Source organism: Chenopodium album, chromosome 2 (genome assembly GCF_948465745.1).
Source record: "Chenopodium album chromosome 2, dcCheAlbu1.1, whole genome shotgun sequence".
Classification (NCBI taxonomy): Eukaryota; Viridiplantae; Streptophyta; class Magnoliopsida; order Caryophyllales; family Amaranthaceae; genus Chenopodium; species Chenopodium album.
Genome location: NC_137835.1, coordinates 18,297,468 through 18,369,556, shown reverse-complemented (window position 1 = coordinate 18,369,556; position 72,089 = coordinate 18,297,468). Strand labels below are relative to the sequence as shown.

The following is a 72,089-nucleotide window of genomic DNA, read 5'->3' as shown; positions in this document are numbered from 1 at the left end:
GGTGGGGCTTTCAAATCCCAAAACAATGAAAATTGGAGGGGAGGTAAAAGGGCGGCGAGTGGTAGTCATGGTTGATCCGGGGGCGACACACAATTTCATTTCAACTCAACTAGTTGAGGAGTTATCTTTGGAAGTGCACGGAAGTGGGGAGTTTGGGGTGTCCCTCGGAAATGGTGACACGGTGAAAGGCAGGGGAGTATGCAAGGGCGTGAAGGTTAAGATGGATGGAGGGGTTTCCGTCACCGAAGAATTCCTACCCTTATCCTTGGGAAATGCCGAGGTGATACTCGGGATTCAATGGCTAGAGAAATTGGGATCCGTGGTCACAAATTGGAAGACGCATGTAATGCGGTTTACCGTCGCCGGAGTCCCGGTGACGTTGGTCGGTGACCCCACCCTTGAGAAATCCCAAATCTCGTTAAAGGCTATGGTGAAAAACTTGATTAAGGAGAAGGTTGGGCTGTTGGTGGAAATCAACAAAATAGAAGAAGGCCAGGCCCACAACAGCAAGCCCATTCCAAAATTCCTTAAGGGCCTTGTGGAGAAGTATCAGAAAGTGTTTAGCATGCCCACTGGACTCCCACCCAAACGTGAGCATGAACATGCAATTGTTCTCAAGGAAGGTAGCAACCCCATAAGTGTTCGGCCGTATCGCTACCCTCAAATTCAAAAAGACGAGATTGAAAGGCTAATTCGGGAAATGATTGAAGCCGGAATAATTCGACCGTCCACAAGCCCTTTTTCTAGTCCGGTCTTACTTGTTAAAAAGAAAGACGGTTCTTGGCGTTTTTGTGTCGATTACCGTGCCTTGAATAAGGAAACGGTACCGGATAAATACCCCATTCCGGTTATCGACGAACTTCTTGATGAGCTCCATGGGGCAAAAATTTTCTCAAAACTCGATTTGAAATCGGGTTATCACCAAATTCGGGTAAAACCCGAAGATGTGCCAAAAACCGCCTTTCGTACTCATGAGGGGCATTACGAATTTCTCGTAATGCCGTTCGGTCTCACCAATGCACTGGCTACCTTTCAATCCCTAATGAACGAAATTTTTCGTCCCTTCCTAAGGAAGTTTGTCTTGGTATTTTTTGATGATATTTTGGTCTATAGCCAAAATGAGGGTGAGCATACCAAACACTTAGATGAAGTGTTTGAGAAGTTGGCCATGCATCAATTATACGCCAATCTAAAAAAATGTGAGTTTGGCCAAACTCAAGTTGCTTATTTGGGCCATGTTATTTCTAGCCAAGGAGTGTCCATGGACCAAGATAAGGTGCAAGCTATAATGCAGTGGGCCAGTCCAAGGAATATAAGGGAACTTAGGGGCTTCCTTGGCTTAACGGGCTACTACCGAAAATTCGTAGCCCGGTATGCCATGATTGCAGGCCCACTTACGGCCCAACTCAAGAGGGACTGCTATGGGTGGACCGAAGAGGCGACCAAGGCCTTCCGGCGGCTTAAGGAAGCCATGATAACCGCCCCCGTGCTAGCTATGCCGGATTTTTCGAAGGAGTTTGTTGTGGAGGCCGACGCGTCGGGGTATGGGCTCGGAGCGGTTCTCATGCAAGCCAATCGGCCCATAGCATATTATAGTAAGATGTTGGGCATTCGGGCCCAAGCTAAGTCCATCTACGAGAAGGAGCTTATGGCCATTTGTTTAGCTATTGTTCGGTGGAAGCATTACTTGATGGGCCGCCACTTCGTGGTAAGAACCGACCAACAAAGCCTCCGATATCTCACTCAACAAAGGGAAGTCAGGGGTGACTATCAAAAATGGCTAAGGAAGTTGGTCGGGTTTGATTTTGAGGTTCAATACAAACCCGGTGCTTCTAATCGGGTCGCGGATGCACTGTCACGAATTGGGGGAGAAATGGGCCAAGTAGTTCCCCAGGCCCAGTTCGCTGCCATGGTCTCTTCCATTTGGGTGGACTGGTCCGACTTGGAGAAAGAAGTGATGGCTGACCACTGTTTGGGCCAAATCAGAAAGGGCCTAAGTGAGGGTAACGGCCAGTGGGTTCAAGTTAGAAGGGAATAGGCTCACTAATAAGGGAAGAATCGTGATACCCCAGCAATCCAAGTATGTGCCCGAGCTTTTGAAGGAGTATCACGCCACTCCTATGGGTGGCCACGACGGCGAGATCAAGTCATATTTGAGGGTCGCCGCAGATTGGTACTGGCAAGGGATGCGAAAGGACGTCGGAGAATTTGTGAGAAATTGCGAGGTTTGTCAACGGAACAAAGTCGCGCAGCAACACCCTCTCGGTCTCTTGCAACCACTCCCGATTCCGGGGGCTATTTGGGAGGACTTGTCAATGGATTTCGTCGAGGGCTTGCCCTTGTCTAAAGGGATTGACTCAGTGCTAGTAGTAGTGGATCGGTTGTCAAAATATAGCCACTTCATTGGCTTAAAACATCCGTTCAATGCATTGAAAGTGGCTGACTATTTTGTTCGCGAGGTGGTGCGCCTCCACGGATTTCCGTCTTCGATTGTATTAGACCGTGACAGGGTTTTCATGAGTATTTTTTGGAGAGAATTGTTCAGGCTACAAGGGACACAATTGAAGAGGAGTACTGCGTACCATCCGCAATCGGACGGCCAGACCGAGGTTGTAAACAAGGGACTTGAGGTATATCTGAGGTGCTTCGTAGCTGGCAGCCGAAACAATGGGCCAAATGGTTAGCGTGGGCGGAGTATTCCTACAATACCTCTCCACATGCCTCGACCAAAGTGACACCTTTTAAGGTGGTCTATGGTAGAGACCCGCCTAAATTATGGCGAGTGGGGACAGGGCAGACATCAGTCAGCAGCTTGGAGGAGAGTTTAAAGGAGCGCGATCTGGTTTTGGAGGAATTAAGGCTCAATTTGGTACACTCACAGCAGGTGATGAAAGAGTACGCAGATAAGAAGCGAAGAGATGCAGAATTCGAGGTGGGAGAAGTCGTGTACTTGAAACTCAGGCCGTACCGACAGCAATCCCTCGCGAAGCGACCGTTCGAGAAGCTAGCGGCGCGGTACTATGGGCCGTTCAAGGTGCTGCAACGAATTGGGCGGGTGGCTTACAAGTTGGAGTTACCACCAGCCAGCAAGCTCCACCCTGTTTTCCATATTTCTCAATTAAAGCGAGCAGTGGGTAGCACTCTGGTCAACTCAGAAATTCCAGAACAGCTCACGGATGAATGCGAGTTAGTGGTGGAACCAGAGACAATCTTGGATGTCAGGGCAGCAAACGCCGACTTGAGAAAAGACTGGGAGGTCCTGGTGAAGTGGAAAGGATTGCCGGAGTTTGAGGCAACTTGGGAAGAGGGCGAAGTCATGCATCAACGTTTTCCTGACTTCCACCTTGAGGACAAGGTGAGTCTTTTGGGGCGGGGTATTGTCACGGATTCAAGCAATTCAAGTCTCAAGGCGGGTCAACTTCCGATTAAGGTCTATACAAGGAGAAGGAAAGTCAATGAAGAGCATCCTAGGGCGGCAGCAGGGGAAGACATTCCATGTCTTTGACAACTCCAAATGAGAAGATGACAAAAGTAATTAAAGATCAGGGAAGGAAAGGAAGGCAACTAGTTTCCTTGTGCTTTATTTATGTTTTTCTTGATTTAGCTTAAGTAATCACATGTATCCCTAAGGTTAACTTGACCCTCTTAGTTAAATAGAAGGAGAGTAGTAAGAGAAGATCATCCAGAAATTCAAGTGAGAACATTGAAGAGAGTTGTAGCCTCAAGCTACCAAGGAGAGTGATAGCCTCAAGTTATCAATTGTATCCCCTTTACTATCGCAATTCAATCAAATTAAGCCGTCCTTCTCATTTAATTGTTGCAAGCTACTAGCAGTATTTGTTGGTGGAAGTCAGTACATTACAGTTAGATAGGATTAATTAAGTGATATCAAATAGCTTTGACACCTGAAAAGAAAAGGAGATGTCTACAAACACAAAGGACAAGACTAGAGAAGAATGATCACAGAAAAGTAAACGGAAAGTGATATCTGATGAGAAAATTAAAACAAGTGAGGCTAGCCAGCTATCTAAGCTCTGTTGGAGTTCAGAAGTGTTACAATTCAATAGGGTACATCATTCACTCATTCAGAATGACCCCAATAGAAAATTGACTGTGGAAAAAACCATTCAGCAGCTTAAACTATAAATTTGGTAAAGCTTTAGTTATAATTTAGGAGAAATATGGAAAAGAGCAAACTTCTACGCTAGATTTGTAGCGGACTATAATGAACTGGTTCAAAAAACTTAAATTTTTTAGTTCAACAAAGCTGAAGGCAGTCAGCACATGTCAGGTAAAAAATCTAGAGAAAATAACTCTTTGTACATGCTGGAAAACAGTTATGAACTTCAGCTCTGATACCCCCCCCCCCAAACACACACACACACACCCTGCTTCACCTTAGCAGGAAGCTCATTAACGGCACTGGAGTATTGGTTGTCATTATGATGGAGAAAGCAGCAAAGACCGAATGAGGTTCGTTTTAAATTCATTAGCGCTAGACAGAGCGCTATATTATGGTTTCAATATTTAACACTAATAGTATCACATCTATTCACACATGATCATTAATAGCCAAGCAGATTAATTGCTTACTTTCCAAGTCGTATGATGTGTCTCATGGGATGAAGCATTATAATTTTCAGATGCACTCCTCAGCATTTCAAGAAAATTTGATACTTCCACAGTCCTTTTTTCAGTAATATAATCAATATTATCTGCAGGATGATAAGAGTGACAAAGAGAATACCTTAATGCAACATAAAATTGCCACTAAAAAGCATTGGCTATTACATAATCAGGGCTTCCTTTAAGTTATAGATACATATCCACTAAAAAATTTACAAAAGCAATAAAACTAGCAAAAAAAGTTAAAGAACGCTAACCTATGGCTTTATTGTCCGCCAATGATCGCAAAATTTGATCTTTTACAAGAGTCTTAAGTTTCTTCTCATTGATAAGATTATCAGATGCAAGCGTCTCATCCAATCTCTCTCGATAATGGGCAATATTTCCCTTTTTCACCATCTTTGCATCTCCAAATAGCCCGATACAGGAAGACTTTGAAGATTAAGTGACAACTGTGAGTGTGTGGAATTTCTATCAATGATCAAGCCTGTGAAATTTTCGAAGAGACAGATGAAATGAGTTTCCTTTACAATAGTCAATAAATTCTTATCATCATGCTTCTAAATGTAAGTCCAGCTCCAACTATCTTTGCCACTTGGAGCTAACAGAAATAAGTACATTTTCGCTTTTTCTACCATAAATCCAGGTCTGTTTCGAATTAACACAAAATACATCATTTTAGCGCCGCATTATCATTAGATTATTGTCATGCCAATCACATTTACAAGTACAATTCATAGCACAAGAATGACAGGAGTGTTAAGTGCCCTTTCACATAATTAATTTTTAACTATCCCCGTCACAATAGCAGCACTGCCAGCTTAGTCCTATGACAAGTCAAATTCTTAAGAACAGGGCTCTACAAAATACCCAATAAAGCCGATGTCACCCACCCTACACCTTTAATCAAATCCCGTCTACATTATTGCCCCGTGATCCTTTACACAAACACAAATAAATACAATCCCCTAAACTCCATATTCTTCTATATATAAGGAAATTAATAAAAAATCCATATATAACACAGAAAATAAACAGCATAAAATCAAGTAAAAACAAAAATGGACCTTCAAGAGGAAGAAAAAGCAGAAAACCCCAGATAAGAAAACCTGCAAAAATGGTGAAATCAAAGAAAAATTGACCAAATATAAAGGAAAAAACCGAGTTGGGTATTGAAAAAATCAATAGAAAATTAAACAACACGTGGGATTGAACAGTGAAAAAGACATTGATAAGAAGAAGCTTGCAGATCTCGAAGAAGATGATGATGATGAACAAAAGAAGAAAAAAAGGGAGAGTAATAAATGATACCATCAAGACGGAAACACAACGTGGGGCTGCTTCTCGTGCTTAACGAGTCAGTGACAGCTAAATAGAGCAGTAGCAGACTAGCAGTAGAAGAAGTAGAAGTAGTAGCTCATGAATTCTATGAATTTTTCTATTCATCTGCTGCCACCTAAATTCAACCTTTTTTACCAGATTTCAACTTTCTTACCCTTCTCTCTTTTCTGGGAAATACGACTACATTTCAATAAATTAATTTCTCTTTTAGTCAAAACTCGTGTAATTAGCACCCGGGTTTTTAAACATTGACTCGATTGGAAATAAAAATTGACATAATTTAAAGTGACTTAATTTAGTATTCATACGAAGGTTACAAGTATAATTATTTACGTAGTATTTTTTTTTTACACATATAAGCGCAATCATTAGTATAACTCAAATAGAACTTGATCGATAACATGCTTGACATTTCATTTGAATGGATGTTCTCATTGCACTCTTTTATAAATTGATTTAAGCAAACATTTATATGGGAACAAAATTTGTTTATTTAATCGCATTTTCGTAAATACATCAACAAATCATCCCAGTCAGCATAACATTTTTGTAAATAAGTGAACAACTTTAATTAAAATGCGGCCATGAGGGTCCCACAAATGTTAACTTATTTAGGAAAATGCTATGCTGATTGGGATTTTTTTATTGATTTTTATGAAAATGGCATTAGATAAGCAAAATTTGTTTATCACTAAGATAAACTTGTATTTTCTCAAAAAAAAAAAAAAATGTGTTCTTACCCTATCTTTAAATTATTTTTTCTTCTAATTATTATATCTCCAGTTTTCCACCCTTTTCTTCTAATTATTATATCTCCAGTTTTCCACCCTTTTCTTCAAAAAAAAAAAAAAATTATTATATCTCTACTCTTACATCTATTGCTTTTAATTTTTTTTTTTTTTTAAGAAAAAATTTACTCCAATTTATATTTTCTAATGTAGATGCAAAGAGATAATTAATTACATCTAACAAGTGGCCTACCTAGAAGCTAACACGTGGCAATCGCCTCAAACCAAATGGTCAATCGAAGCCTAACATGTGACATTAAGTGATTACATCGACAATAAAGCACATGAAAGGGAGTTAACCTTGTAAATCAGCGGCAGCACTAACATGTATCACACACGTACTGGGCAACACCAATTAAAGCACGTCTTTTTACGTTACAAAACTTAGAGCATGCCATCAAAAAGGGTATGAACAACCCCGACCCATCATTTTTTTAAAGGAAATAAATAACCTCATCATTTATTGATGGAATAGGGTGACACATAGTGATTATACCAAGGTTACACCTAAAAAACACTTTAACTTTTTTCTTAACTTTCTCACTCTACATTTACTTATTCTAGTAGCCGAATTGATTGTCGAAGGAGGATATCTCGATCATCAAGAACTTTGTTTTGTAGGTGACCTACTGAGAACTCGCGACCCTGCAATTTTAGTCTCCCAAGGGAAATTAAAAAACCCTACAACATTTGGCGGCGTCTTGTCATGGCAATTAATGGTCACAACTCACTCGAACAGAAGATTGTTCAAGATAAAGTTTAGTATTAATTAGATTAAGATAGAACCATTCAAGATTGTCTTTCTAGAGGACAATATAACTAGCACGTTGGCTTGTCAGAGACCCTTGTCTAGTCCGAATGACAAGATTTTCTCTTTTAGTTGGTCAACTAGGTTATTACCATGCGATACATGCACGAATTTAACCAAAAAATATTGCGTAAAGTTATGACATTACTAAAATTAAAATAGTTTTTAAATAAATACACAACTTTATTACTACAATAAGAATATTTAATACCTTTGAAGCAATGGTAGCTTACCGAAAATAAAGATGTGTTAATTTTAAATAAAAACAAAAATAAAATAATAGCGTAAGTCTTTCTTTAAAAAAAAAAAATAAAAAAAATAAAAAAAAAAAAAAAAGTGAAGAGAATAATGAAAAATTATACTTTGTATGTCTAATATTATTTTGTAAGAAAATTGAGTTAAGTATTTCTACTATAAATTGAAGGGAAAAGTTTAACTGGAATATGTTGGATTATTATAATATCATTGTTAGAAAATAATATTTTAATTTATACTGAGAATCTTTACTTGCTATTATAAGTATACTAGGTTAATTAGGTCCCGTGCCACATGCACGGTAATTTTCAATAACTAAATTTTAAATTAACAATATATTTTTTAAAAGATTTACTTTTATTTGTTATTATATTCATATCAATTGTATGCTAAAGAACAATAAAATTGGCAAGAAAAAATCACACTAAGAATAATCAACATATGTTTTTCTTGACAAGTATTATTGAAGTATTCATAATTAATTATAGAGTATTAATTCATTTAAATTCTAAAATCATAAATTATTTCATTGTTTATGCGGTGAAATAAAAATAAATATCATTTGTTGATTTCATTGTCATTCGTGGTGCATGTTTTAGTATTATGTAATTAATGAATGGTTGAGAATTGTCCTCTCGAATTTTCAGCAATCCATATCCAGGTTGAGGATATGAATCAGCTCACTTACATTTTGGCCTAAGCCCACTAAGAAGAAAGAGAAAGTTGGTCAGAATGGAAACAAAAGAATCTAAGACATTCAAAAAGGCCGAGAAGGTTAAAAAATCAAGCTCTCGGAAGAAACCATCTTGAGTAATAGTCGACATACTCGACAAGTCACCTAAGTACAAGTGGTCTAGATTCATAGAATGAAACAAAAACTACTAGTGCACCTAGTATCGGCAACCCAATTAGCCTACCAAAGCATTTATGGACGCTAGGATTGCCTTTGCATTGGGAGAAATGGGTCGCCCACTAGCCCAGGCACAAGACCTGCCACAAACTACCTCTATTATAGCTATCCCAATGAAAGTCTCATGTTGGTCAGTCACATAGGGGGAAAATTAGTAATCTCAGTCCTTTCTTCCTCCATTTTCCCTTCTCTCACCATGACCATGGCAGCTTAAGATTCCACCTTCTTCCTTTCACAAGCCACCATTGTTGTTGAGGTGGAGATGTCGCAACGAAGTAGATGTTTTCTCTAAGGGGTAAGTATGACCCTGCTTTATATTGTTTGCTACTAATATGTCTTTTTATTTTGCCTCAAAGAAGCATTGATGCTTTTGTTGTTGAGAGAGGAAGAAAAAGAAGAAGACGACGACGAGAAAAAGGGGACAACAAGGAGACGAAGAGATCACCATGAAGACAGAGAGATGGTGGTGGAGTGGTGATTTTGATGGGCTTTGGGACAGGGTCGTCCTAAACATTTAGGGGGCCATGTGCTATTTATACAACTATGTGTAAATTTCGTTACCTTTTTTTATCACACAACAGTTAAATACAATAAATCAGGTTTTTTCAAGTCAAAGATAATACTAAGAATTTTGTTGTGAAGTTGACAGGGTAAAGTCGTATCCCCAAATCAAAAGTAATACCTAAATCCTCTAACTAATGTAGATAGGGAAGTAGGGTCGAATCCACAGAGAAACGGATCTTTCTATTCCTAATTAACTAAAATAATCTAGATTATGAAGTAACCAATATTTATATTTGAATAAGAAACTAAACTATTAAGATTGAGAATAGGGAGAAAACAATATATAAAAGGATCTAGGGCATAGGTTCACCAATAAATAATACTCCAGGGTTAAACATAATAATCAATCATTGACATTGCATAAATAACATGATTAACAGGCTCTCGCAATTTATTAACCAACATAGATCTAACAGGCTCTCGCAATTTACTAGATCTAAGTTCCTATTGAAAATAGTCTTTAATATCAAATTAACATCTGCTCGATTCATCAATTCAATATTGTTATACTTTTACAAGTCGCAATTGTAAAGCGTTAAAACAATTCAATAAGAAATTATCATGCAATACCAATAATCAATAATAGTCAATCATCAATGCATCAATTAACCAGATTGTAAAGGGCTTTCGCTACGTATTACAATCACAGAATTAATCTACCGGTATTAAATCTCATCTCGACTTAACCATTTATAAATTAATCTGCCTATTGAAACTAGACCTAAACATTAATTCTCATCTGTCGAATCTCGAATCAATATTGTCAAACTCATGCATAAAAGATCAGGCCTAATCTAGTCACAGAGCATTAAATCAAACAATAGGAAATTAATCTAGCATTGATAATTAACAACAATAAATTACCCCTTCATATTATTTATGGATCCCCATAAACCCTAGAAATAAAACTACTCACACATAATAGAAACTAAACTAATCAAGAGAATTAGAGGAGACATGATCAAAGAAAGAGAATAAATTACTGAAATTAAACCAAGAGTTATATAGAGAGAAAATAATACTAAGAGTTTAAGAGGAGAGAAAAAAGAGTTAGAGAGAGAAAGTCTCAGAAAAATTAAGAAAGAGTAAAAAGAAGGTAAAGAAGTACTAAATTCGTTTTACGGAGAAGTATTTATACTCCGTAAGAATCCTAAACTAAAACAAACTTAAACGACGCTAATCGTCTCCTAACAATAACACGCGCCCGATCGGGCGAGACACCGCCCGATCGGGCGCCTTCGGGCGCCAGCCTTTGCTTCCCTCGCCCGGCCGGGCGCGCCTCCGGGAGCCAGCCTCGTTGGCCGGGCGCCGACCTTTGCTTCTCCCGCCCGGCCGGGCGCGCCTCCGGGCGCCAGCCTTTTTGGCCGAACGGCTCTCTTGGGCCACTATTTGGACTACGATTGGGCTCCAATTCTTCGGGCCAATCTGGGTTTCCTCTTTGGGTCTTGAATACTCGGTCCAAATGCCCCGGTATCACACATACCAAGCCCTTAATCACCCGGTTCGATGGCTCTAATCGGCCCTGGGCTATAAAATCTGGTCGTGCTTCTCCAATGTTCGTGATTGCTCCAAAATATCTCGGGAAAATACTCAAAAAGTATAAATCCCTGCAAAAGTCAACCAAATCTACGAAAACACTAGAAAACACCAATTAGTAATAAAAGTGGCTCTAAAGAGCCAAAAACACTACTAATTATGACCAAGGGACGGGGGTAAAATACTATATAAAATAGAACATCAGAAGTACTCCTCCTTTATACGAATATTAGGTATGAGGTAAGACGCTTTTACTTTCATTACGGAGTACAATTTAAAAGAATAGGTAGTTCACTTATACAAATACAATGACATAAACTATATACAATATGCAATATATTAATGTACTCCATACTAGATAGAGATAAATTATTAAATTTAGGAAAAAATCCGCCAAAAAAAATAAGCATAACAAATACATACATATATACAGAGTACAACTGTTCAACTCATTCCCAAAAGAATCGAAGAATGAAAAAATGAAGAAGACGAAAAAATAAAAAGGAATGTAATGTCAGGCAGCGAGTTTGATTTCTGCGTCTCTAGGATCTCCTAATAAGCTTATACCAACTATGCCAGGTTCAACAACAAGTCTTTATTGACATTGAATTGTAATTATACTAGATTCACTTTGTCAGATTTTTGGGGCCCCAAGAATTGTGAGGCCCTGTGCTACTGGCTTGTTTGCACAGCCTAATAGCCGGCTATGCTTTGGGAGGTGGTGGCGGCAGCGTGATTATGGTATATATGTAGATCTGTTTGTTTTAAGTTTTCAAAAAGAAAAAGAAAAAAAAGGTTGTAAGAAAATCAGATTATCTAACACAAGGGTATTCCCTCCATTTTTGTAAGTGTCCCATTGAGACTTTTTGCACTATTCACTTGACGTACTTTGACCAATGTTTGTGAATTATAAATTTATAAGGACAAAATGTAGTCGTGTGGGTACTTATTGATATTGTCTAATGAAGAGATTATTAATATTCTGTTGTAATTTATACTTATTGACAATTTACGATATTATTTGTCAAAATTTTACATCAACGTGTGTGCCAAGCTCCAATGTGGCAATAATTACAAAAACAAAGTGAGTCATAATCAAACTGATGAGCTGGGGCACTCGTCATATAGTAACAAAAGTTTAAGAAAAATCTGTTAGTAAAAAAAGAGACAACCCCATTGATCTTAATAATATACATTTTTGTTTATCTAAAGAAAATTTTGTAAATAAAGGAATAGTGCACCATACATATCTGTGGGGAATAAATTTCAAGCGTTAATCCCTTTGCTTGAACCCCACTGTGATCATACACTAAAGTACGGTGGCGTCCAAAAGGGAAGAAGATAGAGCAAAAGAGTCGCCAACAAGTTTTAGGAACTTGTAAACTGTTCATAGGATGAAGGTTACACCCCATAACGATCCAAGAGATCGTCGACTCCATAAGGTCTAGAACCAAATAAGGGTTCGGGGATGAAGGTACAAATCCAACCTAAAAGAGATTGAACCTGCCCTAATAATAGGCCTCTACTTTATTCTGATCGTATTCATGTGCGCTTTTTAATTAACATGCAATCAATATGTTTAACCCTAAACCTGTTTAATCTATGTTGGTTGAATAATAATGCACAAATAAATCTATTATTGGCGATCACTTGAATTATAATCAAATTAACCCTAACAAGATTATTAATTATCTTATTAAGCGTGATTACAAGTACCAATTCCCTTTAAACACGCATAAAAGGCGTGATCAAGCAATAACAATAAATATAATCAAGAAACACAATAAATAATAAATAATAAATATCATCATCAAAATAATAATAATAATAATATTCATAATCTTTATAACAATTATAATAATAATCATGTTCATGTTAATATTAAAGCATAATGATAGCAAGATCCTAGGCATGATACTAACAAGATTAATAACAAACCCTAGCATGTCAATAAGCATTAAAAATCAAATCTTTAACCCTAACATGATACTAACAATCATAAACATTAGGAAGAACATAGGAAGCATTGCAGGAATCATAATAAGCATATTTGATATTATAACTTTTTCCCTAAACATGATACTAGGAATATCATAATAACAATTTAGACATGATTTCTACATCATAATATCAATAAAAATCATTAAAGTACTTACTTTGATGCCTCGTACCTCTTTCTAATAACAAAATACACACGTTAGTAACTTCAAGGAAAATAATAAACAAACAATTAAATTAAATAATCGAAATAGAGATTTGGGACCAAACCCTCAGAAATTAAACTTTTCACGTCTAGGGCGAAGGCAACTTCGAATATGGCTAGGTGTTTCTAGATCTTGTGACTGCGGAATTTTGAATGAAAAGAACTAATTTAAAAGAGAGAGATGAATGAATTAATTCAATGAAAACTGATTGTAGGCGAATGCTAATTAAAATTGATTGTTGATGATAACTCGTGAATGATGAGAATTGGTGAATGAAAACGGAGTTTTTAATACGTTATTTATAGGGAAAATTAGCCAAAAAGATAAAATATCAAAACAGAGTCTGACGCACAAAAAACAGAGCTGGCGCAAACCCTGGCTAACTGGCGCCAGGCACCAACACCAGCGTCAGGCGCCAGGCTTGGTTCCAGGCGCCAAGCCTGGTTTTAACGCGCTTTTGAAAATCAGATAAGTTTGCCGTACTGGAGGATAAAATCGTATAATTTCCTCGAAAATGCTATTTGATTTTAGTTAAAACTCTGAAAAGTCAACAAAAGTCAATTTATCAATGCTAATTGAATTAGGAATGAAAAGAACCTTCTAGAAGAATCTAGAAGACTAAAACCATTCCTAATTGCATTAGGAATGATAAATCATATTAGGCCCTCCCCAAGATCATTGGGCCGCATATAAGGCTCAAACCGGGCCCAGTTTGGTAAATTGGCCATAACTTTCTCAATATTCATCGGAATTGGGCTTATAATATATCGTTGGAAAGGTCTTGTCAAGCCCCATCCAACTACACTACTATTGGACCCATATCATGGACCAACCAAAATGGATTGACTATTTTCTTTAAAATAAGTTTTCAAAAACAGAGAGAAGAGAAAAGAAATTAAAACTATCCGCAACACTAAACTTTCCACACTTTCGCTTCATTCTATTATGATTCGACGTGAAAGGTACTCATCACTGGGTTTGGTTTTGGGGAGACACAAATGGGTGTCAACAGAAGCCCCCACTTTGACTGAGTTTAGAGAAACGCGAGTTTTGAAAACAAAAGTCAAAGTATCGATAGGGACGGAGAATGATTCAGAACGTTCTGCGATCCTAAACCATTATTGTAACGCCGATGCCTGCAAAACTAGCGTAAGATAAACAGATAAAAGAGTTAAGAAACGCGTATCTTGCACCGTCGAGCACACGTATCTGAAAGTAACCGATTTACCGCCGCTTTACTGTTTTGATGACCTCCTGCAAGCTAGAGAATGCCATCCCGCTTGAAAACCGCTATGCCCGTAACTGCTTCCAAATTAGAAGATGGCTTCGCCCGAAACGATCCTCCTCCGCTATGATAATATTCCACGTCCAAGGGAATACTATCGAATATTGCTTCACTTGAAACAATCCTCATCCGCATTGATAATATTCCACGTCCAAGGGAATACTATCGAAGATTGCTTCTCTTGAAATAATCCTCAGTTATTTGTGACAACTCTCCACAATCTAGGGAACGCCACCTTGCTGTTTCGATGTTCACTCGTCTCTGAACAAATTTCCGCTGTGATAGTCTTCGAAAAGATCACTGCTTTTTAATCCTTAATGCTACCATGCCAGTACGTCGGCGCTTTGCTGCTTGTGAACCAGTATGTCGACAATTCTCTTTTATTTTGGAATAGTTGCCAACACAACTCTTGTATGATTTATGACAATCCGATTTAGGGAAAGTTGTCAATGCCACGTAACAATCCATCCTTGGAAATGTTGCCACGATGAAGCGACAATCCGTATCTCGGAAAATTTGCCAAAATCCAATTTTTGGAAAAGTTGCCAATGTTTCGTAACAATCTTTCATAAGAACTTTGCTACGATCGACAATCCACATCTTGGAATATAACTCTTGAAAGTAATCCACCTTGGAAATTTGCCAACGCTATGCGACAATCCTTTTGGAAAAATATTGCCACTATTGACAATCCGCGTCTTGGAACATTTGCAAAATAGAGTCGACTGACAATTTACTTCAGGAAAATTTGCCACTTATTGAAATGAATGACAATCCACGTAGAGGAACTTTTTCCGAAATTTATGATGAGTAGAGACCTACGACAATCCTTTGGGAAATTTTGCCATAGGGAATTGGGTGTATGACAATCCAATCTCGGAAAACTTGTCAGCGATCTATGAATGTATGACAATCCGAACTTGGAAAAACTTGCCAAACAAAGAAGGAGCACGACAATCCACTTTTGGAAACTTTGCTAGAGATGACAATCCAATCTTGGAAAAATTGTCGTTAAAGAAGATGCACGACAATCCATTTTTGGAAATATTGTCAGTTGGGGATGACAATCCAATTTTTGGAAAACTTTGTCGTTTAATAAGAATGCGCGACAATCCATATTTGGAAATATTGTCGTTTAAGTGCTTGCTTTTGAACCGATTGTAATGAGCTAGTGTTTTAGGCGCTTAAGCTAAGTGAGACGATTTTTTGTCAGGTCGATCACTTATTGCAATTGTAATCGAGCCGACTACTATTCATGTCAATTTTCTTATAGGGGCTAACTGGCGTACCAAGGAACCCAAAACTGTTGCATGAGGTCGAAATCACCTTTCTGAGAGGCTTTGAGCTCTGTCGCTGCTGAAATATCTCTGGCGCCAAGAATTGGCGTAGGGTCTTCCCTATTCTGCTGCACTTGTATTTATTTTTGACTATAGAACTTTGCCAATCTCTTTAATTATCTTTTGGTTGACCTAAGTTTTAGCATTGCTTGACTCATCGACTTGACACAACTCAAGGTATAAACTTGACTCGATATGATTGACTCGAGGTTGACTCGACTCGAAGTGAAATGACACATGTGTTAGACTCAAATCAAAGTGATATGACACGACATGACTCAATGTGTACATGACTCGTGTGTGCATTGTATTATGATTGTGCGACTCGAAAATGCAAAAAAGCAAAAATTTTCCGTCATTTTTGTGGAGGGTACCGACTTTCTCCCGAAAAAGAAAGACGCGTAAAAGAATCGAAATTTTGCGAATGCATGTTGAATGAGCTTAGTCAAATGTTGTTTGCTGCTATCTCTCAAGGTGCAAGGATTAACTTATCCTAAGCTATCTCAATGGTTGACTTCATGATGAAAGCATTTGGGTAACTTAGGCACGGAGGCTAAGCACTTCATACTTCGATGCAATGACAATTATGATTGATTTGTGATGTGGACAAGACATACTTCAGCGTTGTGTTAAGATTTCATGACAAAGGGTTCCTAAGGGAAGTATATTTGGTCATGTATCTGTGCAGTGTGTGATAGTGACACTAAAGCTAGGCCGCAAGGGCTAAGTGTGTGGGAAAATATATTGAAAAGAGTCAAGTGGTGGTGACTCTTAGGCTAGGTAAGCTAATGATGTAGGGATCAAGCCCCCAAGTCTAGCTCTAAGTGAAAAGGGATGAGCATAGGAGATCCCTTGATATGATCATGGTGTAAGTGTGTGAATGTGAATATGAATGCATGTTTATTACGGCCACACCTCGATGTGAGGTTGTCTACGTATCCGTTAGGAATCAGGCCGAACGTAGCTCTAGCCGAACCTTGCACAATTGTGTATACCTCAAAAAGGTCTTTTTAAGGGTTGTAGCGTGGTTAGGCTAAAGGTTATAGAAGAAAGGGATAAAGGCTCAAGACCCTCGAAAAGCCCCCAAGGTGTGCAACCTTGCTTTTAAGTCTTTATAATTTTATACTTGAGGCTTTTAATTCTTTTTTAGCTCTCTTTTATCTTTTGCTTTAGCATTTATTTTATTTTTGCAAGTGTGGGCAATCCCGATCATGCGGTCTATCACTCACTTGGCATTCATGTTTCTCAGGCACGGTACCGAGCACTCGATAAGAGACGCAATATGAGACGTATTCTTATCAAAGACATTTTCATGTCGAAGACATTGGAACACTTGCCCTTTTGTACACTTTTATTTATATTTGCTTATTTTTGTTATTTTAATTTTTTGAAGTACTCAAGCTCTTTTTGAAATTGCATAAGTTACACACCATCCCATCCCAAGGTTAGGTAGATATGGGTTGAAAAAAGTGAATGGTCTATCGTTAGATGAGGCTCAAAGTGGTTTACCAAAAAAGGATGTATAATTGAAGGGTGAAAGGTAATATGATGTGGCTACAAAGGGTGCCTCAAATCATTGGCATACCTTGTGCTTAATTCGACATGGATTTTTATTTATTTATTTATTTATTTATTTATTTATTTATTTATTATTATTATTATTATTATTATTATTATTATTATTATTATTATTATTATTATTATTATTATTATTATTATTATTATTTAATGCAATGTAATGAAATGATCATATGCAAGAAAATAAATGCTCATTTTATTAAAAGGGGGAAAAGGAAAAAAGACTACAAAATTAATCTAAAGGAAAAGAAAGGTGCCTATGCTAGACTTATTGGGGAAGGAAAAAAACGAAAAAGAAATAGAAAAAGAGGTCATGAAATCTTGTCGTTGAATCTCGCCTCTTGTCTGGTGTCATTTGCTTCATTATCACCCAGTCTTCTCGGTAGCTAGAGGCAATATAATCTTGTTTGCTTCTATGAGATCTTGAATGAGATTTTGAAACCTGTAGCATTCATCAGTAGTATGACCGTTTCCTCGATGGTACTTGCAATAGGAGTTTGGATTCCATCTCGAAGATCGATTTTCTGGTGTTGGATCCTCGGTAGGGCCAATAGGTTTGATTAATCCTCGATTATAGAGACGATCGAGAGCAGCATCGTAGGTCATTCCAATGGGTGTGAACTCTCTCCTGGGTTTCCTTTTAGATCCTTGATTGTCCATGGCTAAGACACCATTATGGTCAAAGGTACTAACATTATTACTAGAGTGGGCGTTTTCGGAAGAATAAAGATTGTCGTTCTTCTTTCCTTTCCAGCCACCGTGGTTACTATTGTTAGTAGCTTTTTGCTTTGAGAGGTCGTCTTCGATTTCAATTCCGATGTCATAAACGACCTTGAAAGTATTCAAGTTGTGTTGATATTTTAAGTGCTTTGGAGATTCTTGATAAACATCCTCACAGACTCCTTTTCGGTGGGGACCTCAATCATCTTGGCGGAAGTTTCCCTCCATTTATTAAAGAAAGAAGTAAAGCCTTCATTCTCCTTTTGTCTTAGCATCTCAAGTTGTCTGTGGTCGGTTTCAACTTGAATATTGCACTTGTACCTATCAACGAAAGCGTTCACTATCAACTCCCAGGTAGAGGTTTTCTCCTTGTCAAGGGAGAAGAACCATTGTTGGCAAACAGTTTCAAGAGATAGTGGGAACAGAGAGGGGAAAACCTTCTTATCGATATCCTTAATGTTCATTATAGTTTCGAAAGCTCTTAGATGGAAGTAAGGGTTATCTATTGCCTTGAATTTAGGGATGTCAGTGGCGTTGAACTTATGCGGAAGAAGTTCCTTGTCCAGCGAGACCCCTTGTGAACTCATGCCCTGAAATTTATAGTAACTAGATAGCTTGCTTAGACTCTCTTGCATGAGGTCCATCTGTTGTTGCTTCACGGGATCATTGATCTTGAGTGTGAGTAGCTTCAGTGTCTCAGTTACGGTAACCAATTGGTTCCTAAGCTCATTGACTTCCTCTTGAGTTGCCATTATCCTTTTAGCCTTTCTCTTTTGACGAATCGGTTTATCAAAAAGTGAGACTTAAATAAAGAGGTTGTCCTTGATTAATTGCCCTTCTCTCCTCGGCCAAGTACTGTGGAAAAGGAATTTGGGGATATTCATTGTTAATTATTTGACTCAAGCTTTATTCTGCATGCAATGGATGGAGGAAGTGAAGAAAAATGGAATAGAATGTGAAGAAGAATGATGGAGGTGGAGGGATATGAAGAATTAGGAATAGAATGTACCCCCCAACTCAAATGACGGAAAAAAAAACCGACTCATGCATGAACCTAAGACATGGTCATGGTGATGTGTACTCAAAGTGTGTGCTAAGACTAGTGAGTGTAGGTGACATGTTAAGACTCTTGTCATGACCATGTGGCTAGACTATGTGACTAGACTCAAGCAAAGACTAAGTTAAGACTTCACGTATATGCATTAAACTGGACAGACTGTAGTATTTTAGTCATAACTTTTTATCTGTGACTCTGATTTGGATGAAACCAACGCCAAATCAAAGATAAAACTCGGGGCTACAGATCCATAGGTTTAACGACTCGTAGTTCTTCCTATAACTCCGGCTATGACCAAAACAAGTTGACATTTGTGCAGTATACGGGAATAAAAATCCGGGTTGACTTAAAGGAACTATGACTCGATTTTATATTTATTTATTAGCTCAAATTAATTAATTAATTAATTAAACAAAGTCCTTTAGTCATTAATTAGTTTATTTAGTCTTAACACAAGTCAAACAAACGGTTAAGAACACATAGAATATATGCACAACAAATAATGCACAATTCGTCAAGTAGACACAATATGATGCAATGAGTTTGCAACCTAACCATGGCTCTAGTTCTCTAAAATTCGGGATATGGTTTAGTCAATAGAGGGTCCATGGTTAATTGTCCGGATGCACCGCGCGGAAGCCTAACCGTGAAGGGTTGGCGCGAGTGGATGGGACACCGCGAGCTTTAGAAAAAACTCGCTTCCATGGTTTGGTGAATTCAACATCTCGGATGTACCCTTTGTTGCACAGAGCGTTCAATCAGGTAGATGGAGCATGAATTCCCAGAGGGTTATGTCCATATGTAGAACACATATGGGTTTCAGAAAAGTGAGAAAAATTCAATCAGGAAGTAGGATCGAGCAAACAATACGAAAAACCAGTCGAAATTAGAACGCATATTTCTGGCTCGGTATTGGGGGAAATTGGCGCCAGCAAACAGAGACTGGCGGCATCTTTTAGCTGTAGCGCCTGGCGCCAATGCTGGCGTCTGGCGCTACGGTTAAAATACTGGCGCCAATGCTCTGTCCCCTGACGCTACTTCCCACATGCCTCAGCAGCTTTCTGTGCTCGATAAAATTTTCCAGTTTCACGCGGTGTTATTTCGGTCCTAGTTGTGAAAGATATTTCTCAAATTTCCTACGTGTAAAATCCTATGTTTTTAACTCATTACGGATGGTCTTTCCAATGAGATCTTTTTTATGCATATGACAATAATGTTAATCAAAATTACGCACATGAAATACTTAGAACGTTTCGAGTCTCATCCACTCATTCTAAATCATTGCCGAAACAAATTCAGGAATTAAAATAAAAATCCTCCCCAGTGGAGTCGCCAAAAACTGTGGGGAATAAATTTCAAGCGTTAATCCCCTTGCTTGAACCCCACTGTGATCATACACTAAAGTACGGTGGCGTCCAAAAGGGAAGAAGATAGAGCAAAAGAGTCGCCAACAAGTTTTAGGAACTTGTAAACCGTTCATAGGATGAAGGTTACACCCCTTAACGATCCAAGAGATCGTCAACTCCATAAGGTCTAGAACCAAATAAGAGTTCGGGGATGAAGGTACAAATCCAACCTAAAAGAGATTGAACCTGCCCTAATAATAGGCCTCTACTTTATTCTGATCGTATTCATGTGCGCTTTTTAATTAACATGCAATCAATATGTTTAACCCTAAACCTGTTTAATCTATGTTGGTTGAATATTAATGCACAAATAAATCTATTATTAGCGATCACTTGAATTACAATCAAATTAACCCTAACAAGATTATTAATTATCTTATTAAGCGTGATTACAAGTACTAATTCCCTTTAAACACGCATAAATGGCGTGATCAAGCAATAACAATAAATATAATCAAGAAACACAATAAATAATAAATAATAAATATCATCATCAAAATAATAATAATAATAATAATATTCATAATCTTTATAACAATTATAATAATAATCATGTTCATGTTAATATTAAAGCATAATGATAGCAAGATCCTAGGCATGATACTAACAAGATTAATAACAAACCCTAGCATGTCAATAAGCATTAAAAATCAAATCTTTAACCCTAACATGATACTAACAATCATAAACATTAGGAAGAACATAGGAAGCATTGCAGGAATCATAATAAGCATATTTGATATTATAACTTTTTCCCTAAACATGATACTAGGAATATCATAATAACAATTTAGACATGATTTCTACATCATAATATCAATAAAAATCATTAAAGTACTTACTTTGATACCTCGTACCTCTTTCTAATAACAAAATACACACGTTAGTAACTTCAAGGAAAATAATAAACAAACAATTAAATTAAATAATCGAAATAGAGATTTGGGACCAAACCCTCAGAAATTAAACCTTTCATGTCTAGGGCGAAGGCAACTTCGAATATGGCTAGGTGTTTCTAGATCTTGTGAATGCGGAATTTTGTATGAAAAGGACTAATTTAAAAGAGAGAGATGAATGAATTAATTCAATGAAAACTGATTGTAGGCGAATGCTAATTAAAATTGATTGTTGATGATAACTCGTGAATGATGAGAATTGGTGAATGAAAACGGAGTTTTTAATACGTTATTTATAGAGAAAATCAGCCAAAAAGATAAAATATCAAAACAGAGTCTGACGCACAAAAAACAGAGCTGGCGCAAACCCTGGCTAACTGGCGCCAGGCACTAACACCAGCGCCAGGCGCCAGGCCTGGTTCCAGGCGTCAAGCCTGGTTTTAACGCGCTTTCGAAAATCAGATAAGTTTGCGGTACTGGAGGATAAAATCGTATAATTTCCTCGAAAATGCTATTTGATTTTAGTTAAAACTCTGAAAAGTCAACAAAAGTCAATTTATCAGTGCTAATTGAATTAGGAATGAAAAGAACCTTCTAGAAGAATCTAGAAAACTAAAACCATTCCTAATTGCATTAGGAATGATAAATCATATTAGGCCCTCCCCAAGATCATTGGGCCGCATATAAGGCTCAAACCGGGCCCAGTTTGGTAAATTGGCCATAACTTTCTCAATATTCATCGGAATTGGGCTTATAATATATCGTTGGAAAGGTCTTGTCAAGCCCCATACAACTACACTACTATTGGACCCATATCATGGACCAACCAAACTGGATTGGTTATTTTCTTTAAAATAAGTTTTCAAAAACAGAGAGAAGAGAAAAGAAATTAAAACTATCCGCAACACTAAACTTTCCACACTTTCGCTTCATTCGATTATGATTCGACGTGAAAGGTACTCATCACTGGGTTTGGTTTTGGGGAGACACAAATGGGTGTCTACAATATTAAATTGATGCTGCTCATGCTTGCTGCTTAGTTGTATTATGTTGCTGAGATGGACATTTCACATACATAAGCTTTCTCCACCATAGAACCTTTCTCCACTATTAAAGCTTCCACCTTCCTTTCCTGATCTCCACCCACCTTCCACTGATGCTTACATCAACTACCTCGTCCTCTTCTACGGCTTCGACACCAAATTAAACGTAAACCTTATGAAAAGAAGGTAAATTTTGGGTCATAGTCAACCCCAAAAGATAAGGGTGATGATGTCCTCCATTTCGTGAAGCATTGCTTTAAGATGTTCTTTGTGGTGGTAGACTGGTGGCAATTAGGGGCAGAGCCATAAACTTTGAATCGGAGGGACAAATGGACATTATCGCTTAATTTGACAAAAATATTGGAGCAAAAATATAGTAGTACTTAAATTGTTAAAGTTTTACAACTCAAAAATATAAAAGACATAGTACTTAGTCAAAAAATTCAACATCATATACCATTTTTTTCTCCATAAACTAACTGATTAGGAGTTCATAATTTTTGAATAATTCAAACTGTAAATAATATAACTATTTAAATGTACGTATTACTTGTCATAATTACCTATTAGATTATTACAATCGTAATTTGGGGTAAATTTCATGCAAAACTACAATTAGGCCCTGTTCTCTTCACCTTAAAAAAATAATATTAAGTAAAAATAAAAATAATTTCAGTTCAGTAAAAATAAGACCAGTTCAGTAAAATTAATTTTAGTTCAGTAAAAATAAGATTAGTTCAGTAAAATTAATTTCAGTCCAGTAAAAATAATTTCAGTTTAGTAAAAATAAGCTCAGTTCAGTAAAATTCAGTTTCTTAAAGAAGAATTATAACAAAAATTTAGTAAAAATAATTTAAGTTTAGCCAAAATAATTTCATTTCAGTAAAATGAATTTAATTTCAGTAAAAATAATTTAAGTTCAACAAATATAATTTTGTTTCAGTAAAAATCATTTCAGTTCAGCAAAAATAAGATGAAGAGAACGGGGCCTTACAATGAATCATATATATATATATATATATATATATATATATATATATACCTGGAGTAATTATTAAAAAATAAATTGAAGTAGTATTATGTTATAGAGTTTTTTCTTTTTTTTTTTAAAAAAAAAGGAACTACAATTACAATTATTCAAATAAGTAAATGGAGTGCCTTAAAAAAAGTTAATGGAGTAATGTTGAGAATAAATTGAAGTAATACTATCTTATAAAGATTTATAAATAAAAAATTTATATAAATAAAGAAAGGAAGAAATTGCTACAACTCACCTTGACCGCTGCGCCAACTCCTTTGGTGTATTACATTACTAGATTAGTATCCGTGCGTTGCACGTTAGTTGATTAATAATTTTTCTATAATTTTTTATCTTTTGTTGTTGATAACTTTCTAATATGATTTGGCTCGTTATTTTTTAAAAAAAAATTGTTATATAAATATATATAAAAAAAACATGTACTTAAAAAAATAAAATTAATTATAAAATTCTGCATCATAATGTAATATTTACTATGTTATTAAAAATATACTAAAATGATGGTTAGATTAAATATATTAATGTTATATAAATGTATAATTCATTAAGCTTATACGTTTAGAATGGAAGCTAAATAAATGTGTATTTACTATTAAAAAAAAAATTAAAAAATGTGTATTAATTTGTTCAAAAAAATTGTGTATAATTAGCTACCAATATCTATGTCTATTTAATATTGTTGAATCATGAATATCCAAAAGTAGTGTGGAGTATATACAACAATATTGATGTCAAATTCAAATTTCACACCTAATTGGTCCTAGTTTCTAGTAGTTAGGAAAAAAAAAGATGACATCATAGGTAAAATTTGAAGGGAATTTTTTTTTATGAGAGTTTGACACGTAAGCACTTTAAGAAATTGATGACATCATCAACGTTTTGTTTTAGTAATAGTTAATAGATACGGAAAATATTGTATTTAACTATATTTGGTTTTGGGAAGTGGGGGGGACAATTGTCCCCCCTTATCCCATGCTGGCTCCTCCAGTGGTGTCAATGATGGGTTTCATTGAGCAAATGAGAAGATCGATGGTGGTGATGGGTTTCAAAAGAGAACAGGGGGTAATAGAAGGAAATGGTGTTTCAATTCATCTACGGAAAAATGGAGCAAGGTGGTGGCGGAACAACTGAGTTTCATTAGAGAGGACAATGAAGCTTGGTTTAATTTCATTAAAGAATATACAATAAGGTGATGGTAAATTGGTGACTCTTCAAATGAGGGATGAATTAGCAATTTATGTTCCCTTTATTAACAATCCAATTGTTATGAAATAGAGTTATACAAGTCCATTATATCTCTATAACTTCTCTAATCCTTCACTTTTTTTTTTAACGGTCTCTAATCCTTCACTTTTTTTTTAACGGTCTCTACATTCTCTTTGAGAAGTTACTACTTACTACTCTCATGTATATATATGTGTGGATACGGCCTAATGAAATATATACACGGATAATTAAGATTGCTCTCTATATACTCCCTTTGTGTTTTTTTAAGTGACACACTTTCCTTAAACGGCCGTTTTTTTTAAGTGACACACTTCCTCTTTTAGAAATTCCTTACATTTTAATAATATATCTTCACCCCACTATCTCTTACTTTATCATTTCTCACTCCTTTCATGGTCCCCACTTCCTCTCACATTCTTTTACTTTATCATTTCTTACTCCTCCAACCTACCCCACTAACATCTTATTTTATTAAAATCAATAAAATCTCCTAAAACTACGTGTCGGTCAAACTGTGTCACTTAAAAAAAATGGAAGGATTTTTTTTTTTTTTTTTTTTTACGTAGTACTTCCTTTAATTTCATGTATTTTATAATGTCAACCACTTACATTAACAAAATCCATCAATATTATTATTAAAACTCAAAGGTAAGGAGTGTCAATCCGCCATGTGTCCTTTTTTTGTCATTCGAACCCAAAAAAAAAAAAAAAATCCTCCCATAAAGTTTGTAATCGGCATTATTAATAATGCTACCATAATTGTCAATTATTGTGATTTATGTATTTAACGTTAAAACATTTACTTTTTTTTTTTGACAACGGTGAAAATAAACAGACAGAATACTAGACCTCATTCCGGCAAAGATCTCGGAATTGAGTTCTAGACGAAACACTACATAAACAAGGAGAATTAGCAACACTAAGACAAGAACACACATAAGAAAAATACTTTTTCCTAAAATGATAGGCTTGATCTGATGGGATTGGGGTAGCCATTTTCCTTTTCCAAACTGGAGGGTGGGTAGGAGGATTTTTGACTGATGTCCGCTTCTTCATCTTCTGATTAGGAACATGACTGGTCACATCCTTCAAGACTCTTGAGCTTCTTGGCTATTTTCTCCTTCTTACTGCCGCGCACCTTGACTCATTGTTGAAGTTGTTGTTGTTACCTTCCTCTTCCTTACCTGTGCTAACTTCTATATTACCTGTATTTCCGCAAGCTTGATGGGCTTCGACGTCTTGAACAAGGAGGGGTGGCATATCCTCTGTCTTCATCACAATCTCTTGGGAATGGCTTCCTTGTCTATTTTCCTTATACTCCTCTTGTGGTTTAGATTTAAATTGTTCCTCTTTCATTGAGTTTAGTGACTCCTTAGTCAGATCATCATGCAGATTCTCACTTCTTGTAAGAACCGATTTGGAGGTCGCTGCTTCCCTCAAATTGCATTTGTGGGGGTCTCCATCAAGATATTAGTTTTACGGGTGAAGGTACGAACCTTCAAAAATGACAAAGATTGAGATTGGTAGAAAAGGAGATCCTCTCCTTTCTTTAATTTGATGACATCCTCTTGTGAAAACTTCATTCTCTTGGATGGGTTTCTCTTGTTGACATAAGTAGCTTTGTCACACTGGCTCTTATTTCTTGTTGCAGGTCCTTCTGAACACGAACTTTTTGGAGTTTCCATCTCCATGTGTTCATCAATCTCCTTGCTAGCATGGGTTATCCTAATCACATCTTGGTCTTGAACCTCCTTCATTGGCTTAACTTCCCCGACTTCAGCCTTTTATGATAGTATTTTCTCCAAACTTTCTATCTCCTTTTCAATCTCCTTATTGGATGGTTCTACCGCTCTTGCTTTCTTGAAATCAACATATGCCTTCTCCAACACTGCCAACTTGACTAAAGCTGACCCCCTTCTAAACAAGGCTTTTACATTATTTCCATCAACCTCCAAAACCAAGGATGAAGATACAATGGCATTTTCTACTTTGTTAAGTTTAATTGCACAAGCAGCAATGTTCAAGTGAAGAGAAATAGTCAACTTCTTGAACTCAGGATTAAAATCTCGAGCATGAACATCATCATGAATTGAACAAAATATAACACAAAAACATTTGATGACCTTGTTATACTTGACCAAAGCATTGTCAAAATCATTCCTTTTAAAGAAAGAATTCCCATCCTCCTTTAGAGAAACTACATAGTCCATAGCATTTGTCGTAGAACTAGTATTGTGAAACATTTCTTCAATATCACAATCATCATCTTGTAGACACTCTAAGTGATGCAGCAAAATAGGATCTAGACTTGATTCACCCCCCGAACACCATATCTCCAAGTTAAGTAGAAAGACCCCACTATAAACTAGAAATTAAAAGAAGAAGCAAATAAAAACAGGAAAAAAAAAAGCACAAAAGCATAAATGAACACTAAGCTGTTGATAACACCAACATGGAGGAAGAAAAGAAGGAAATCTCTTACTTATAAAACTGCGCAGTCAATTGCTAAACATGGGAAAAACGATTTGCCAAAAAGGAATAATAGATAGGGATAATAACAACTTACTGGACAGATTATATGGGAATGAGGAATGTCAGGCTCGCCGGCGTCGGAGAAGGAATCCTTCGTCGGCGAGCCTGCAGGAGCTCCGAATTAAAAGAGGTAGGTTATGGTGGTTGGTAGTTGGGAGTTGTGACTCAGTATTGCCAAGTAAGGAAAATGAGAACCATGTATGTTTAAAACATTTACTTAAAAGTTATAAAATGAAGCAATTCAAAGTGTTTTTTTTTTTTTTTTTTTTTTTGGTAATTACTATTCTAATTATTTGGATTTAATTGAAGTATTGGAATCATTAAAATAATAATTACAAAACTGTTGAATTGCCTCATATTATAACTGTTAAATATTTAATGACTTAATTATGAAATTAATGGTTGAATTACACTTTTTCTAATATTATAATCAAATTAAAACTTTAATATTAGTACTTTGACACTTACCTTATCATTATAAAATAAAACACTTTGCTATTGTGGTTGTGTGGTCAGAAATACCAAAAAATTGTTACAATAATTGCTCATCCGCTCTTAGTAAAATAGTGGTCGTGTAGTCAGAAATACCGTGCATAATTTTCTATAGTATTGTTCGAGTAAAGAAGGGTAATTCTGAAGTGGCATGACTTTCTTAGCATTTTTTTTGTAAGAACATTAGTTTTTATATATCATTAGTTTGTATAGTGGAGTATTTGTTTAAATCTATATGCTATACTTATCTCTTTTCAAAAAAAAAAAAAAAAACATGCTTATCTATAGATTTATAACTATTGTATAGGTTGTGCTATGAAAATTGTAATCTACATTCCCCAATAGTTTTTATATACTACTAATAAGGTTTGTTACCGTTTAATTTTCTATCATATCAATCAACGGTGTGTGTAGTGTTAATATGTCTTCTTACACAAGTTGATCATTTATTTATTGAAATATAGCTTACATTCTGTGATTAGATGTCATTCCTCTTAGTTTTCAATTATTTATATGATTTTTTTTAAAAAAAAATAATTAGTTTTATTTTTCTGTGTGTGTGTGTGTTATTTGCAATATTGTTCAACAGGCTTATTTTGGTCGACATATTACGAAGAGATATGACAAGAAAAAAAATGAAATTTACTACGTACATTGGACTCTTTATAGGGAGGGAAAAAAACGATGGTATAGTAGGATAAGAGTACAAACGGTATAGTTTTTTAGGACTATAATGGTAATCTACTATTTATAAAAAAAATATGACTTTTTAAACTATCAAATAATCTAGAGAAAAACATTGTGGAATTTATACTCGTGGTCAATTCAATTTATTGATTCTTTTAATTTGTGTAATACGGAGTAATAATATTAAAAGCTATAAGTTCAGAAATTCTTGGTTTCAAGTAGGTAGAGACCAAGTTGGTCTGTAGTAAGGTCATTTTCGTAATTAAAAAAAAACACCTTATATGTAAGTACCAACGAGATATATAACCAATACCATCCTAAGTAGTATCGAAATACCATCCTACTACACGTTGGTATCATCATAATATTGCGGTTGGTATCATAAATTAATAAATAATATTGTTGGTATCAAATCACGTCTAGTTTATATCCTAACTATAGCTTTGTTGGTATATCTATCTAGATGCGTTCGATTGGTATCAGAGTCATAAGGTTAAAAGTTAAACTGAGTTGTTTATAATTAAGTAGAACTGAAGAATACTAGGCCCTCTACTGAGTGTAAGAAACCTGATGTTAAGCATTATTATCATATTCCTGAAAATACTAGTAATTTTGGCCCAGTCCTTAATTATATAGTAGATCAAATTGGTGAATTAAAATCGGAAGTTGAAAACATACATGCTCGTTGTATTAATATCGAAAATAAGATATCAATAACCACAACCGACATTAATAAAAAAGTAAGTGATCTAAACGAACAGGTTAAACAAGTTCAACTTGCTTTAACAAATGAAGTTAGGCATCAATTTGGAAAAGAAGTATCACCTAATAAAGAGAAAATCGTCCCATATAAATATAAATATCCTTTTCAAAATCTAGATAAAAATAAAAAGTTTACTGTAACACTCCCTAAAAGACCTATTAGTAATCAAGAAAAGAATAAAGAAACTAAACATGAGCCTTCATCTTCAGGAGAAAACACTAAATGAATTACAAGTCCTATTCGACAAAGAAGAAGAACCTAATAAACTTAACGAAATCATGAACTTAATTTCTAAAAAAGGGATTGCTTCTAATAATGAAATAGAGGAAAATAATTATGCTACTTTAGAGGAAGATTTATATCAACAAATGAGATTAATGAAGTTAAATGATCTCGATTTTCTACCATAGAAGTTGTTCAACAAAAGATAAAAAACAAACTAGGTAAAAAAGTAATGGATAATAATGATGTTGGAGAAGAAATTATTAATGAAAATATTAATGTAAACAATGTTATCCAAAGACCTAGGTTTCAAGGAGAAGGAAGTTGCACACAACCAAGATACATACCAGGGAAGACTACCCGGTTTAGTGTCAAGGTTATGTCTACTCATATACCTAAACAAGAAGAAGTGACTCTTGAACCCACAAGTCAAATTGGTTATAAACTTAAATTAGACGGTGTAAGAGATAGACAAGACGTTTTAGATCAATGGAAGAAGAGTATGAGTAGTGTACTTAATTTAAATACTGAATAGACTTCGGAAAATTTCTTGAATTATTTTGAACATAGTCTCTACGGCTCTGTAGAAGACTAGTACGATGGAATAGATGAAGAAGTAAAAACTGCATTAAGAGCTAGTGAATCACCTACTAGAATGTTTAGGCAGTTATGTCAATATATTGAGTTAGAGTTCATTGGTCCTAGAGCCGATCGTAATGAGAAACGAATGGAATATCAAAGAAAGTTAAGTAATTTGTCCATCTGTAATATGAAATATGTTGATGATTACATTATGGAATTTGAAATATATTATTACAAAATTGGTGAAAATGAAACAAATCTTGGAATGTTCTATGACAAATTACCCAGTCCTCTTAATGAAGAAATTAGTAAAAAATATCAAGAATGGAGAGAGAGATTTTTATCTAGAGATTCCCTAGGTAACATAATTGCTTTCCTTAGAAAGTGGATTCAAAAGAAGTGTAGAGAGGTTGCAGGAACTCAACAAATGAAGAGACAATTTCTCACTTGTTGGGATTTCCTAAATAACTATGGATGTGAAAGAAAAAACTATAATAAAATAAAGAACTATAAGAAAAATAAATTTGACCGATCAAGAGGAGAAACCTATAAGAAGAAGTATTATAAACATAAATATAGAAAGCCAAGTAGGTTTTTCAGAAAGGCAACCTATTATCCTAAGAAAAAGAAGACATGCAAGTGTTGGTCTTGTGGAGAACTAGGACATTATGCTAATGAATGTAAGAAAGCTAATCATAAACTAATGGAAGCCTTAGGAATTTGGGATTACATAGAAATACCAGAAGACGAGGCTTTAGAATTGGCTTTAAGTAATAATAAAAAAATAGTAGAAATCATAGAAGAGGAAAATGAGTATAATGAAGATCACGAAGTTAGTGATGAGTTTGAAGATGAACATTATGAAGAAATAAATAACATGATAGAAGGAGAAGAATTAGAAAATTCAGAATCAGATGACAATGAGGAAGATAAAAGCAAAATGACAATAAGTCAACTAAAAAGAGCTGAGTATTCATTTGAAGATAACAACCTAGATCAAGTAAACAAAGAAAGCTGGAATTTTCCCCAAATTACTAAAGATAAAATATTTAAAACTTCTTTCTTTAAAACTAGAATTAAATATGTATGTGAAGAAATGGAAGGAAGCATAGTAATCAAAGATTGTGAACAAAAGGCAGCCGAAATTAATATCATTAACTGGAAAAGTATTAAAAAACATAAAGAAAAAGGAAATTATAGCTATATTTGTATTTGTGCAGTACAAGTATACATAACCCCTTTGTAAGATTTTGGCAAGGATGTTAAATGCTTGAGTTTTATTTGTGATATTAGACATAAAGAATTTTATGATCAAATAATTAGTGGTATCACATGTAACTTAAGTCAAGGAACGGTAAACTATATATGTGAACCTAGATATTATGTGAGCTTGGAGGATTCCTTTGCGTCAAAGTTTTTAGCTATTAAGTTATTAACAGAAGGAGTGAAAATGCATAAAGGAACACGACCCATACAACTAAGATGGAAGGTGGTTTATAAGTTGGTAAACACTATAGACTCATCTTTTAAGAAACAAATAGTTGATGCTCAGAAATATGAGCAAGGAGGAGATCATAAGAAGAAAATTACATCTATAAAGGTAAATCCTAATGAAATTGAAAAAACTTGGGAGGAATTCTTTATGAACCCTACAGTTAGTAATAGATCAAGTAAAATGTTAATTGATGAATCAGGATTACTTCATATTGGAATGAATACAAAACCTAAAATACAGAGAAATCTGAGTCTTAGAACACCAAGTCTAAGTAGACAAAATTCAACAATAATAAGAATGAAAAAACAAGGTGATGAAAAGCCGGAAGAGGATGAATAAGAAATATTAGTTCTACTAAAGAAACTAAATGAAAAATATGAAAGTAAAAAGGCCTTAAAACAACCAACAAGACATAGCATTGATATGGGATCATATTCTAATTTAGAGTTAAATGAAGATCCAAATAATCCTATTGATAAAAGGAAGGTAATTGGATATAAAACCAAAACTGTGAGTGAACCAGTATATGAAGATGAATTTAATATGCAAATGGAAGCTTGTAATGAAATATCCAGTACTAATTCTAATAGCAATTATATTCCAATTGATATATGCATTGAGGATTACAATAAATATAAATTATGCGCATATATTGATAGTGGTTGTTCTACATGTTTTGGAAAGAGGTCATTATTTCCAGAATTCTTGTGGAAGAAGGCTAAAAATCCTATGCAAGTTAGAATTGCTAATAATAGTGTCATGATGCATACGGAGATAATTGAAGATTTAAAAATAGAAATTGGAGGACTTCAATGTGTTATTCCTATTTTATGGGCAACTGATCAGCCTAGTCATGATATGATAATAGGAAATAATTTTCAAAGGTTATAATCTCCATGCGCTCAAACTATTGATCAAATAATCTTTACTATTAACGGTCATTCTGTTCCTATACAGATATAACAAAGGCTTATACTCATCAGACAATGGAATTTACGCGCAGCCAGCGTGGTGATAGGGTTACTCCTACACAACGAGAGGTTGCACTTAGAATTTCTGAGTGTGATTCATCATTAATAAATCAGATAAATAAGCAACAAGAAAAACTATGCGAATAATTATATTCAACAAATCCTGTAGAACATTGGGAAAAGGATAAAACATTTGCTAAGATAACTCTAACAAATCCTAATAAGATTATTAGAGTGAGACAAATGGTTTATACCTACCAAGATATTCAGGAGTTTAATGAACAAATAAAAGAATTGCTTAATAAAAAGCTAATTAAGAATAGAAAAAGTCCTCATAATAGTCCAGCATTCATGGTAAGAAATCATGCAGAAGAAAAAAGAGATAAAGCTAGAATGGTCATTAATTATAAATAGCTAAATGATAATATTGTTTTTGATGGCTATTACATTCCTAATAAAAATGTGTTATTTAATAGAATACAAGGACCCACATGGTTTTCTAAAATGGATTGTAAGAGTGGCTACTGGCAAATTTAAATGGAAGAAGAAAGCATTCCATTAACTGCATTTAGTGCTCCTCAAGGGCATTATGAATGGTTAGTAATGCCTTTTGGATTAAAAAAATGCTCCACAAATATTTCAAAGAAGAATGGATAATGTTTTTAGAGAGCTTAATCATTGTTGTTTGGTCTATATATAGATGATATTCTAATATTCTCAAAAGATTTAGAACAACATAAGAATGATCTTAAAACAGTAACTAAAAAATGTGCAGAGCATGGTATAATCCTTGGAAAAGATAAATGTGTTTATGCTAAACAAGAAATTGAGTTTCTAGGATTATAAATTAAAGCATGACAAATAATACTGCAAAAACATATTCTAGAAAAGATTGAAAATTTTCAAGATAAAATTGAAGATAGAAAACAACTAGAAAGATTTCTAGGATGTTTAACCTATGCTTCTGATTTTATAGAAAATCTTGCTTCATTAAGAAAGCCATTGCAACAAAAACTCAAGAAAGAAATAATTTGGAACTGGAAGGAAAGTGATTAAAAAATTGTTCAAAATCTAAAAGCTATGTGTAAAGATCTTCCTGTACTAACACTGCCTACTAGTGAAGATGATTTAATCCTTGAAATATATGCTAGTAATGAGCACTGGAGTGCTGTGTTAAAAATAAAAGAAGGAGAAAGACTTTGCAGATATAGCAGTGGAAGTTTTAACAAAGCTGAGTTAAACTATCCTACAATGCAAAAGGAAATCCTTGCAGTTATTAGAGGGATCGAGAAGTTCTTAATCTTCTTAGCCCCTAAACAGTTCTTAATAAGAACATATTGCAAAGGCATACTCGGATTTGTTAAATAGAATTTGTCTAATATGCAAGCGCAAGGGAGACTCCTGCGTTGGCAATTATGGTTTAACCAATTCTCTTTTACTGTTGAACATATACAGGGAACAAAGAATTCTTTGGCACACAGCTTGACCAGAAAATTAGCTAATGTCGTCCAAGAAGCTCAAGACTACACAAAAACCTCCTGCGTACTAACTTCAAAAGATGGATATAGAGAGGAAAACTCTCATTGATGAGACCGAAAAGGCAATGGAGCGGGTTTCACCCTCCAGTTGGGCCTTAATGCAAGGCTTAATCATATCAGCGAAACAACGTTCACGAGATGGTTTAATTAAGGGTTGCCATCGGGCAGTCCAAAGGTTAATGATGTTCGAAATAACAATTATGTTATTTCAGCTCATTCCTGATGTACGAAATATAATATTAAACAAAATAAGAGATAATGATTTTAGAACATGGTACGAGTTGGTGGTTACAAGGTCCAGTAAATTCTTTGACCTTCGAGATCTATGGGGAGAAAGAATAGAGTTTCCCAAAAACTCTAAAGTTGCATCATTGCGAATCTACCCATTTCCTCTTAATCAAAATGCTCCATTCATTAGTATACATTACAAGGCTTGGGATTATGGAATGGTACATGATTTCTATTAATTCCCTACTCCTTATGACTCTTTCTTTCCAAGACTTACAAAGTTCCAGCAGTACGCATTCAACAAGGTTCGAAAATATTGTGATGACAAAAAAGACGAATTTCAGCTAAGAGTAAAGGTACAATGTGCTAATATCGAAGTTAAAGAAGGAAAAGTTAGTCCACTGCATTACTTGATAATGTTTGGGGAAGTGAGGTGTTGCAAAGATCTCATACTAATTCGTCAAAAGACCGTTAGAAATCCAACTGAGGCAAGAGCACTGAGATTTTTCTACATTTCACAATATCTAAACGATTTCATAAAAAGGAAAGAAATTCCTCCCGTCATGTTTCATGTTGGTAATACAACAATTGTGGCGCCTAATGAGATGAAATAATACTTAATAGATGGCGTAAACAACATTGAGTCAATCTACAAATATTTAGAAGATATTGAAAGTGGGGAGTTCCTATCATTTGAAGGCCATGAGTATTTGTTTGAAGCATTCATGACTAGGGATGAAGAATACACAACCAAATGTGTTGTAGAATTTGGCATAGAAGAAGAGAATCCTATGTGTGTAGACAACAAAGATAGTGAGGGGAGCCTACAAGAAATGATGATGGATGAAATTATGAATGCCTGAGCCCACACCAGCAGTAATGCAAGGAATCTTCACTGTTGCCACGTTTTATTAATTGTTTTCCTCTTAAAGTATCTTTGTAAAAAGCAATGGTGTAGAATTGCTTGCTGAGTCAGGATAAAGATCCTATGTAACTTTGCTTCCCTATATAAAGGGACTTAGGCCAAGAAGTGAAGTCAGAGTTGAAAGAGTTAGCTAGAGAATTACTCTGAAAGATATAGAGAGTCCTCTAGAGAAAAATACTCACCTTAAGAGAAAGATTGGTTCTCCATCTCTCTTAAAGTAGAGAAAACTCTAGTTCAGCTTATGTCTGTTTAAGCTTTTCAGTTTGTGTGTGTGTGTTGTAATATATGATTGTTGTAATCTTTTCAAATTAAATAAAAGTTTTGTTCAAGAAGGGAACGTTATCCCCTAGAACCTTATATATCAAATGAGTTATCTTTCTGTTTAAAAAGCTCCATCATAAACACAGTAAGGATTGTTTAATTAGAGATTACGGTCTAAGGTAGGAAATGAATTAAATCTGTGCTGAGCCTGATCTAAGGAAGACAAGGTTGGGGTTAGCTACCTTGGTAAAGCCGGAAGCTCAGAACGCCGGAGGTTCCATTGTCGACTAAGTTCAGGTATTGGTCAAAACTCTCTAGTTAAAGAATTATTATTGCGAAGCATGGTGGGCTTTTAAACGGCTAAACTAATTTATTTTGATGTATAAGTAGTAGAGTTGTGATAATTAGTACCGATAAAAGTCATTAATCAAGAAACAAGTAAACAACAAATTGATATTAGTATATAAATAGGTTCGTTGTTATCAAAGAGGTGTTTAATAGTATCAAAAGAAATACCATCTAAGAGTTCGTTGGTATCAAAGAATAGTACCATCTAAGCTTAACTTGGTTGTTGTTGGTATACCATCCACGTTAAAATCAGTACCAAACCACTACAGACAAAAGTGCCGGTTATAGTACATTTGGTCCCCACTTGGTAGAGACCAAAGTGGTCTCAAGTAGGTAGAGACCTAGAAAATCTTCTACTACCTCCGTTACAGGTTATGTGCAACGATTTGACATAAAGCAGATAGGAAAAATGTCTAATCGTTGCACATAACCTGTAACGGAGGTAGTATAAGTTTCAATCACTCTATATCCACAATCATCTAAAAAATATAATACTAGTTTGTTGATTAAACAAGTAGGTAGAGACCTAGAAAATCTTCTATAAGTTTCAATCACTCTATATCCAGAATCATCTAAAAAATATAATACTAGTTTGTTGATTAAAAACATCAACTTTTATTTCTTCTGAAAAAAAACAGGGAGTATGTTTTTCAACTACATACTCCCTTAAAAGTCAAATTGTTGCTTTTCAACTGTTTTTAAAGTCAACAACTGCGTATCAAAGCACTAGTCGTAATTCTGAAACATAAACCCTCGCAAACATAAACCCATTTCCAATCCACTCGATCTCCCCAAATTTCAATTCAATCAAACCTTCAAACTCCATTGAATCCTCAACAATGGCGTCAAACATTCTAAGAAACTCCCTAAAATCAATCAACTCACTAACCCTACGAACCTTAACAACCCACCGCCGCCCCTTCAGCGCCGCCGCCGCGAACCCCACCACCACCGCCGCTGAAGAATCCGACGCATTCACCTTCTCGTCCGACGGCGCCGACAGCAGCATACACCTGAAGGCGAAAAAAGCGGCGGATTCGTCTGTGACAATGCCGATGTCTTTCATGACTGGTTCTATTGTTGGAAAGAGATTCTACAAAAAGTGACAACGAGAGAAGCTGATGATGGAAATGGGTGGAGTGTTATGCTCGATTATCGTACCCTTAAAACCCCTTCTAAACGTCCTCTTAAACTTCCTACACTTTCTCTTGCTAAAGCTATTGCTGCTGAGTGGGATTTCCAGGTTACTCTCATTCTTTAGATTGTTTTGATTTTGTAATTCGTGGCGAAATCATGCGTTGATTGGTGTTATTAATGTTTATTTGATGTGGGTATCGTTCCCCGGTGATGATCATGTTTGTTGGTTTGTTTTTTGAGCTTGGATGTCAATTGGGTGTTTGGGGATTTTGGTTGAATTTGCTGGGTTGCTACGTGATTTTGTAAGTAATTGGCATTTATAATTTGGTGATGTTATTGGTGTTGTTAAGATTGGTGTTAGTGATTTGATGTTATTTGAAAAGGGGTTTTGGTGTTAATTGAATCTCGGGTTTGTTTGGTATTATTTGTAGCAAACAGATGGAATAAGACCCTTCACAATGCCGTTGATGAAGCTTGCATGCACTGCATTGGAACGAGTTCCTGTTGTTCGCCCGAAAATAATTGAGAATTTGATGAGCAAATTCAGTCAAGACTTAGTTTTTTGTCGTGCTCCAAACGATAACGAATTAACCACCGGTGTCTATGGTATGACCCCTCATATTGATCACTCTCTATTACTGGTTTTAAAATTTTTAATTTTATATCCCTTTCCCTTTTCGTGTTTTTAATGCTTTGAGTGTGATAGATGACATGTCTTGAACTGTTCTGTTTTTGAGAGCCATCCTTTTATGCTTGTGAAGCTAAAAGACTGCATTAGTGTTATAACAGTGATGAAGCAGTGATGAAACAAGTGCATGCCTGCAAAAGATATATGTTAAGTCTTGCTGTTTGAATTTATGTGCGAATTGTGTTTGTTACTTTGTTAGTAAGGTTGACAAATATCTAAATAATAACGGCACCCAATAAATGCGGAAGGAATGAAGTATCAATGGAACTGCTATGATTATTTGGCGAAACATTCATTTTAACATAAATTAAGATAGTATAGCTTAAAGTAATTGAAGCTCATAATTTAACTTTGCATTGTTTGGCCATGCTTGTATTGGGGGTAATGAATTAAGAGTAAGTGAAATTGAAAGAAAAGGAATGAAGAAATTTAGGGCCTGTTAGACGGATTGATGTGGTGATAATGCATATAGAAGTGTAAAGAGGGCAGAGGAATTTAATAATTGTCATTTCAAGGGTGATACGTTACTCTACATTTTTCTCATACGACCCGTTTGGTAGTCTGTAATAAATAATGGGATAAGAATGAATTTTGTGTAATTTGGTATAGATAATACTTACATAATGATCATGGTCATGCCATCTCATTTCCAAACCTATGCTTTTCTTCATAAAGTCTCATTCCCACCGAATACCACACTCTATAGTGATAACGGATGGTAATGAAGAGTTATGAAGATAATGAGGTATCTTATATGAAGTATTAGAACTACCATGGGTCTTGGTACATTAACTTACATAATTACAACAAAATACAATCTCATTACTTCTATTTATTACCGCCTACTAAACGGGCCATTAGGGGATGGTGGGTAGTTATCACCCCCGAAAAATGGTAAAAATTCTTTCATTCCTCACACAATCATTACCCTATCCCATGTCTCCACCTTAACTCACTTCATTTTCTTAACTTTTCTTTTACCGCTAAATTACTCATTCAGCACATCCATTATAAGCATTTCTTGAGTGGTACATTGTGCTTATATTACTCAGTAAGCCTTGTTTGGAATCAAATTTTGATTGTTGTTGGTTCACTTAGCTTGTTTGACCCACTAGTAACGTTTAATGCTTTATAAGTCTAAAGTAATAGTTACTGTTATAATATATTTTAAAATTAGATTTTGATTGGAATATTGTTGTATACTTGTGATCACATATAATCCTAACTACTAATGCCTCCGTCCCTTAATACAAAGCCTCTTTTGCTTTTTGTGCAGGAATTAAGAAAGTTGTAAATTCTTTAAAACTAATGATTAAAAGTACATCTATGCATGTGGGGTTAGAGAGAGATAGAGAGAAAGAAAAAGTAGTTAGGAATAATTGCAGAGATAAAGAGAGAAAGTGTTAGGAATTGATGTTAGAAGTACAAAAAAGTAAAGGAATAAAGATGACAACTCATTAAAAAGAGGGTAATAATGTCAAAAAATACTAGCTTTACAAAGAAAGAGGTATTGTATTTTGGTTTACCCAAAAAGGAAATAAGGCTTTGTATTATGGGACAGAGGGAGTAATATGTGTAGTACTCCCTTCATTTATATTTTAATGCAATACTTCATTAAAATTATTATTTTTATTTATTTTTATTTTTATTTTTTATTAAGTGCAACACTTCCTTAAATTGAGATATATTATATTATACTTTCTCTGTTTCACGCGTTTGATTTAGGCACATATATTAAGGAGAGGAGAGAGAGTGAGAGAGAATGGAAAAGCAAGTGGGGTAGCTTGTAAATGTAAAGTAAAAAAGTTACTCCAAAAGAAAACGTGTCAACTTAAAAAAAACTTCCTAAAAAAGAATACGTGTCAACTAAAAAGAAACAGAGTTAGTATTATATTATTATATCTCTCCTTTTATGCTCTCCACTTCCACTTTTTAAAATTTTTATTTTTCTCTAACCTCACTTTTCTTACTTTTACAATTTACATAAAGTGTTAACCTACTAGTTTATTTTATTTAAAATTTTTAATTCCCCAATAATCCCCACATACACAATATTTTAAAAAATTCAACTCAACCCTCTAAAACTCTATGTTAGGGGAAAAAAAACAAAGGAAGCATTATTCCATGGGCTAGCTAGAATGTGGGATACCTAAGCTCACCAACTCTCAACTATATTGGGTATTTTATTGAATGATGATAAGTATCTAACGACACTAAGGCAATAAATTAAGTCTAAAGGTTAGAGACCGATTAATACATAGAACTAGACCCTAGGGAAATCAAGGCATACATGAAACATTATAATACTCTATAGTGGCTAGGTCGATTATAGAGATATCAAGGGCAATTTTTTTTACTTAGGTCACTCTCGCACACACTAAACATTAAAGTTCCCAATCCTACCAGGTAAGCTAAGAGGTTTTTCACAAATAAGTTCATGAAGTCAATTAACCATATGGTGTGTTGTCGAAGTGCACACAAAATTAAACCTTATTCACCTTAACAAATAGCTAGGGCAAGTAAGAGTCGATCCTAACTAGATCCAAATTGCACAAGAGTAACACGATTTGGGGGGTTTTTGATATGAGAAAGCTAATCTAAAGTAACTACAGGAACAATATATAAAAGGAATTATAATTAAAGAACAAACAGTCAATGGAGAAAACACTCAGTAGATAATCAGATTCCAGCCGTGGAACTTCGTAAAATCATCGACACAATAATTAACCCTCTTGGAATAGCTTGGCTTATGGAACAAGTTCCTCTTTTTCCCCTTATTAATAGTTAGATTCGGTACGACCTTCACTAACCCTAACCAACAAATAACCCCTATACTACGAGCAAGGAATTTAACATGTTGACAGCATTAGGAATTAGGAAAACATCAAGCCTAGACAACCATGACATTATTGGAACACAGTTTCACCTACATCAAGAATTACTTTGCAATTAATAGAGTGGAACGTCCTCCTCTACAATTGGTTGCTACTTCATTAACATTCTCAAGTAATTACGGACTTAGTAGTATTAATTAGCAATAGAAATCAAACCCAAACAAATAGTTGCGCCCCTAATTATAAGAAGTCATCATTCATAGATGGTGCTGTCAAATTTCAAACCGAAACCGTTTAACTGCCCAAAATAAACCGACTCAGATGAGAACCGAACTGATTAAAAACCGTATGTGAATGAACCCGAAACCGAACCGATCCGAATAACGTTACACCGTATAAGAACCGAACCCGTTAATGAACCGAACCAGGTCTAAACCGAACTGAAATCAAACTGAACCGAAAAAGAACCGAACTGTTTTTAACCCAAAACCGCTTTCAACCCAAAACCGTTTAAACCGGAACAAAAACCGTTTACACCGAACCGTTAACAACCCGCGATCCGTTAGCATCGACTGTTTATAAACCGAACAACTTGCAAACCGAATCCAAACGGTTAGCAAGTACTATCAAATTTCAAACGAAACTATTTAATAGCCCGAATCCAAACGACTTGATAAATAATCGATTTTTTGATACCGATACCGACCCGAACCATAATTAAACTCGAAATGGAACCGATCCAAATAACATTAAACCGTAGAAGAATCGAAAAAGAACCGAACCAATTATAAACTGAACCGAAAAAGAACCGAACTAGTTATAAACTGAACCGAAATAGAACCAAACCGTTTCAAACCCAAACCGTTTCAAACCCAAAACAGTTTGAACCCAAATAAAAACCGTTTACACCGAACCATTAACAAACCGCAACCCGTCTGCACCGAACCGTTTACTACTCGGACTGTTTACAACTCGAACCGAATTAAAACTGCTCAAGAATAAACCGAAACCGAATTGAACCGATAACTATTTTAACCGAACTGAAACCGGTTGCGAGACACTTAAACCGATTTCAAACCGAACCGAACCCGAATTTTCAAACCGTTTTGACAGTGCTAAATCATAGAAATAAGCAGTAATTCAAGAATATTCCCACAACAATAATTATTAATCATAAAAATCATAACAACTTGTCTCAAATACTAATTACATGGCCTCCTCTAACTACTACTGCGCATAAAGAACTACTCACTCATGTTACAGAGCAAAGAAGAAAGGTTTTTGGAGAAAAACATGTCGAGTTCCTCTAAGTGGTTTCTTCTAAACGTGAGCACAAGTGAGAGATGAATAACTCTGTGGTTTTTATAGAATTATGATAGAATTATTCCCTAAAAATATGGAAGATAAATCCAAGATAAGGAAAGTAGTTCGATAGAATCTATGAAATTCTATCTTTTGCCAGATCTTTTCCTAAATGATAGGATTTTCTTTTTATCAAATAGTATCTTCCTTCCAGCGGTAAATATTCAAGAATTATTCTCCAAGTAATCAAATATCACGTTGCAATGAATCTTGACAATTCTCGGACTGCGAGCAAGTTCCTTAGCATCTGCGTCAGTAAGGAACTCAACATATATTCATTTGCAATTGGCGTTGTCTCTTTTATTCATCTTTTTGTCATCCAAAATGGCTCAATTACCTATCAAAACGCACAATGAGGAAATAAATCACAAAATACCAAAAACATAGATAAAAGCACTAAAATGCTAAAGGAACAAACCTAAATTCTAAGGAACATGACCATAAAACAGTGTCGTAAATGACACTCATCACTATAAGGTTATAAGCGTTAAGAAAGGCCAACATGACAACACCTATAGCTTAAGGTATTCAATTATCACCTATGTTACACACACTCAAGTTTCAGTGTCGTATCCATGTAGGGATTGGAGGAACCGATCCTATATGGGGATACGATCAAACAAGTGTCTCAATATCAAGTGTCGATAATTTTTTAGATACTTAGTAAACAATAAAATTGACATGACAAAAAATCAAAGTCAAACCTTCCAATTATTATAACAAAAATTACTAAATAAGAATTGAATGTCGTTCCAAAACCTAAAAAAATCAAAGTCAAACCATTCAATTGTTAATTAGAAAAACTATTTCAATAAAATAGAATTGCATTTTGTTCCAAAACCAAATAATCAAAGTCAAACTATCCAATTATTATAACAAAAGTTACTATTGTAAAACAGAATTGTATATTGTTCCAAATCTCAAACAATTAAAAAAATAAAACAAATATTTCAAAAGGTTAACAATTTCATCGAATGTTTGTCATCTTTAGCTCATAATCTTCATTCAATGTTTATCATTTTCATTATCAAAATCAATGATAAGCCTTTCTAATTCTAGTTTGTTGATGGATCGTTCCGCCATCTCGCAAACATCAACATCCTCATCAAATTGATCTCCTCTTGTACAATCATTAAAATAAAATTAATTAATAAGTTAGTTATATTAAATAAATATGAAATACTTTATGCTCATTATTTAATTATATTACCTATGTCCCGATAACAGCTAAGGCTAGATTGTTAACTCTCTTGCTTCCTTGCCAAGAGATGGAGGTTGTTATGGCAGTACACTAAGTCTCTTGCCCTTATGGAAGTCAGCCTATTTCTCTTTAGAAGTTTAGAGTTTGAATATTACTATAATGACTCCAATTTCGTTCAAAACATGAAAACGATGATGGTTGTGACAATAACTAAAAAAACTAGTGATTGTAAGTGGGGAAGGTATGAGCCATAATTTGCCACCAAATTATAGGTTCTTCATCATCTCGGCTGCAATTATATGAACTTGATTGAAAGGAGCTGCTTCAGTAGAAAATACCCCATATTCTAGTCTCTTATGCTGAAAATAATTGTCACCGGGAAATAGACGTTGTAATCATTTAGTTCTGTTGTTAGAAACTTATTCATCTTCATTAGGTGCAATCCTTTTAAATTCCTCTCTACTAGCATTTAGCCATTTTGTGTCTTGGAATTAGTGAGTGTGCTAAACAATGTAAGCTTGTGTTACTTTTGTTCAACCTACTCAATAGTACTTCTTGAATAGTATTTAATTAATAATAAATAAAAGACTTATTAGATAACAATATCTTCCGTTAATGTTTAAAAACATTGATTTTTATTTTCAATCATAGTATCCCCCATCATGGACAAGATGCAAAACAGAGGAATCTTTGTCTCCAACCCAAAAAGTTATATATAGGCTCACAAAATTTCAAAAATTAATCAACATTATCCCACCAATTGTCACTTAAATTTTTTTCTTTGTATTCACTAGCCTTAATATTAATTGGATTTTTAGGTTATCTAAATGAATCCTAAAATCAAGATTAGTTACCATTTTTTGAAGTCCATCTTTCACTTCTCTCATACATTTTGCAACAACATAATGACTAGCAAACCTTGTTTCATGTCACAAGTTTCTAGATATTGTGCACACATGTGAGGTTACAACTCCTAACATGGTGAAAGAGTAAAAGTCAACGTTTTTGAATATGAATAGCAAAGTTTGTTATCTAATAACACACCCTTACATTGTGTTAATGCTATTCAAGAAGTATTTATGAGGTTATGGAACAAAAGTAACACACCCTTACACTGTTTAGCACACTCACTAATTCCAAGACACAAAATAACTAAATTCTAGTAGAGAGGGATTTATAAGAATTGCAATGAAGATGATTAAGTTTCTAACAACAGAATTGAATGCTTGCAATATCTATTTCCCAATGACAATGTTTTTAAGCATGCGATACTAGAGTATGGGGCATTTCCTAGTAAGCATCTTATTTCAATCAAGCTCATATAATTGCTGCCGAGATGATGATGAACCTATATTTAGTTGGCAAATTATGGTTCATATCTTCCCCTCTCAAAATCATGTTCTTTAAATTTTTTGTCACAATCATCATCGTTTTCATGTTGTGAACGAAATTGGAGTCATTATGGTAATATTCAAACTCTAAAGAGAAATAGGCAGACTTTCGAAAGGGCAAGAGATTTAGTGTACTACCGTAACAACCTTCGACCGTTGGCGAGGAAGCAAGAGAGTTACAATCAGGCCTTAGCCGTTATTAGGACATAGGTAATATTAGTAAATACTGAGCATTAAGTATTGTATTTGATATTTAGCATAACTAGCTTACTTAGTAATTTTTTTAAATGGTTGTACAAGAGAAGAATAATTTGATGAGGATGAGGATGTTTACGAGATTGCATAATTATCCATTAAAAACCTGGAGTTAGAAAGGGCTATTATTGGTTTTGGTAATGAAAATGATGAGCGCTGAATGAAGATTATGAGCTAAAGATGATGAGCTTTTAATGATATTGTTAGCCTTTTGGAATATTTGGTTTCTGAGATTTGGAACGATATTGTGTAACTCGGACTCTAGTTTCCATGTCCGACATGAGGGTCCAACATGAGTATTTGAGGTAAAATGAAACGTCCGAGTAACATAGGAACAATATGCAATTTTGTTTTACTGTATAAGGTAAAATTAAACGTCCGAGTAACTTATAAAACAATGACAGTTGGATGGTTTGATTGTATGGTTTTGAAACACTATGCTATTTGTTTTAGTAGTTTTTCTCAATAACAATTGGATGGTTTGACTTTGATTTTTTTTTTTTTTTTTCTTGTTAACATTTTTAATATTAGATTTTTTTAACTATTGAAAAATTATCCCGATACTTTATATGCTAGTCATGTCCAAAAGATTAGTCAAAGACGCTCTTTTGACCATACCCCCGTATAGATTATTTTTGGAATCGATGGATCAGATCCTTAGATCAATACTTGGATACAACACTCAAACTCGAGTTCATGCATCAATGGCGAAATACGAAAACTGAGATAATTTGGGGTTTTGTGGTCGTTTCTGTTGAAGATATTCTACCTTTAAGAGCTTTAATGGAGATTTTGAGAATTTGAGAGGCACATGATGACCGTCTTTTGTGAAAATGGGCATAGATGTAGTAAGATTGGGTTTTTTGGGAGGGAAATGGCTGGTGTTTGCAAGGTTGGGTAGTGAAGGACTTAAGGGTGGTGCGGGATTGAGAATATGGAGACTTTCGTTGGAGCAATCGAAGGAGAAGAGAATAAAAAAGGGTGGGGGACATGGGTTGATTTTCCTCCGGTGGTGTTCCGAGTGGTTGTGATTAGTAGTCGGCAGTCGCCGACAGTGTGGGTGGAGTTATGGGTAGTCAGAATTGAAGAAGAGAGGAAAAGGTGGGCGTTTTTGTTTTGTTTTTATAAAAAATATTCTAACCATAGTTAGTTTCCCTACTTTATAAAAAGTGGAAAGATGTTCTTATGAACAATGTGAGGACTATTATACCCTTATAAAAGTTTATTTACCTATTTATCCCCAATTAAAATTTTGATACATTTGACCATTCATATCTTTTTACTCAATGTATGTGGGTTACATTAAAGCACTTTTGAGCCCACAACCATCTCTGAAAAAGGGTGTTTTTGAAAATAAATGACCACATTCACACTTTCCATTGACTTGTTGGAGACAATTACACAAACCTCTCCATATGACCATAACACTCTTATTGTAGGGCCTGTTCTCATGACTGAGCTGAGCTGAATTGAGCTGAACTGAACTGAAATGAATATTTTACAAGAGAAGGAAATTAGGAGCGGAGCGGAGCTGAGTTAGCTGAGCTGAACTGAACTGAACTGAATTGAGCTGAACTGAACTGAATTGAATTTCAACGTAAGAGAACAGGCCCGTAGTCATGGAACGATTTAATAGCTTTTATTGTCTTTTTATATAGTAATACATTGGTGAGTTATATTATAATCATTTTCAAAATAAATGATCGTAACACAAACGTGCTTCTACAATAAATATATAAATAATCTCTATTGATCAATCTAATACAATTATAATGCAACAATAACTAAAAGTCCGTAAACTATGAGGTTCAAATACATAATTCTCTCACGAAGGCTAGCTATACCGCGCGCATCGCGCGCGTGGGCTCCCCTAGTATAACTAAAAATTAAAGATAATACATTCATTAATGCTATAAGTGAAAATTCTTAATTAAGGTCATTTTGTATAAAAATAAATAAAATAAATAGAGGGTTACCATTTCGGTGTAGCAATTGTTTTGGGTCACCATTGTGAATTTTTTTTTTTTTTTATTTTTTTTTTTACATTTTTTCTTTTTTGCCATCAAATTAGTGAGGCTTTCATTTGGAAACTATTGTGGTGTGGTTGCTGAATGCACTTGAGTAATTCTATTGAACTATGCTCATACATCAATATGCAAATTAATTTTGTTTTAACTCTCTAGTTGTTGAGTAGTCATCAGGAGTGGGAGAGGGCCTGAATGCCCCATGAGTAGGTTTTAACTTGTTTTTGATTTTGTCCCCTGCTTAATTGAATTATGAACTTTGTTCTATATGGATACTTTCTGAATTATTTAAGCCAATACTTCTAATCACATCTTACTCTCAAATCTTTGCAGAACGCCAAGTTGAAAAAATAGATCCTCTATTAAAGTGGGTGGAGTCAGAATTTGGCTACAAGCCTGTAGTGTACACCTGTTTTTTTGGTGGCAAGCAGGATGAAGGTCTTGTAAAAGCCGTTGAAAGTCTATTGAAGAAAGCAGATGATTGTGAACTAGCTACCATTGATGCATTGACATCTGCATCACACTCTTTAATTATTTCTATCGCTATAATTCGTGGAAAATTGCAATTAGAGGAGGCCATTGAGTTGATACGTCTTGAAGAAGATCTGCAGGTTAGTGTCATATACCATGTTTTTATGAGCCCAACCTCTACTTCCCCCTCCCCAACCCAATCTAACCATGATTTGCTGCATGCCTGCATCATTTCGTGTATTGCATCGGGTATATGGGAAGGGCTCAGGAACTGTCACTATAATTCAGTTAGAGGTAGCTTAAGGGACATGAAGATTGATATCAATTGAAAGAGGGAATCATTTAGTATATAAATAGAGGATATTGGAGGAGTGATTCAGTTAGTCTATAAATAGAGGAGATTCGAGAGGATTTTTTTTTTTTTTTTTAAAAAAAAAAAAAAAAAAAAAAAGAAAAAAACTATTCTAATACTGTTTCATCTGACAGGTGGACAAGTGGGGTCTTGTCGAGGGTGGTCATGATATTGATATTGCGGATTTGAAGGTGCAGATTGCATCTGCTGCTGTGTTCCTTGGGCTATCAAGGAGGTCATAGTATCCACATTTTTGAAATTTTTTTATCAAATGAGTTGATTGTGCATTTTTTGTTTTTGTATGCTCCGTTGAAGGCTGTATTGTACTAATGACAAATGGACAACCAATGTGCTGGAGCTTTTTGTAAACATGTAGCCTCTGCAAAAGTAGCAAGAGTAATAATATCTGCTTCGGCATTTCTGAGTATCGTAACCCTTTTTTTTTTTAAGACTATATTATGCAAACATTTGCAAAAACTGCACAAGAAAGGAATCTATAAGGGAAGAAATAATGTTGACACTGTTATTCTTAAATTCGTGTTTCATTCTGGTTCTACAGGTGAAATCTGGAATGAGAACTAAATTATCACTGTTGAAACATATAGGAACTTAGGGTAAACATGTACTTATCGCCGTAATGGTTTCGTTATAACATGAATATATATGTAAGCTTCACCACTTTCAGTTCTGTTTTTAGTCATGTACTGTTGTACATTGTATATTATATAGTGCCAAATGGTTGGTAGCATGCCGAAGCAGCTGCTGTTGTGGCAGATTAAGGATCTTCATTGCAGCATTGCACACAAACTGGTGGTTGTTTAATGACACAGTAACAGCAAGTGGTATCACAGTCATTATTGCAACCTGTTACAGAAAATCACCTTTGAGTTAGTTTTTATGCTTACTGTTGCCATTTGCATCAAGATTTTTTTTTTTTTTTCTACTGGAAAGAAAGCTTTGGTTCACTGATTGGCATCACTTTCACTTCATCGTTACCTGTGACTGTGATGACATATTGAGATGATTCCAGTTCATGTGGCTTCAAGACAAATGGAAGTCGGTTGGTTGCCAAGACAGCGATGACATTAATTGCGACAAGGCTCATGAAGAAGTAAGCTATTGCTAGTGATTGCCTCATAGTGTATAAGATTTGCTTCCAGTTGGATTGCCTATTACTGTCAAAACTGGCTGGAAAATCCATCACCAACATCTTTTATAGGATTGTTTTTGTACTTTATATTCTAAGGTTTCAAACATATGACATGATTTATCAGCAGTGTGGCTTATTGTATATTGTAGTTACTAGAAGAGGCATCTTTTACTAGTTAAGAAAAACATCATGTTCATTACATGCTAATAGGAAATATTTCAATTCCAACAAAGATTTGGTTTAATGGATCACTCAAGGTAAACCTCACACCAAATCCTTAAATAAGGATAAATTTAAGGTAACTTCACCTTCATCAATACCTCATATGCAAACACAGAAAACTGCTTGGAATTGCATAAAAAGGCACATGTATCACCCATTTACCAAATGTTATCCTTTCCTTAACCAAAGGAAAGGTTTTCAACAATCTGCCGGGAAATATTTTCCAATTATGAACACAAATCTTGATAAAGAAAATTAAGTTAGAACTCTTAAAGAAAAACAATATTCATACAATTCAGCGTTATCAACATTTTTTTTTTCTAATTTATTCAGGGCATTTACTAGAAAATATCAAAACAGGGAACCAACACATTACCTACTACAAGCTTTAACCCAATTAATTATACCACTGCACTTCTGAGCACAAAAAGGATTCACCAACTAAAATTTCTTCCGAGTACAGGCTACAATTTGCTTGATAGATTAAATCTGGAAAGCATTGCAAAGAACAAGATTTCAGCTTCACGTGCTACAGCTTCGGGTGGCAGGAGGCAATGAGGCAATGCTATGTATATCCCTTTTCCAATGAGTAAATTGCATCTTCTCCCCTTCAAAGATATTAATATTAATCAAATATTCAGAAATAGTTATCCGAAGGTAACTAATTCTGCACATGATAATACAGAGATTAAAGCAATTGTAAATAGGCCAAAAACCAGGCGCAACAGTGTTGTTCATATTCCATGGTGAAGCTTATCAAGAACTGCAGTGTAGAGAGCTATGGCCTCATTAGAGATCACTCCTGGTTAGACATTTGAATCTTGTGACGCTTGAAAAATTCTCTAAATCCATAATTACTGAGGTCATGACTGAACTGCAGATTCGATAAACAGGTTTGACATCAGATAAAAGCTAGAAAGCAACATGACAGCATAACAGATTTTCATTTGATAAAGAGGTAGGATTCCAGTGTGTATTTGTTAAGTAGCAAGCAACAAAACAAATATAATTAGTCAAAAAATAGCAACTTGTGGAAAAATAGAATGAATCTAAGCCCAATTTTTTTTTTTGACAATTGATGGTTTACAGAAAAAGCATGTGTACAGCAATTCAATGAAATGAATAAGACCCAAGTACTAGAAAAATATAACAGAATCTTACAGGCAAGACTTTCACGGAGTACTTAGTGACATTTGGATCAGTAACCCTTCCCGGGGCAGCAGCCTGCAAGAGAGGAAAGACAAAATGTTGGTATCTTGGCAATGGTATGTACATTATACAGAGCTGTACAATTTAGTTGCAATCACTCGTTTGTTTCAAACATGTTGCACCTTGTACCAGAAAGAGATACAATCAACAAATACCCAAGCTAATTTAGAAAAAAAAAAAAAAAAAAAAAAAAGAAAAGAAAAGAAAGAAAGGAGGCATGATCCTAAAACTGGATGCTTGCATAGTCCAATTTCCAGAAGACTATTAGACATAGAAGGATCAGACATACTTGCTCTGGGGTATGAAAAATTTCAACAAATGGGTATTCCTTCCTTTGCCGTGTTATACAAAAGCCTGGATACTTAGGACACTCGACCTGAAAATACACAAAATATCAAAAACATTAAAGATAAAACTGACTAAATTATCATTAAACAATGCAGCAATATTACAGTGGAATGCACAAAATGCAATCAGATCCCTAACATCCTTTTGTCTATACTCTATACCTCCAATATGCCTAATATACTAGAGCAATGCAAAGAACATACATGACAAGCAGAATTAACCACAGCGACAACGATATCAAAGGCTACTCTATCAATTAAATACAGCCTATAGCATTCTTACATGAAAGAAGAGACAGATATCCATTTATAAACATACTCTAATACAGTTTGTTTCTTTATTTATAAAGATTCGGCAGACCCATAAACATAACACAAATAAGAAGAAACCTACTCTCATAAATTTGACATGAGGGTAAAACTCGGCCGCAGCCTCCTCTAATACTTTGTCAAGATGTCTTGTGTAATTTCCCCTACAAATTTGACACATTGTTTCACATTAAGAAAAGGGTATGAAGATGAAAATGAAACCGAAACCAACTATTCCAAGAGGGTAAAAGGGGGGCAAGGAATTCCAGCATACTACCTAATAGTGAAAGCAACAACCACAGGGTAGCCTTGGTGAAGAATCTGTACAAATTGACGCTCCGACGTAAAATGTATTACACGGGATGGTCCTAAATCCTTGGGATAACCAGTATAATATCTTATAATTTCACAAGAAAATACAAAACAATATTAGGATTTTACAATGTATATAGTTCAATAATTATGAATCCCATAGAAAAATTTGATTAACTTTTTACCTGCAACTTTCACGAAAATTCATCATCATCTTACTGAACACCGATGATTCTGACATTATGGGTATTGATACTAAACCCCTATCACAAAATTAAGCAACATTTCAAATGGGAAACAAAATAAATTGGAAATTTCTGCAAATTTCTTATACTGAACCAAAAACTAGGGCAATTAAACAAGCAAAACAAAACTACAATAGAATCAGTGATAGATTCAAGGGGTTCAACAAATATGGAAATTTATTCAATTTGAATTCGAAATGAAAGAACTATGAGAAGATAACGATTGATTATTTACCTGGAGAGTGGACTGAATTTAATTTCTGGAAAACTTTGAATAAGCCCTAGCGCTCGATTGTTCAATTTTGGGGAAAATGGTGGAGGAAGGCACGGCTTGTGTTTACAATAATCACTTCAATTTTTTTTGGTGCCTGATAGGGAACAAGTTTATGATGTCCTTGTTAAACTTGATTGTATAAGTAAAGATGGGCATCGTGCCGTCACGAGCCGGGCCGTGCCGTATTGTGCCAACTTTTGGCACACCCCAGCCCACGGCACGACCTACGTGCTTGACAAGCCGGGCTGCAGGCTAGTCCAACTTTTTTATTATTATTTTTTTATATATATATGTAATGTTTTTTTTAACAACTTAAGTTTATATTAATAATCTTATTAATTGCTTGCTTTCAAAAAAAAAAAAAAAAATCTTATTAATTGCTTATGTTAATGTTAATATATATATATTTTTGAACAACCTTAATTTAATTAAGATTATATTAATAAATTATGTTTAAGTTTATTTAAATAATTTAATTAATTTAGCAAAAAACAATAATGCATATAATTAAACAATAATGTCGGGTCGTGCCCGTGCCAAAATCTCATTTTTGTGTCCACAGCACGGCCCATGGCCCACAAGTGGGCCGCCGTGCTGTACCGTGTCAAAGGCGTACCGCCGGCACGGCCCACGTCCATCTTTATGTATAAGTGGTAAAATTGCAAATAAATTACGTAATTTTACATTGCTCATATACTACGGGCATTTTATCCAAAAAAGCGGTGTAAGTTGTTTTTTTTTTTTTTTAGGGAAAGATAGTACGAACATTTTATTAAATTAAATCCAATTCTGCCAGAGTAACATTATTCTGAGGGAAAGGTCCAGTACAAATACGTTCATCACAAAATCCGGTATCCCACCTAGTAATGTGGTGGGCAATCGTATTACAAGCTCGTCTAACATGAGAAAAAATACAAACGTCAAAAAAAGCTTTATCATGCCTAATATCCTCATGTATCAGGTGAATTGGAGTCGGACCTCTTTTCTTGCCTTGGACACCTTTACACATCAGAAATTATTATTTTTTTATTAATATATTTTGTCTTACAAAAATACTTATAATATATTAAATTAATCATGTTAGTCTTTATAGTATGTAATCAGTTATTTATAAGAAATTATACATTAAAATAAATTCAAACCAATGAAAAAACTGAAAGTTACCCTTTAAAGAGCTAAAATTACGCTTAAACTGACTGTTTTACACTAAAATTAATATACATCTGTTGTAAACAAGAATTATTCCATATAATTTAGCGCTTTTCCTAAATAAAATACTCCAATATAGGAAAAATCCAATTCTCATATTGTAGTCATTTTTTAAATATATATTTTAATACTTCGTATATAACTAAGATATTCAACGAAATGATATGAAAGAATTAAGTAGGGATGGCAGTGGGTCGAGTCAAATGGGAGAACCGCGCAACCGCCCCATCTCCGTCTCAGTGGGGCGGGGATGGAGGGAGGTTTGGCGGGAGATGGGGCGGGAAGGGTATAAAAATTGTACCCGCCATGGGTGATGGCCTAATGGGGCGGGTATGGATTTTAGAGTAAACCCGACCCATCCCCGCCCCACCCCATCACCCGCCTCATACCACCTTATATACTTTTTCTAAAGGTTAAAACAAGCGGGAATAGCTTATAATCTAAAATATAATAATATAATAAACATAAAATATTATATTAATAACATTAGCGTCATATGAATGTTTCCAAGTGGATGAAAAAAGAGATTTATTAGAAATGATAATTTTTCATATTATTGTCATATAATATGTCATTAAGGTAGCGGGTATGGGGCCGGTTTGAGGTGGGTATGGATGTCCAAATGGGTGGTGGGACGGGGATGGATATACACTTGTACCCGCGCGAGCTAGGTTTGGATGTGGATATTGTACCCGCCATGGGTGGTGGAATGGAGACGGGTATCAGATTTTTAGGTGTGTATATGTGTGGAGGTATCATCCTCCGCATCCGACCCACCCCATTGTGAGTAAAAATTTAGAACATACGAGTAAAAATTTAGAACATGTGTTTCAAATTTAAATTTAGAACATATGAGTAATAATTTAGAACATCTATGTGAGTAATAATTTAGAACTCTGATTTAAGAATTAGAACATGTGAGTAAAAATTTAGAACATCATACTTAACTTTCTGTAGCATAGCATTTAGAACAAAATGCTTAGAAATTTAGAACCTATACTCAATGATTCTTAACATATGTAATAGTTTTTAAAAGAATAAACTTAGCTTTTCAAAATATAATTTTAATTGGAACATGATACTCAAATTTTAAGACCTTGAACTCAAAAACAAATCTGAACATATATGCAATATTTTTTAAAACATATGCAACGTATTTTAGAACATAATTCGTTAATATTAAACACAATTTGAAATTCTATTTTTACAACGAATTGGTTTGAAAATCAGTTTATTCTTGATTTTCAAGGTAACAAAAACATATTAATTATTGTTTAGTTTCTTATATTTAATTAATTAAAATTCCTTGAAATTTCAAACTCTATAATTTGCCCAATTTGATTGATTTGGATGAAAAAATTTTGATTTCACATATTAAACTGTCAATTAAGCTTGGTTTACCTTTGATTAAGCTTCACAATTTGAATTCTTGACTACAATTGTTCAAAAGTTGGTACAAAACATATGAGATTTTTGAGCATGTGGTGTTGGTGGTCGTCGTGGAGAGGAGAGAGAGTGTTGGCCATGATGTCAGGGAGAAGAGAAATAGTGATGGTGGTGGAGGTGACGACATAAAGGCTATGGAATAGACGGTGGTGGTGATAGAGGAACTAGAGATCGGATAGTGTTGGTGAAGAGAGGAGAGAGAATGTTGAGGTTGAAGATGATGGGTTTAATTTATATATATATATATATATATATATATATATATATATATATATATCAAGAGGCCTTATAATTATCGTATAAAAGTTTGTTACTCTCTACGTCCTCAAACAAAAGCCTGTTATTACACCAAAATTTTATGTCCCTAAATAAAAGTCTCATTCCATTTAAATTTATCGGAGAGTTTTCAATGGTCGGAGATACTTGAGTTATTCGGTTAGGGGTTACTCAAGTCATTCCTAACCAAGTAACCCCTAAATGAGTAACCCTTGACCAATTAACCCCTCAAATAACCCCTGACCAAGTAACCCTTCAAATTAACCCTTGACCTAGTAATTCGAGTGACCCCGACTACACGGTATGATCAACCAAATATAAAAATGTGTGAAATCTATATATGTAACACCCCGTCCTTATATAAATATTGGCGTTAGCGGAAATACACCGTGACGGAGGTCACTTTGTCACTATTGGATGTTAACTTAAGTCTATGTGATCTAATTGGAGCATAGACATTGGATTTTAGTGTATTTAAACCTAAACGGGTCTAAAAGTGGCAATTGAGGCCCTAGAAAGAAGAACTCGACAAAGCGAACAAAAGATAGATAAACTTGAAATTACAAGAAGCCAAGGACAGAACAACCCTTATCGGCAAATCCCAAAACGTATTAAAGCCAAACTCAGTTAAGAGAATCCACACAAACGATTCAAACAAGCCAAACCAAACCAAAGCATTCAAAAGTCCAACTTAGGGTGGCCTAAGGCCTACTCAAACCCGGCCCAACGGCACATAACCCAACATCACTCTGCATCTGAAACAACCACAAAAATTCCACAATCAGTGGGGAGCAACTAGTAGTTCTCCCTCAAATCAGTAATAATAAGGTTTAGAAATTAAATTACAGGTAAGAAATCACTTACACTCAACCATACAAATCACAAAAATTAACTTTGAAAACATAATCAAATAAACCAAACTGAAGCAAAAATTCATTTTAAAATAAAATATATATATAATTTCATAATCCGTTCAAAAATCATTCAAACAGCAGAATTGGCATGGAGGGAACGCTAGTGGCCTCGCAATCCACTTCCTAAGGTTTGTCAGGACGAACTCCCGGTCATCTCGCAGAGACCGTGTCTAAGATTGGCCAACTCCCGGTTATGGGTAGATGCCTATAAGGTCTTACACACCCCCGGACGACAACAATTAACCCAGGTTGAGCTACCTAAGACTCGCAATCAAGGTAGTTAGCATGTTCATTAACCATCGGGAAGCAACTCGGCCTCACACCCGACTATGGCCCCACACACAATTCAAAATCAATTAAAATAAATAATATAATATATTTCACTTAGAAATCTGCAGAGAAGCCTAAATGGTCTTACACTCAATTAAAACCGCATAAGAAAAATCATATTCCTTAAATTCAATGGAAGCTCCAATTCAAAATACATTTCAACTTAAAAAAAATCACAAAAGGTATCGTCTGAGTTTGGGAATATAATTAATTATCGGAATCCAACAATTAAGTGCATTCACAACTCTTGGCGAAGTGATGCTAAAGACAGTGTTATCCTTCTCTAAAGCTTTACGACGTCGACAATACAATCGCAACCCACACATAATTATACACACATCGAAATATTTCACTTTAGGGGTTTATAATACCCAAAAATTCACTCATCACCTAATTAAAATATAATTTCAACCAACACATAATACTTATTATAAAAATTATATAAAAATCATTTCAATAAACCAAAAATCCAAACTATCATTTCGTTAAACAACCAGAACAGGACAGCAACATACAAGTCCAATAATAATTATAAAAACCCAACCAAACATGCTTCAAATGAAAAATAAAAATTAGGGCATATACATACACTCATTAGGCATCATATAAAACCATTTCGGACTTAAAATTCAAGAGATCACATGACCAAATAAAATCATACATACAGCAGCCCCTACATTGAATTACATCAGAACCAAAGACACCAATCCACCCAAAAACTCACCTTAAACATGAAACTAAGCTTAACCCATTATTGTACATGATCTTACAATATAATAGGCCACAACAAACATCAATTTGGGCTTATAAATTAGGCAATACACCTTTGAAAATCACCTAAACTACACGCATTGACTAACCTGCTGGCAGCTTCTACATACCTTGTTTTAGCCTCTAAAAACATATCAAACTTGCTTGGAATCATGCCAAATTAATTAGGTGATATCCTAACAAGATACTAATTTAGTGTAGGCATGAAATTAAACCATATAATCAGATTTAAAACCCAAATTCACACCCCCAAAACTACTGTAACTCATTCGCGGATTCCAGTTTCTCGTGCTCAATAACAAGTCCAAAACAAGCCCAAAATCGAAGTTTAACACATGGAAATTATACCCAACAATCCCTTACATGCTACTACACATTAAACAGCAAGAAGTAGCCCGAGAAAATAGGTTAAACATGCCTCATAACCACAACGAAACTCATGACAAGTATGTAACATTTCAGCAGTACCTATGGTGCATTTTGTGCTTCAAAACCATGTGTAAACTCATTAAAAACATCATACAAAGATCATACAACATCAAGGATTTGATATCAATCAAGTTTGGGCACAAAAACAAGGATTAATATCACTAAATCACGTTCTATGTCATACAAATTACAGCAGCCACAAAATGAAAGAAAATTACAAATGAACCTAATCCTAGCCATGTTTCTACCTATCGATTCAACTCTAAACATTAGAATTCCTAATCTAAGGGATTGTACTAGTTACCTTTGAAGCGTGACTCGATTAAAGACTTAGAAAAAGGAGTAGAAGACCCACGAAAATCCCCTTTGAAACCCACGAAAACCACACGCCCAAACAACCTTGTTTCTCCTTGATTCCCTTGCTTCAATGGAGATGTTCCACCACGATTTTGTTGATAAATTACACAGCAAGAAGACCCTTCATTTACCCTTGATAAAACCTTTGAGGACCACAAAAATTTTGAGGAAGAGAGATGATTTTTGTGCAGCGTGAGAAAGGAATGAAGATTATGGTTTTGTGAAGCCTATTTGTACGTGAGAAAGGGAAGAGGAAGAGCAAGTGTTAAGGCATCATTAAGGGGGTGTAATGAGGAGTAAATGGGAGTTTACTTAGGTTAGACAATCTGTCTTTTAATCCCCCTATCAGCTGCGTGAGATAAGAAGAAAATGGGCTCCCTTAAGCCCCTTAAATCAAGTCTCAATAACTAATGTAATATGATCCTTCTTTGGGCTCACTTAGGTGTAGGTTATTAGCTTAGGAAGAAAACTTATTAGGCCCCTAAATGCAGCAACCCACTCGCCTATCATATGGCCCAAGCACACCTGTAACCTTCTAGTTTAAACAACAACCATTCGGTAAAAAAAAAAAAAAAAAAAAACGAGGCAAGTGAAAGAAGTCTATTGTTTAAGAAATCGATTTCAAATTAGATTAACAATAAAAATTTAAATATTGAAATATAAATTATATATAATAAACTTAAGATAATGAAATGATTAATAACAAAATCTAATATATATAAATAAAGTAGGCATTTTTGGAGAGCATTGGGAGCGCCACATAAGAAAAGGTATATTTTCGACCAATTAAAAATTAGATTTCTATTTTATTTTAGAATTAAAAAAATCACTTGCCGCCTAAACAAAAGTGACAAATGAAATTTTAAATTTTTGCCACGTAGGTAAAAACGACGAATAGTAATTTATTAGGATTTTAATTATTTAAGAACACTAAATTTTATCATTTTTATTTGTTACAAAACTAAAAATTATCTGCTATTCAAAAGAAAAAAAAAACTAAAAATTATCTTTAGATATTAGGATTTATATTATTTAAAAAACTAAAAATTATATTGTGATATTAAAAAATATAAATTATCATTTGATGTTAATGGTTTTATGTAAATATTTGATGATATGATACTTTCATAAAAAAATTTAAAACTTATAATGCAAGAAAAAAATTAAGAGATCACCAAAAAAAATATTTATATACAAAATGTATATAAAAATTCGTGCATCACACGCCACATAAGCAAAAGTAATATTTCGACCAATGTAAAATTAGATTTATATATTAATTTAGAATTTTAATTTTCAGTCGCCAATTAAGAAAAAAATTAACAAATGAAATTTGAGAATTGAAAACAAAAAATAGTAATTTAAGATTTAAATTATGAAAAAATAAACAAAAATTATCTTTTATATTATCTTTTACATTAATATTATTTTAACAAATAATTAGAAATTAAAAAATATATTTTGATTTAATGATTTTATCTTACCTATCCGATGAATGAGATAATATTTATTTCAATTTATAAATTTAAGTTCTATATACGTAAAATTTGAATAAGAATAATTTAAAATTTAACAAAATATTTTACCTTAAATTAATGTTAAAATAATAGAATAGAAAATAAAAACAAAAAATTTAAGAAATTACCAAAAAAAATATACAAAATGAAATATTTAAAAACCGTGCATCGCACGGGCTTACATCTAGTATAGATTAAAGGTAAATAGGAATGAAATTTTCTGGCACGAAATTTCGGAGCGTTACAATATATTTGTACATTTTTAATAAAACAACCACACAAATTTTCTTTTATATTATTTTTAGTCAACAAAACCCCATTATCATGTTTTCTATATTCACCTTAATCAACCAATCTTCACTACCTAATTATTTTAGTTGCCTTCCTAAACACTTTTGCAAAAGACAAATAGCTTTAATTTGAGAACGAATGGAGTCTGAATTAAATTCTTAAATCATAATCATATACTTCATCACTTCCCTTTTTAATTATCTCTCGTCATACCTTACCCTCTTTCATTCCACCTCACGATATGCAAGCACAATTTCACTAGAGTTCTATGCTAGCTTGCTGACAAAGTAGGGTGAAAGTAATACGAATTAAATCCGCAAACCGAACCGAACCGAACCAAAACAAACCAAATTAATAATTTGGTTTCATTTTTTATCTACAATTTGATTTGGTTCTGTTTGGGATTTTAAGAAAATATGGATTGCAGATCGATTTCGGTTTTGATTTTAAAAAATCGAAATTTTTATTAAACCTAATACCTCAGCCCAATTCCCCTGAACACTGCCTGCACCCCCTAAATTTTTATAACATGTTCATGCTGTATTGGTAGATGTTCATTTTTGTATTGTTAAATGTTTATTTTTTTAGCAATGCGTTTTTTATTCTAATTAATACTTCATATATTTTCTGGATTGTATTTTTAGAATTTTATATAGATAAAACTAAGAACAAAATTATTTATAAGGATTACTGCACTCAAATTATTTTTACTAGATGGAAGCCCGTGCGATGCACGTTTTTTTATATATAAAATCTCATAAAAAAATAGCAAAAAATTATTAGATACGCATAAATATATGTAAGAAGTATTATTAACAAAAATAATTAAAAATACTTATACCATTAATCTTATAAAAAATTAACGCATGAATGTAATCATTTTAGTACGTAAAATAGGCGACTCGTACTTTGATTTTTCTATTATTTTTTTCTCGAATTTAAATCTCTAATTAAATTACATCTGAATAACAAAATTCAGTAAACAAAACATAAACATATAATCATTAAGTATCCCAAATAAATATAATGTAAGAAATAATTACAAATATAATCTAAATTAAAATGACACAAATTAAATCAGTAACACAAAATTCCCTTCATTTGGTTTTGTATTGATACAAAATTTTGTTGGAGTCGTAGGTGATCCGACAATTTATAACGATAGTAATCACAAATTTAATTAATTATAATTATAATTAAAAAATAAATTTTAATTCTTATCATAAGCACTATAAAAATTCAAAACAAAACGTAGAATCAAAAGAATGATACATACAAACAGGTTCATAGATCAAATCATCGTTCAGTGCATCGTTCAATGCAAACCTTAATGCGAATTGCAATTACCATACTTGATTATCAATCACCGACTAATCAACTGCCAACAAATGACTATGCTCATCAAAAATAAACCAACCAATCCTACATAGATTGAATCAAAACTGATAATTCAGTTAAATTTCAAAATTGACTCAATAATTTAAATTTGTATCAAATCAAACCAACATAAATTTGGAGAAATCAACAATATTCTTCGGCAATAGAATTAACCTCCTTGCAAATCTTGCTATTATACTAATCAATACAAAGTAAGAAAGAAAACATTTACAACAACAAATTAGCCAAAATATAAATCTAAGAAATCAAACACAAAAATTGAAACCGTGTAAATTTAGAGAAAATCAATAAACTGTAATTTCTTCCACAATAATATTAACAACCTTTGCGTATGTACATATTATTATAATCATCAATCCGAAGTGGAGATAAATTTTCGTGAAGATAATTTTTAATATTTGAACCCAATTAAATATCTCTTTGAAGATATATCTTTTCTTTAAAAAAAATTTATTTGGATTTCTCATAGTATTGATTTAATTTATCTTTCTCTATATTTAATAATTATTTAATCTACATGGCATTAAATTTTAGATGTAGCAAATTTAATTTGTAACTTTTATCTAGGTGGCGTTCTAATTTTTTAATTCAAAAATAAAATACAAATATTTTTTCGATCTTATTGGTCGAAATAATTATATTTTTTATGTGGAGCGCCGAATGCTCTCCAAAAATGCCAACTTTATTTATATATACTTCTTAGATTATAAGAAGTATCACATCATCAAACGATCATTTATGTTTATTTATGTTTCAACATATGTTCTTTTTTTATATAATCAAATATTCCTTTCAAGGATTATGTACAGTGTAACTGTGTAAGTAATATAATAAGTTGTATGCAAATACATACATCTAAGAGTTCTATTTATTTAAATAAAATGTTGTTAAAAAATAATATCAAATATAAAATAATTTAATTTAATTACAATAATAACACATTTCTATTCTATTTCATGTAATTGTTTCATAACACATGAAAGTGAATTATTAAATTCTAAATGTACATATGTGTCTTGTTTAATGGACATTATAATTGTTACTTTTGGTATAATAAAGTGTCTATATAGATACATCCTCCTTGTTGCATCTTTAATTAATCATATGAAATTTGTGTGTTTTCCATGAAAATATAATCCGATGAGCACAATACATTTGCCGCCTTCAACTTCATTACTTGATTATTATGTATAATAAGATATCACGTTTTTCAAAAAAAAAAATAACAACCATGAACACATTCCAAACAAAAGTACGTGAATTCTAAGGATTCAAAATTAAACATTTATGAATGAATATAATAACGATTTCGAAAATGAACACACTGTAAAGTAATAGATTAATGAACACTATGTGATTATTTTTGAACATTTTCTCCGATGAATGAACACTATGTGATTATTTTTGAACATTTTCTGATATGTGAATGAACATACATTAAATATGATGTGTGAATATACATTAATATATGTGTGAATATACACATATCCAAATGAACATCTATGTATCAATATTCGAATAAACAACTGCCAATATTAGAGTTAAAATGTATGTATATATTAATTTAATATGAAGTTGAACATGTATTATTATAGTCTATGTGAAAGTATTTTCAATATGAGAATGAACATGCACATATTTAAATCTAATGAACAATTGTTTCCAATTATACATTCATTAATATATGAATTATCATAAACAAAACTAGGGTAGTCTTCTCTCAAGACTGGACCCTAGTTGATCTATTCTAAGGTAAGAATGTGAATGATCATTGTAGACACCCAAATGTGTCTCCCCAAAACCAAACCCAGTGATGAATACCTTTCACGTCATTTGATTATCGAACGAAGTGAAAGTGTGAAAAGTCTAGTGATGTGGATGTTTTTATTAAAATATCTCTCTGTCTGTTTTAAAAAATGTTTCTTCTTTCACTCTATTTATGAAAAACATGCAGTCCAATTTAGTTTGGTCCATGATATGGGTTCAATAATGGTGTAGTTGGATGGGGTTTGAAAAGACCTTTCTAACGATATATTATAAGCCCAATTCCGATGAATAATGAGGAAGTGATGGCCAAAATACTAAACAAAGCCCAAACCGGATTTTACCTACGACCCAATGATCAAGTGGAGGGTCCAAAGGTTTAATCCCATTCCTAAACTAATTAGGATTAATTAGAAACTTCCATAAATTTCTAAAATATTTTAATTATTCTTTTTGAAAAAATAAGATCATAGAATTTGAAATTGAATAAAACTTTCCTTTTTTAAGTCCTAATTCTATTCGAATTTAAAGATGTTCAAAGACAGTCAAATATTATTTTGTGCCTCATAATCTTTATCCAAATCTTATATGCTGGATAAATCTTGAAATTATCTTTCCAATGATATATTATAATATTAATTCCGAGCTATAACGAAAAAGATATGAAAGAAATACGAAACTTTATCCAAAACTGACACCCTTCGACTATTTCGGCCATATATTTTTATCTAAAAATTATTTTAATATGATTCTAATTGCATTGGAAATTATACTTCAAGAGCTTTCCAACGACATATTATATGACTTATTTGAAATTCTGGATCAAATGATATGATAAAAACAAAATCCACAAAAAAACTGTCCCAGGCCAAACGACAGGTCTATTGCCTGGCGCCAATACCTGTCGCCTGGCGCTGCTCTTGTCGTCTGGAGCTAACCCCTGTTGTTGACAATAGGAGGTCTTTTATTCCGAATGGGACTCGAACTCTATTATATCATATCCCGAGTTATTTTTTCTATAAATAGGGGTCGTATCTCCCCGTTTTTAATGATTCACAACAATCATCTAATTCTATTATCTTTCTCTCTCTAAAAGCTAGAAGCTTTCTCTCTCTCTATTCTTTTTCTAAACCTTCCCTTTTACAAAATTCCACATACATTATCTCTAGGCACACCTAGCCAAGTTAGAGGTTGTCTTCACCCTAGACGTGAAAGGTTGATAATTTCCGAGGGTTTGGTCCCAAACCTTATTATAATTCTTTGATTAGATTTACTATTTTAATATTTTTCCTTGAAGTTACTAACGTGTGTATTTTGTTATTAGAAAGAGGTACGAGACATCGAAGTAAGTACTTTAATTGCTTTATTGATTTTTTGATATAGAAATCATGCTTAAATTATTTTGTTGATCCCTAGTATCATGTTAGGATGTTATATTGCTTCCTAGTATCATGTTTAGGGTAATAACTAAAATTTCTAATATCATGTATATTATTATGATGCTTCCTATTTCTTTCCTAATATCATGTTAGTGTCATGTTAGGGCTAATTAATCTTTAATGTTTAGTGACATGTTAGGGTTTGTTATAAATCTTGTTGGTATCATGCCTAGGATTTTGCTAACAATATTATTATGCTTTATTGATATTGTGATGATGATTGTTATTATGTTGCTTGATGTTTATTATTGTTATTGCTTGATCACACCTTTTATGCATGTATAAAGGGAATTTGTACTTGTAATCACGTTTAATAAGATAATTAATAATCTTGTTTAGGTTAATGTGATTATAATTCAAGTGATCGCCAATAATAGTTTTGTTTGTGCATTAATATCCAACCAACATAGATAAACAGGTTTAGGGTTAATCTATTGATTGCATGTTAGTCAGAAAGCGCACATGAATACGAGAAGAATAAAGTAGAGGCTTATTTTTAGGGCAAGTTCAATCTCTTTTAGGTTGTACTTGTACCTTCATCCCCGAACTTCCAATCATAATTCCAGACCTATTGGAGTTAACGATCTCTTGGATCGTTAAGGGGTGTAACCTTCACCCCGTGAATGGTTTACAAGTTCCTAAAACTTGTTGACGACTCTTTTACTCTAGCTTCCTTCCCTTTAGATGCCAACATGCTTAAGTGTATGATCACAGTGGGGCTCTAGTGTGGAATGCTTGAAATATTCCCTACAATCATATACTAATATTATAATGAATATCAATCAAAATGAAAATGAACATTTATCCAAAAATCATTTTCCTTATAAACTAATTCAAATTTTAATAATTTTACGAAAGCTCGACTAATTCAGAAAATTAGCACAATTATACTCTATATTTCAGTGGCAAATAATTTCATAATTCCTTATGATTTTTACATATGAGCATTATATAAATATGTGAATATACATATATCAAAGCAAAGATGAACAATTTATGTATTAATATTTGATTAAACATCTATCAATATAAACATTTCATGCATGTAGTATTAATATCCAAATGAGACTCATGAGCATTTCTAAATATGAGAATAAAATGAACATGCATTTAAATCTAAGTGACTAATTTCAATATGAGAATGTACATATATAACAATCCAAATGAACATTTATCAAAATTCGAATAGTCATCAATTAATATGTGAATGAACATATATATTGATCATAATAATGCATATCCCATTTTCGCACAACAAGGTTATGAAAATCCACGAGAAGCGACTGGACGTATTGTATGTGCCAATTGTCATTTAGCCAACAAGCCCGTGGATATTGAGGTTCCACAAGCGGTCCTTCCGGATACTGTATTTGAAGCAGTTGTTCGAATTCCTTATGATATGCAATTAAAACAAGTTCTTGCTAATGGCAAAAAGGGGGGTTTGAATGTGGGGGTTGTTCTTATTTTACATGAGGGGTTTGAATTATCCCTCCCCCCCGACCGTATTTCTCCAGAAAGAAAAGATAGCATTTATCAATATGAGAATTGATGATATAAAAAAAATCCATAATTAGTTATGACAATCTGTAGGGAATATTTCAAGCATTACCCCTAGCTTGAACCCCACTGTGATCATACACTAAAGTACGGTGGCGTCCAAAGGGAAAAAAGATAGAGCAAAAGAGTCGTCAACAAGTTTTAGGAACTTGTAAACCGTTCACCAGGTGAAAGTTACACCCCTTAACGATCCAGGAGATCGTTAACTCCAATAGGTTTGGAACCATGACTGGTAGTTCGGGGATGAAGGTACAAATCCAACCTAAAAGAGATTGAACCTGCCCTAATATTAGGCCTCTAGTTTATTCTGATCGTATTCATGTGCGCTTTCTGACTAACATGCAATTAATAGGATTAAACCTAAACCTGTTTAATCTATGTTGGTTGAATATTAATGCACAAATAAAACTATTATTGGCGATCACTTGAATTATAATCAAATTAACCCTAAACAAGATTATTAATTATCTAATTAAGCGTGATTACAAGTATCAATTCCCTTTAAACATGCATAAAAGGCGTGATCAAGCAATAACAATAAAATCAAGCAACATGATAACAATAAAAATAATAATCATCATAATAATCATAATCAAAATAATAATTAAAATAATCATGTTAAAGCATAATAATAATAGCAAGATCCTAGGCATGATACTAACAAGATTAATAACAAACCCTAGCATGTCACTAAACATTAAAAATCAAAGTTTTAATCCTAACATGATACTAACATGAATATTAGGAAAGAAATAGGAAGCATCGCATAAATCATAATTGATATAAGCAAATCACCCTAAATATCATACTAAAGAAAGCATCCTAACATGATACTAGGAACATCCTAAACATGATACTAGGAATCAAAGTAACAACCTAAGCATGATTTCTATATCATAATATCAATTAAACAATTAAAGAACTTACTTGGATGCCTCGTATCTCTTTCTAATAACAAAATACACGCGTTAGTAACTTCAAGGAAAAAATAAAATCAAAAAATCAAATTAAATAATTGAAATAGAGATTTGGGACCAAACCCTCAGAAATTAAAATCTTTCACGTCTAGGGCGAAGGCAACTTCGAATAATGCTAGGTGTGTCTAGTGCAAATGTATGAGGAATTGTGTTTGTAAAAAGCTAGGCTAGAAAGAGAGAGAGAATCAAGAATTTCTTGATTAGAGTTGGTGATTGAAAAAGGGGAGATATGACCTCTATTTATAAAGAAAAAAGAGGGTCAAAGAATAAGAAGAGAATCCGAATCCGAATCGAAATAGAACTCGATGGACAGCAGTTTTTGCGGATTTGTTTTTATCATATCTTTTGATCTAGAAGTCCAAATAAGGCATATAATATGTCGTTAAAAATTTCTTGAAGTCTAATTTCCAACCCAATTGGAATCAGATTAAAATCTTTTGTAGATAAAAAGATATGGCCGAAATAGTGGGACGGTGTCAGTTTTGGATAGAGTTTTGTATCTAATTCATATATTTTTTGTTATAGCTCGGATTTAATATTATAATATATCATTGGAAAGATAATTTCAATATCTATCCAGCCATATAAAATATGGATAAAGATTATGAGGCACGAAAATAAAATCTGACTATCTTTGAACATCTTTAAATTCGAATAGAATTAGGATTTAAGAAAAAGGAAAGTTTTAAAAAAGGAAAGTGTTTATTTAACTCAAATTCTTTAATCTTATCTTTTCAAAAAGGATAATTAAGATCTTTTAGAAACTTATAGAATCTTCTAATTAATCCTAATTATTTTAGGAATAGGATTAAGACCTTTGGACCCTCCGCATGATCATTGGGCCGTAGGTAAGATCCGGTTCGAGCCCAGTTTAGTATTTTGGCCATAACTTCCTCATTATTCATCGGAATTGGCCTTATAATATATCGTTGGAAAGGTCTTTTCAAGCCCTATACAACTAAACTATTATTGGACCCATATCATGTACCAAACTAAACTGAAATGCACGTTTTTCAAAAATAGGGTAAGAAAAGAAATATTTTCAAAAACAGAAAGAAGAGATATTTTAATAAAAACATCTGATAGGGTAAAGTCGTATCTCCTAATCAAAAGTAAATACCTAAGTCCTCTAACTAAAGTATATAGGGAAGTAGGGTCGAACTCCACACGGAAACAAGTCTTTTTACTCCTAATTAATTATTATAATCTAAATTATCTAAGTAACCAATATTTTTGGGAATAAATTCTATACTACGAAGAATAAGTTTAAGGAGAAAAGAAACAATAATAAGAAAGCCTAGGGTCACAGGTTCACCAATAATTAATATTACGGGATAAAACATAATAATTAATAATTAACATTGCACAAATAACATGATTAACAGGCTCTCGCAATTTATTAATCAACATAGATCTAACAGGCTCTCACAATTTACTAGATCTAAGTTCCTATTAAAAATAGCCTTTAATATTAAATTAACATCTGCTCGATTCATCAATTCAATATTGCTAAACGTTCACAAGCAAATTACATCTGCTCGATTCATAATCTAATTGCAAAGAATTAAAACAATTCAATAAGAAATTATCATGCAATACCAATAATCAATAATAACAAATTATCCCTTCATATTAATTATGGATCCCCATAAACCCTAGAATGAAACTACTCACACATAATCATAACTAAACTAATCAAATAAATAAAACAAAACATAATCAAAGAAGTAAATGAAATAGCTGGAATTAAAGGAGAAGAAATTGTTACCAAAGGAAATCTGAATTAATGCAAGTAATTAAGAACAAGAGTTGAGAGAGAATTTAAGAGAGAGAAATATCCTAAGTAGAGAGAGAAAATCTAAAAAAGAAGGTAATCCAAAATTACGTACATAATTCGTACTTAAACATTCCTCAAAACAAATATTAAACTAAACTAATCAGGTCTGATAAAAACACGCGCTCGATCGGACGCGCCTTTTTTCTTACGCTTCTTCTCAGTAGCGTCGCCCGATCGAGCTAGATGCTTGCACGATCGGGCGAGCCTTAGGCCACGCACCAGCACCATGCATGCCGCGCCCGATCGGGCTAGCTTGCCCGATCGGGCCCTTGCTTCTCCTCGAGGCTTGGACTTCGATTGGGCTTGATTCCTCGGCCCAATCCGGATTTCCTCTTCGGGTCTTGAATACTCGGTCCAAATACCTCGGTGTCCCGATTACCGAGCCCTTAATCACCGGCTCGATGACTCTAACCAGCCTTGGGCTTCAAAGATGGTCGTGCTCTTCTAATTCCCGTAGTCGCTCCATGAAAAACCCGAGAAAATGCTCCAAAGGTGCAATTTCCTACAAAACTCAACAAAGACTACGAAAACACTAGAAAACACCAATTAGAAATAAAAGTGGCTCGAAAGAGCCAAAAACACTACTAATTATGACCAAGGGACGGGGGTAAATTACTATATAAAATGGACATATCAAACTCCCCAAGCCAAACCTTTGCTTGTCCCTAAGCAAAGAGCTCATCAATGAACATATAAAACATGCCTCACCCCAATAATCAAATCAAGCATAAACGATTCAAGGCAAATCTAATGAAAATGCTTTAATATCAATCAATCTTATTCATCTAATCACCCTTCCTCCCCAACAATTGTCAAATAGAGCAAACCACAAGAGCATATAGAATTCAAGACTAGTGCTCACACACTCAACTCTCATTTATGTGGTGAGTAAAAGATGTACTCGATCGCTCTCCAACCAACCCTTTTACTTGTGAACAATGCCCACCCATCTCACACTCTCGTGTGTTTAAAACAATGAACGCTCAACCTACTAGTCGACTCGAAATATGTCAAGTCATAACTTGCATTGATAAACAACACTTTCACATTTACACAACTCTATGCACAAGGTCGGAAGGTCTTTAAAGCTTGTAATGTAAGGCTAGGGTAAAGGGTAGAAGATATTTGGGAATATGTGAGAGAAAAGCTATGCATTAAGGGAGCCAAATCCTAACAAGCCCATGATCAAAATAAATGATGATCATACATCTCCATCAACATAACTAACTCCAACAAGAATCCACTAAATACAACTCCAAACAATATAAACAAACCCATTACTTACAAAATTCACTCATAAAAATATGATAATGTAGAACTTGAGTGAAATACAAACTTTGAACTCATTCTCTTTTTTTCTTTCTTTTCAAACTTGAATTTTTTCTTTTTTTTTTCTTGAACAACCTTCAAATAGAACATTTGAGCATTAAATTTTTTTCTTTTGCTCTTTTTTTTTTCTTTTTAACTCATATTGGAAATTTCAACTTTGTAACACAACATATCAATATTTTCCAATCATAAATCAAAGAACAATCACTCTTCTTTTATTCCCACATTGTGAAAATAATGTGCACACCACAACTCCCTCACCTCACCAACTAATAGCTCCCCCAAGCCAAGCTTGAGACTAGTAACCAGTGGGGCTCATATAGGCTTGTAATGTGGCTAAATAAACATTAAAAGGGCACAAGCAACAACATGGGTAACTAGAAGGGAACAAATGTATCTAAACACTCTGAAGGCTACCTAAAAGAATGAACGCCTTCGTCCTCCTCATGTGCATAATAATAAGTCATGAAACACTACTCATAGTTGTAAACCAATACTCGAATTCATTGACATACCAGGAACTATGGAACTATCACACATTTCCTAAACCAAATCAACTAGTCAAGCACTATATTCACAAGCAGTTGGCAAAATTGACTCATGTTTAGGAATCCAAACAATTAAACTTCAAATCATGACCAACAAATCCACAATGCTCATTATCAATAACCAAGAATCAAAACAAATTTTCTCAAGTAAGGGGCACAGGGAAGCATGATTTACAATTCATTGGAACGTATTTTTGGATTTTTTTTATTTTTCAATTTTTTTGTATTTTTCTCATAAAGGAAAGCAATAAAATCTACACTAGAAAGCAAATAAAAACTATACTAGAAAGCAAATAAAAAGAGAAAAGGAAGAGAATTACCAAGCGAAAGATCACCCCCAAGCTAAATCAAGCAATGCCCTCATTGACTTGGGAGTGTAGCCTACTCCTCATCCTCGTCCATCCTCGAATAGCCCCCTCCATGGCTAGAACCGGCTCCTCCATGGCTCGAACCACCACCTCCATAACCCGAACCACCTACAAAGTAGTTAGGGTCTACATTCCCCCCAAGCCCACCAAAAGGAACATCGGTCCCATAACCATGGACCGATGAGTAGTCCACATAGGTACCGTAGGCACTTGGATCCGTGTATCCTCCTTGAGGATATTGGAACCAATCGGGAACAAGTGAATTGGGGGGAATAGCCCCCCGACGTGCATAATCATCATACATGGGGTACAAACCCCTCCCGACATTCCTCTCCACATACCCCACCCGTCTATTTAGAGACCCAACTCTAGTGTCCAAGTCCCTAACCATACTCTCGACTCTCCCTTGCCCCATCTCAATCCTATCCAATTGGCTCCTAAAAGCCGAAAAGTCATAAGGGGCGTTGGGGTCAATGTTGTAGTTGGTTGAGGAAGTGGGAATGTCATATGTGAAGGGTGGAGGCGGTGGGTAGTGTGGTGAATGGTGATGAGGGGAGTGGTCTAGGGGAGATTGGTGGGGTTGTGGTGAAGGGTGAGGTGGTTGAATCTCACCTTGATCGTTGATCTCAAAAGTATAAGAAGGCTTCCCCTTCTCAAATTTGGTCAAGGCGGGGTTGGGCAAAGTAAAAGCATTGTCCCTTCTACCCGATTCCCTTTGAATCACCCACCAGGTCTCACCTCCCATGAAATTTATCCAATTTAGGCCACCTAAATAGGGTAGGTCCATAATTGTTGGGTCGGCTACCTTCCCTTCGTTGTTAGGGACAAAGTTAAGGTGTTTGACCGCTATGTGAGTTACTAGACCACCAAAATAAATGGGTACTCTAGACCTACTCGCCTCGGCCACATTGGCCACGCTTTGGAAGTGGTTGGCGATCTTGTGGACAATGTTGAGTTTATCACTCCTAGGTATCATGTATGACCCAAACAATTCTAGCTCATCCCTCCTAACATTGGCGGGTTCATGCCTCCTAAAGATGGTAAGACCAGCAAACCGTTGCCAAAACTTTGGCACGGGATGTTGTATCCAAGTGCCCTTGACATGTTGGAGGTTCAAGTTGGCATCTCCCGTAAGGGATTGATAGACAACGACAATGTTGTCTTGGGGAGGTTTAATTGGTCTATCCGATTATAACTCAAATAATTTTCCAAATTTTTTCAAAGACAATCTAACATCATTATTAAGTAATCTAAATTGAACATGAGAAATCTAAGCATTAGATTTTATGACATTAAAACTAGAAATAAATTCCAAGGTCAAATAGTCATAAGTATCATAGTGCAAGTTAAACAAACCACTCATGCCAATTCCTTTAAACAACTTTTCTACGGGTTTATCAATTCCTAATTTAGCAAGGGTGGGGTGATGAACAAAACGTGTAGGAATTACCTGCCTTGACGTGAGATTGATCATCCTTTGCTTTTGCTCTTAGGTGGTGATGACCACCCTCTCCCATCCCGGAACTTGCAACTTTGGGTCAATTCTAGGTGCTTGTTGCCTTGAGTTTTCCCCCCTTATGGTCCTAGATATTTTGAGAGCCATTGTTTATGAGAAATGGTAGGAATTGAAGCTTTCTCTCTCTTAGGGTTTGATAAAAATTGAGAGAAAGTGGTAGAAATTTGGTGTAGATTGTAGAGAAAGATGAAAGGATTAAGAATATGCAAAAATATTTGAGTTTTGATGGAAGAATTTGAGGAGATCTTGAAAATAAGGGAGTTTGAATGTGTGAGAATGGAGGTTTTAGAGAGAGAAAGTAGTAATGAAGAAGATGAAAGAAGAATAAAATGATGAAAGAAAGAAGGGAAAGGAATATAATGGACGGCC

General features: G+C 34.3%; 3 protein-coding genes and 1 pseudogene across 5 annotated transcripts in view; 1 reads left to right on the top strand and 3 right to left on the bottom strand.

Moving 5' to 3' along the window:
* Positions 1 to 6,191, bottom strand: part of LOC145583962 (uncharacterized) — a 13,646-nt gene extending 7,455 nt beyond the window's left edge. The window contains exons 1-4 of one of the 2 annotated variants that reach the window (XM_081640910.1): positions 5,938 to 6,191; positions 5,694 to 5,735; positions 4,884 to 5,113; positions 4,594 to 4,715 (exon numbers count right to left, since the gene is read on the bottom strand). In XM_081640910.1, coding sequence (XP_081497036.1) covers positions 4,594 to 4,715; positions 4,884 to 5,025 — 264 coding nt within the window. In that variant the 5' untranslated portion in view covers positions 5,026 to 5,113; positions 5,694 to 5,735; positions 5,938 to 6,191. The remainder of the gene's footprint in view (positions 1 to 4,593; positions 4,716 to 4,883; positions 5,114 to 5,693; positions 5,736 to 5,937) is intronic. The other variant, XM_081640913.1, reaches the window with a different exon arrangement.
* A 20,213-nt stretch (positions 6,192 to 26,404) lies between these two features.
* On the bottom strand, positions 26,405 to 26,863 carry LOC145569835 (uncharacterized). The gene has a single exon (XM_081628875.1). The coding sequence runs from the start codon at positions 26,861 to 26,863 to the stop codon at positions 26,405 to 26,407; it is 459 nt and encodes a 152-aa protein (XP_081485001.1).
* Positions 26,864 to 36,391: 9,528 nt separating this feature from the next.
* On the top strand, positions 36,392 to 47,808 carry LOC145597015 (uncharacterized; annotated as a pseudogene). The gene is made up of 4 exons (XR_014103300.1): positions 36,392 to 36,907; positions 37,233 to 37,407; positions 46,890 to 47,167; positions 47,514 to 47,808. The product of XR_014103300.1 is annotated as an uncharacterized LOC145597015 (transcript).
* A 1,153-nt stretch (positions 47,809 to 48,961) lies between these two features.
* On the bottom strand, positions 48,962 to 51,504 carry LOC145597020 (uncharacterized). Its single transcript, XM_081653201.1, has 7 exons — positions 51,409 to 51,504; positions 51,114 to 51,191; positions 50,894 to 51,013; positions 50,702 to 50,780; positions 50,250 to 50,336; positions 49,913 to 49,975; positions 48,962 to 49,359 (listed from the first exon to the last, which is right to left on the bottom strand). The coding sequence occupies exons 2-7, from the start codon at positions 51,167 to 51,169 to the stop codon at positions 49,216 to 49,218; spliced, it is 549 nt and encodes a 182-aa protein (XP_081509327.1). The 5' UTR covers positions 51,170 to 51,191; positions 51,409 to 51,504; the 3' UTR covers positions 48,962 to 49,215.
* Positions 51,505 to 72,089: the final 20,585 nt, after the last annotated feature.

Excerpts from the sequence above, each read along its gene's own strand:
- LOC145569835 (XM_081628875.1), bottom strand. The coding sequence starts at position 26,863 with ATGTTTCACAATACTAGTTCTACGACAAATGCTATGGACTATGTAGTT.
- LOC145597020 (XM_081653201.1), bottom strand. The coding sequence starts at position 51,169 with ATGTCAGAATCATCGGTGTTCAGTAAGATGATGATGAATTTTCGTGAA. Across the intron at positions 49,976-50,249 it reads TTTTTCATACCCCAGAGCAA|GCTGCTGCCCCGGGAAGGGT; the intron begins GTATGTCTGATC and ends CCTCTCTTGCAG. Across the intron at positions 49,360-49,912 it reads ACTCCGTGAAAGTCTTGCCT|GGGAGAAGATGCAATTTACT; the intron begins GTAAGATTCTGT and ends ATATCTTTGAAG.